Genomic DNA, 67,572 nt, shown 5'->3' with positions numbered 1-67,572 from the left:
ATCCAGGTTCCTGCCTACCAATCTGAGGACCAGCAAATGTCCCTCACCTGTCTATGATGCTTGCTGGGTCCGCCTGGGGCTGCTGCCCACAGGGACCACCACTGTCCCCTGGTTCACCTGGTCTTCTGAAATTACAATCTCAGGTCATCCCAGACAATGTCAGGACCTGCTCAGGTGGATGTGTGCATCTGCAAGAGACCATAGAGGAATCGGCGGTTCTTTAGAGCTAGCCCCTTCTGTGAGTCCCTGGTGGCCCTGGCAGTGACCCATGGCCACAGGAGACAAAGCTCTGGAGAGCCTGTGGGACAGGAGCAGGGTAGTGCAGGTGGGTATTTCATTGACCGGCTCTGCGGCGTGTCTGAGAGGGAGGCTCCTGCCCTCAAAGCCACCCCCTCCCGCTCATCCTGTGGTCAGACACCCCCGCCCCCCCGGAGTCGGAGTCTCCTAGGGCTGCTGCAAGGAGCGCCCTCCACCTGGAAGACTTCCACCAGTGTGCTCCCAGTGCTGGAAGCCAGAAGTCTGAACGTGGGCGGGCAGGGCGCTGTCCCTTCCCAAGGCTCCAGAGGAGAATCCGTTTGTGCCTTTGCATCTAGAGGCTACTAAGTCCCTTGCTTGTGTCCCTGTCTCCCTCTGGCCTCTTGTTTTCCCGGTCATGTCTCTCCTGCTGCTGGTCCTCCTGCCTCCCTCTGCTTGCTTGTGAGCATATACACACGATTGAGCACGTTCTACATGAAGAACTCAATGACCTCAAGGTTCCGTGTTCTGTCCCTGCTCTCTCTGTCTTCTTGTTGATGCCATCACCCCTGCCATAAATGGAATGCTCCCTGTGGGGGCAGTGGACTATTTGATGTGGCTCTTTCAGCCAGTCTCTCCCACCTAAGGACCCCTCCTGCTTGGGTCTGGGAAGGTGGGGAAGAAACTGACAGGCGTCACCTGTGAGGACCTGGGACCAGATTCCCTTGGGGCGCCCTCTGCTGCATAAAAAATGAGCCTTCTGAGGAGCAGGAGGCCGAGTCTTACTCAAACGCCCTGGATCCAGAAGGCGCTCAAGGACTCTCGGGGCAGGGACACATCCTCAGCTCACAAGGGTGGCCCCTCTCTGAGCCCTCCTATCTGCACAGAGATTCTCCAGAGAGGTGGTTTCCCCCTCTGCTCCCTAGTGGTGCAGTGCTCAGCACTGGATGGCCAACTGCACGGGAGCAGTGGGAACCACCAGCTGCTCCTCGGGAAACTGAGGGGCTTCTAGTTGGGTAACAGGTGACAGTCTCAGAACACCATGGGGCAGGTCCACCCTGTCTTATAGGGCTCGCTCTGAGTTGACATCCACTCGATGGCAGTGAGTGTTTCACCCCGCCAGGGCTGAGCTCCTGTCTGCAAAGAGGCCCTGCTGGGATAGCCAGTGGCAGCACAGTCCCTGGGCCAGTGTCCAAATGGAGCGGACTTTAGTCAAGCAGATATGCGAACACATATGGGCAGGGGTTAGGACACAGTGGAAGGTCAGGTGGACCCCAGGTTAGCTGAGGGCAGGGGATGGATGCCTGTGCTGGGTGGTTACTTAGCAGACCCCAAAGGCAAGTCTCTGAGAAGAGGGGGATACTTTCTAAGAGCACTGAGGTGTTCTTCCCTGCAGGGAGGGGCTGGGCACAGCCACACTGACTCCTGGGCAGCAGAGAGCAGGGGGTGGATCTGTCATTGGTCATCCCCAGCCCATGCAAGGTGGGGAAGGAAAGAGTCAGTTCTGGAGAGGAAGGAAGAGAGCTTGTCTCTCTGTCTCCGCCCTGTCTTCACAAGCCTCACCTGAGACACCACCAGCACCCCGGCTCGGTCTGACCCCTGTCCTGGAGCCCAGAGGGGACAGGTCTGTGTAACCAAGTACATGCACATGGTCTCATGTGGCCAGTCCTCCTGGTCAGCTGCTTGACTGCGTTCTGCTGCTACTGACCAGCCGAGGGGGCACAGAGCTCCCAGCAACTATCGCACATGATGGTGACAGTCAGGGATGAAGAGAGACACACACAATGAAGTTTCAGACTTTAGAAAATAGATTTCATGAGAATGCTTGGCCTTCATGGGAACTAAGGTTAGAGTTATGGATTCACAATCATTAATTAGGGGACAATGAACAAGACAGAGCGGCATGGCATGGGCATGAATATTTTCTGGTCCCAGGTTCCCACTCAGCCGACAGAACCATCTTCTTGTGTGGGTCACATGGATCCAGGGCCCTCAAACAGCCAGGGATTAAAAGCATGTCAGCTCATCATCCTTGGTCTTGTTGGTCTGGTATTTGGACAAGGTAAGAGGCTTCTTCTCGTGAGGGAGGCTCTCAATTACACACAGGTGTATGTAGTGTTCATCGCCCACGTGGACCTGCAGGGAGAGAGTTGTCTGAGGAGCCTGACACAGCTTAGGTCAGTGTTCCTCCTGCAGGGGAGGCACTTGAGCAAGTGAGCGAAGGAAGGAGGGAAGGCCAGTCTATTCAGTCCCACAACTACCTGTCCTTATGACAGCTCCCACCGCTGTCCTCCAGGCACGGAAGACCACACACAGGTGACCATAGCCTGGCTGACTCAGCTCTTCACCTGTTTTAGCACCTCCCCTGGCTCCCACACCTCTGAGAGCAGCTCCAAAACCCCTTCCTCCCACGCCCGTGAGGACCACCCCCATCCTGCAGCCCCAGCTCTCAGAGCTGCTCTCCTGTGAGACCCCTTCTCCCTGGGAAGGAGACTCCACCTTGATGAAGTAGATCATCCCGGCGACCACCTGATACGTGTACTCCACCGCCGTAAACTCCGGGAACTTCTTGTGTTCTTTCTCTTCCACCTCGCACCTTACCTGGGCAAGGGGAACAGAATAAAACAAAAATCATGTGACCTCCCCTCTGCCGGGGAAATCACGCACCCGGAGAGCTCCTGTCTCATGTTGAATCTTATAAGCCGAACTCTGAATGCCAAACCCAGGACATGTTTTCTCCTATAAGACTGCCCTTTATAACAGAGGCGAGGTAGAATACGGTTAGTGCTGATGATGAAATCGTGCACAGAGGCACACACACTCATACACGGATTCACTTGTCATTCACTCTACCAAGGGTTTGTGAGCGTCAGACTGACTGCAGACAGTTCAATTTTAAGTCAGCCATGGTGACATCGAACCAGCTTTGGTTCATGGACCATACTGGTCACCCCTGTGGTTCCCATGCAAGCTGCAGCTGGAACCCGAGGTCCCAGAGGGCACTGGAAGGTGAACTCCTGTTGCACTGGACGGACCCTCTGGTCTCCAGGTTACTGTATTGAGACTGATGCCAGCATCATTCCTCAGTACACCCAACTGATCCCAGGGGTGACCTGAGAAAAGGCCGTCCACACACCCTAGTGACCTGTAGTGTGCAGGGGCAGGGCTGGGCCTGCGGGGCGCCCACACACTGACACAGAGGAAAGATACCTAGGACAGGTGAGGGCTGCCCACACGCTGGCACGGGGTCTGGGGATGAGGGATTGCTTCTCTGCCCCGTTTCAAGAGGAGAGGCAAGAGCAGTGACCATCCGAGCTCCGGGTGAGGAAGCAGACAGACTGGAGAGTGGACCCTCTAAGAGACAGGAGGGGGCTCGCCGCAGGTGAGGGCTCCAGTAGAGCAGAGGGGAGTGAGAGGAGGCAGGCGGGGCCTGTGAGGAAGCTGTGAACTAGCAGGTGCAGGGAGGACTAGCCCTATTAGAGAGGCTGGTGGGTGGGGTGAGGGAATGAGGAAGACTTTTGTAGGTGTGGCTCCTATAGGCCAAAATGTGTGTCCTGGAAAAATTCCTCCTCTCCATAGGGCCCAGGGCTCTGAGTCACTGCCCTTTCCTGCCAGGTTAAAAGCCCTGAAGCAATGCAGGTGGGGCGACCACAGGCCCTGGCAGGGGTGGGTGGGTGGGTGGTGTTTCTGACAAGCAGCACAGGGAGGAGAATTAAAGGAGGCAGTCAGCTTTCCTACTTTTCCTGGAGAGCCCTGACTGCTCCCTGTGTTTCTGGGCGGACTGAGCAGTAGGGGAGAGGAGGTTCTGAGAACCCATCACCACAAGCCCATGGAAGGGATTGAAGGAAAGTACTCAGTGCTTTACAGCACTGAGCCATTGAACCCTCACAAAGTCCCCATGCTGTTGGGGCAAAGACACCCCTGTCCCTGGGGAGGAAACAGGCGGGGGGCAAGCAAGGGGCATCTGCAGGGCTGAGCCAGGCCCTGCACTCACTCGGGACTCCCGCTGAGTTTTCTCATCCCTCTGTGCAAATGCCTGAGCCCCTTCCCTTCCATTTCCCTGTTCTCCCCAAACAGCTCAGAGAAGTTAACCTGGACCATCAGGCCTATGACGCCCCTGCTGTCTGTAGCTCTGCCCTGTTCTCCATGGGCCCGAGAGTCCAAGGAGCCTTTTCAGAACATCACCGCAGTTCCCTGGGCGCACAGCAAGCAGTGCTCACACTGGAGCTCCTGGGGGAGGTTGGAGCTGTTCCTGGACACTTTCTGTCGTTCTGCCTTAGGGGGGCTCCTGTGCCCCCGACTGTAGGAATAGACAGTAGATAGACGCACTGCTCGCCATCTCCCCTCTGCTGTCAGTGTACCCTGCCAGGGAGGGAAGAGGGGCCCAGCACCCAGCCTCACCTTGTTCGCAATCTCTTGGATCTCTGGGGTGGCGGGCTTGGTCTCTGAGGGTCCTCCTAAACTCATCTTGGCAGCGAGACTGGGGAAGCCTGGCGTGGAGCAGAGAAATCCAGTGGACACAGGGTGACAGAGAAGGATGACTCCGATGCCACCTGGGGGTCCTAAATAGGCACCATGGTCACGTGACACCCCAACAGGCCTCTTCTTGTTACAGGACACCTGGGTGTGGCCACAGTGCAGGGTGGTGACTGCAGGGACCCTGAGGGCATTCTGTTGCCTATCAAAATTGGGGCACAAGACGGGCGCAGGAAAATGGCATGGGTGGTGGTCCCCTCTCTGTGCGTTCCCTGGACAAAGGCTCTGCTATTAGGCTAGGAGCACCCCCACCCCCTCGCTTAGGGTGGGTGTCCACAACCCTGAGCTGCAGCCCCCTCCCCAGAGGGAAGCAGGGCCCCAGGGTTGGGTGTGCTTCCTGAATACGGGGTCCAGCCCTGTTTCACTCCTGACCCTGATCTCAGTGGGTGCCAGGGATGGCGGCAAGCCCTGGAGCACCAGGATGTTTGAGGGATAAGTATCTGAGAGGGGCCGAAGGCAGGCACAGCCTGGAGAAACTGGGGAGGGGCTGCTTCTCCTGTCTGCCTGTACCCGGAGACCTGAAGCATCTCCCCATCTTCGGCCCTATGTCTGCAAGGTCTCACCATGGCCGCTTTACTTAGCTCCAACAGCTGTCCTATCAGGGGACTGGCACATGGAGACAGAACACAGCCAAGGCTGAGTGGATGGACACCAGGCCCAGAGGGTCCAGTGAGGGTTAGCTGATGGCTGAGCTTGGGCTTGAGTCAGGTCACGATATCCCTGATTCAGGCAGGATTTGGATCAAAGTTTTGATGAGTAAATTTGGCTACTAGGAGAAGAGATGCCCCTTGGATTGGTTTGGAGGCCAGGATACTGCCAGTGCTGACCATCTTTCAGAACGTTCCTAACACTGGCTCATCACCACCACATCCCCTCCAGGGAGGCCTGGCCCCTGCATCACTGGTTTCTGCCTCTTAGCCAGGCAGGACCGTGTGTCCCTCAGAACAGAGCAGAGGGAGCCTAGAAACAGGTGGTCATGAACTGACCTGGCACTTCAGGTAGGTTTAGCGTCTCAGGGCAGGGCTCAAGCGACTACTGCCTGATGGACAGATGTGACCCTAGACAAATTGCAAGGTGCTTTAAGAAAACAAGAGAAATACAAGGCTTTGGAAGAAGAGAAAGTGTTAGGTTTCTGCAGCGGGTTGTACCTCTGTTCTTTGCTTGGCACACTGAAGGTACTCACGCAGAAGCACGTTGTGTGATCTGAGGGGCTGTTTAGGAAGGACAGGACAGGTTTCAGGTCTCACAGTCTCAAAAGGGTCCATGCTATTCTGGGAAGTGTGCCAATCTGTGTGGAAGCCATGCTGGGGTTCACAACTGAGGTCGAAAGAGCACATGGAGAAGAGCACCCACAGGTGTGGAACTCAGGGGGATACCGGGAGACAAGAGGCCCAAGAACGCTAGAGGCATGGAGGCTGTGGGGCCCAAGTAGACCTGGAGAGGACGCATGCGTGCCCAGTAGGGGAGGGAGACCCTCAGACTCCGCCTGCCTCTGAATGGGAGCAGGGTCAGAGAGCGAGGTCTTCCCACAGCCAGGATATTTCAACCCTCTGCCTGGGGAGGCGAGGTTGGTGGTATTGGATGACCCCATTGGCTGAGTTAGGCCCTCCCATGTCCTGTACGTAAAGTGGGGGTGTCCATGATGCGGGTTTTACCTGGGCCTTGGGGGCTTTGTCTGCGCGTGCTCAGTTTGGGGTCTTCATTGGCGTTCCTTCGTTGCCTGATTTCTTTCCAAGCTCTTCTATGGGGGCATTCCAGGCCTGGGAGGGAGAGTCTGCCCCCCTACATCTAGCTACCTAACAAAAGGACAGCCACTCTGTCATTGCTCTCCCCATCCTGCAGCTGTGTCGGGCTGGACTCCTTGGAACGTAGGAGGTTTTCACTGAAAGACCTTGTGTCTGATGCCCATGGTTTAGAGGCAGCACCAGCGGGGATTCGCAAAGGCACCTCTCAAACAGGAACAAGCAGGCTGTTGTTGTGGCAGGGCTGGAGCCAGACATTCAGCTGCTGTCCCTTGTGTTTCGGGGACATGGGAGTGGGAAACAGTATAGCGGATATAATGGGAGGCTCAGGGGTGCCCTGGTGGAGGTTGATGCAGGCTGACTAGAAGTCAATGGCCTGTGAGATTGGTTGGTGCCTACTTGGTCCTGAGTTGCAAGTGGGGACACAAAACAACAAGGAGCCAGCAGTCACTGACCAGACCTGACCATTTGGGCCTCCTGAGGGCACAGGTGAGATTCTCGGGGCAGCTGTAGGGCAGCGCTGTGTTTGTGTACTCAGTCGTCCGCACCCACCTGAGAGCGGGTGAGCTGCTTAATGCCCTGGGCCTCGTTATGTTTGACCAGATGTCCCAGATAAGAGCCTTGCCTCTTCCCTTCTGTGTGGCTTTGGACGACGCTGACCTTCTCTGTGCCTGTCCTTGGGGACAACTAATAACCTCCCCCAAAGGGCTGTTTAACGACTCCATGAATGACCATATTTGTACACATGTAGCCTCCACAGGAAACTAAGTTTGTCCTAACTGTATTTTGTGTGCATTATTCTGGAAAACAATAATAATAAGGGAGAAATTCTTGTCGAGCGTCCACGTGTGAGGGTTAGCGGTTAGTGCACTGTTCTTACTGTCAATATACTAGAAGTCTTGAGGATCCGTGGTAACATAGTGGTTATGCATTGGGGAGATCAGCACAGGGTCCTTAGTTCAAAACCTCCAACTGCTCTACCGGGAAAGACATAGCTTTTTACTCCTATGAAGAGCGATAGTCTCAGAAATGCACAGGGGCAATTCTGCCCTTCCTACAGGGTCACTATGAGCCTGTCTTGCCTTGCTGGCATTAAACAATCTTACCTCTCATAGTATTTTCTTATTATCCTCATTCTACTCAGAGGCTCTAGAAATCACTGGCATTCCCCCCCAATGCCTTGAGGGGTGCCGACACTGTGATTCCTGATGGGCCCTAATGTCGACATCGGTTTCGCCACCCTCACCTACACCATTGTCAGTGTCATCACCAACAGCTTACACACCACCACCATCACAGGCAGCACTGCACAGGCAAGCACACCCCCATCATACACATCGGCCTCTGATGAGCACTGCAGGCAGGTGGCTTGGCGTTGGCCAGATAGGCATACAGCGCAGCTCTGACCCCATGCCATCTCGGTGTTTGAAGCCTCCGTTCACGTTTTAGTTGAAATGTGATATCAGGGGCTTCCTGGTGGCCCACACACATGCCATTTGATGGGGTACCACCTGCTTGGGGTCTTGGTGTTCCATGCTGGTGGCGGTTGAGAGGTAAACTGAGGCACAGGGAGATGGACTGAGATAACTGAAAGGACAAAGGGAGAGCAGAAACAGAAACAGCTTTATTAGCTGACTGCAGAGGAAACTGAGTCAGTGAATGTATAAGCATCTCAGTGCTGGCAGGGGTCTTCACACGGCTGCTCCAGCACCCAGGGCTGCATCAGAGTAGGTCCATGTGCCTTCTCCTCAGGGATGTCTTGCAGGAAGTGAGCCTTGTCAGCTGAAGCAGGGAACTGGCTAAGGCAGTTGCAGCCTGGTCTGGCCACCAGAGCGCAAGTAACCAGAGAACTAGAAAGGTGAGGCTCACTGAGTCACGTATCCTCTGGCTTTCAATTAACCCCACATGAGTTTATCGGCCAGGTTGGCACAATAAACTAACTCAATATGGAAGAGGAAGAACTAATGTTTTGGATGAGCTGGGTGAGTTCAGAATGGTAAACTATTGGCTGTAGGAAGTGGGATTGGGCTCGCACCCTCCTGTGCACAGAGGAGTGAGTTTGGTGTATGAGGTCTTCAGCTTGTTGTGTGGGTAATGCTGTTTGATGGTGAAGAACTATCCACCCTTCAGGAGTTTCTTTCCTCCCTTCTGGGTCAAGGTGTTTCTTCCTGGCTTGTGTAAGAGGGTATCCCCTCGGAAATGGTAAAGTAGAGAATTGGAACTGGCTTAGCAGATTTGGTAGTGAGGTTTCTGGCTGTAGTGTCTGCTTTATTGTTGCTCTGTGTGACATTAGAGTTATCAGTTTGCTGTCTTTTGAAATGGATAATAGCTACTTTTGTCAGTAACCGAAGAGCCTGTGAGAGATTTACTTTTTTACAATGGGGGACACTTTGGTTGTAAGAAATCCCCGTTCTCTCCAGATGGTGGCGTGAGCTCTAAGGAACACATGCTTAAAGTCTGAATATATATCAGCTTTTTTCCTGTAGCTAAGTGGGGACCTTGAGTGAGAGCAATGAGCTCAGCTTTTTGAGCGGTGGTCCCGACTGGGAGACATGCAACTTCCCAGATTGGTCAAGCGAGACAACAGCATAGGTGGCTAGTCATTGTCCTTGGGTGTCTACAACAGAACTGCCGTCAACAAACAATGTCATATCTGGATTAGGATAGGGTTTATCTGAAATTTCAGGTCAGGGTTGTGGTAGTTCTTCAATTTTTTGTGGGCTGGAGTGACAATCGGGTTCCGGCGAGTCTGGTGGCAGAGGCAGGAGAGATGCCCAGTTTAAGGATGGAGCTTGGCACAGGCTTATATTAGGGTTTTCAATACACGTGAGGTAGATTTCTGGCAATCGGCTTGGAGACAGCAGAGACGGGCCTTGATATGAGAGGAGTTCCTGCAGTCTGGGGGTCGATGACGCCTAGATAGGCGCTCCCAGTGTTACCTTTAGGGCTTCCCTAACTGGGGTGTTGGCTGCCACCAGGGCCCAGATGCACACTTGCCAGCCTCTGATCGACATATCTTGCTGTTTGGACAGATAAGCTACAGAGGATAGATAAGATCCAGGAGCTGAGTAACAATTACAACTGCTATAATTGTTTTTGGTTTGTGCAAAGAAAAAAGGTTTGGTGGGTCTGGTAGATGTAAAGGTAGCAAGTGAAGGAGAGTATGTTGGAGTTTTTAAGAGGGTGCTTTGACTAACCAGGGAGAGTCTAGAGAGCCAATCGGAGTGGCCTTAGCGGCTTTCTAAAGGGGGTTAGCTAATTAAGAGAAGATAAGAATACTGTGTCTGAAAAATCCTCCAAAGCCCAAGAAGGAAAGTATTTGGTCTGCGTTTTCTGGAGCTAGGAGCTCCTTTACCACTCGGCGTCAGTCTATTGTGAGTTCCTGGGTGGTGGGAGTGAGCTGTAGGCCTAAGTAGGTAACGGTTGTGCAAGAGAGCTGGGCTTTAGCTCGATAGCCTTTAGAAGCTAAGAAGTTTAAGAGTTGGGCTGTGTGTTCCAGTGAACTGGTTTCGGGTGGGCTGCACAGCGGCAGGTCATCTACACACTGTAGCAAGTTGGACGACGAGAGAGGACAGCTTAACAGATATGTGGCCAGTGCTTGGCTAAAAATATGAACCGAATCTCGGAACTCCTGGGAGGGGACGCCTCAAGAATATTGGGAGGTTATGCCAGTGTCTGGATCTTCCCAAGTGAAAGTGAATAGGTACTGACAAAGAGGACCCAGTGGAATTGTAAAGAAAGCATCCTTTAAATCAACTATGGAAAAATGGATTGTATTAGGTGGAATATGTGACAGAAGAGTGTAGGGGTTAGGGACTATGGGGCTCATGGGGACTACAGCTTCATTGATAAGGACCAAGTCCTGTACTAGGTGATAGCACCGATCTGCTTTCCTAACGGGCAAGATAGGGATGCTGCATGGACAGTGAGCAGGCACAATGCGTGGGTTAGTTAGGAGGTGTTGAATGGTAGGTTTTAGGCCTTTACGGTGAGCGAGGGAGATTGGGATCTGGGGGCGAGATGGGAAGGTGGAGGGATCTTTAAGGGGAATAAAAACAGGTTTGTGATGTTTCACAACAACGAGTCAGAAGGTATTCCACACTTCTGGGTTTTCATAGTGTAGCATTGGAGTGCAAGAGGTTGTGAACAAAGGTTTGGTGGCAGAAAGCATTAACAAAAAGGAACTTGGGGAAGGAGAAGTAGGTAGTAAACGGTTCCACTGAAGACTAACTCCGAGCTGAAAGGAGGTCCCTACCCTGCAGTGGTGCAGGACATGAAGCCATTATTTAAAAGGAGTGAGAAGGGGGCGAGTTTTCTATATTTAGATACAAACGAGGGGTTCCTAGGGGTGTTGAGCGTTTGTCATCTATACCTATAACCATGATCAGGGAAGGAATGGTGGATCGCCGAGAAGGGATGCAAGGACTGAGAAGGCAGCTCTCATGTCTACCCAAAAGGAGACTGGCTTACATGCTAACGCTATTGTTACTGGAGGCTCAGGAAGGGTCACTGGGGTCATTGACTCTGGGCACCTTCAGTCATCATCAGTGACCAAGCCCAGCAGTACCAACAGCAGGTCAGGGTTTGGGGCGTCAGTCCCTTTGTGGATAGGCGCTATGGGGCAGTCGTTTTTGCAGGGGCCCTGCTGACAGCACAGACAGCAAGGCTTACTGGGTGGTTGGCGCTGTGGGCAGTGTTTAGCCCAGTGTCCTTCTTGGCCACATTGAAAGCAAGGTCCAGGCAGTGGACAGTGAGAGGCCTGGTTGGAGTTGTTACTTCCTGATGTCTTCTGACCCCTCCCGCCAGCCATTCTCAGTGTGGCAACCATAGCCTGGACTTGCCAAAAAGCTTGTTGGTGGGCTTGGATTTGAGCACTGCCTCAGCCTGTTCCTCTTGGGCATTAAAACTTTAAATTCCATATTTACCCAGTCACAGATGGGTGTTAGAGGGCCTTTGTTGGCTCTTTTCGGTTTCTTTTTAACACATTAAAGACCAGATATTTTTTTTACCAACTCACCCAACTAGCCGTGTATTTCTTTGGCTGTTGGGATTTTCTTTCATTAAACCATAAATGGGTTTACATCTCATCAAATTTTCATCATATTTATTTATAACTTTCAATTTTTGAATATAAAATATTGTCTCACATTATGAAAAAATATTTTGCAATGCATGAAGAACACTATTACTTTTATGAACTATAATCTTCATGAATTTATAAACTTCTTGTAAAAATAATCAGCATAATTCATATTACTTTGAAAAACAGTAAAAATACAGTATATCAAACAAAAAATACATTCTTTGTTCCCCAGTGTTCAATTGTTGATATGTTCCTTTGTTACACAATGTACTATTGTTACTATACAACCATATTGTACGATTACATTGAGAAATGAAGAGTGTACAAATATTGTCCCTGAAACCCTCTGCCAAAATTATGTCCTACCCTTTGGTTTGCTTAGTTGTGGAGACCTTATCCGAAATAGTTTCAATTATTTCATATATTGTAGTTTTCATAGAACCTATATATATAAAAAAAGGTTCCTAGTACTTTTTAATGTATGGCACTTTGTATAACATTTTTCTCTGTGAAGCGGTATGTTACATCATTTGCAAATATGCCTGGTTTCATTTCTTTTTCCATCAGCAGCACAAAATCTACAGGCGCGGGTAGGAAATTTCTTTGTTCCATTGCTTGAGATGAACACAGGTTTATGATGCTTCACGAGTTATCCGTGATCCAACAGTAACAGAATGCGCAGGAAACACGAGTAAACTCGGGATCCGTCCGCAATGTGTTAATATCGTTGGCTGACTGTGCTATAAAATGAGCTGCTGAAACAGCAGCTCTTGCCAGGGAGTGGGGTTTAATCTATTGTTCTGGGTGAAGGCTTCACTTCAGCCCAAAAGAAAAGCTGCAGTGCTCCCACTTGGCTACTGGGTAATCTCCCACAGCTGGTCAAATCGACTGCTTTGTGAGAAATGGCTTGTAAGTCAGCTAGCAAACACTGTATCATGTGGTTTGGCTAGCTCTGCCTTCTTGTCCAGCTTGGGTGTCTGTCTGACAAGTCAAGCTGGCTCCTCCCTAGGAACTGACTGAGGGCCTGTGGGCAGAGTGACATCCATAAGGTGGGCCTGGTCTGCATGGTGTTTGGGGGCTGTAAAACCTGCTCTCACTCATCAGGGGTGAGGACCATATAGAGGTTGCACCAGGATAACTCATCAGCTGGGGTGAGGTATCAGAATTCTAGGTAGTGGGGTCCTTAGAAAAGGCCCGTAACATTTTTCTATCTGAGATCGATCTGTGGGAGAGCATGGTGCACAGACCTTGAGAGGGCCTTCTGCCCAAGCCACTTCGCGGAATGGGAAGACGTGATGTGACGCGGTGTGGGAAGCAAAAGGGGAGGGTAGCAGTACAGGAGAGGGTTGGGGAGGTAGAAGTTGAAGGGAGTTGGGCGCTGAGGAGGTTGAGGGGTAGGAGAGGGCTAAGGGAGTTGTGGTTGAGGAGGTTGTGAGGGGTGATGGCGTGTGGGGGTTAGCAGGACTGAGGAGAGGCCTGAGTAGGCTCTGGGTTTGCAGGAGATGGTAAGCAATAGGGCAGAGGATGGGCAGGTGGGAAGGACAACGTTTCCAGGAGTCAAAAAGAGTAAGATTGGGTTGAGCAGCAGTGAGAGGTAACGGGAGTTTAGCAGGAGCCGCTGCCGGCAACTGGACAAGGAGGACGAGGGCTGGGTGATTGGAGGTGCATAAAGAAGGAGGAGCGCAGAGGAAGAAGAAAGCCTGAGTATGGAACCTCAAGCCATTTTTTAGTCTGGCGACAAAAATTGTTGAGGCCTCTGAGGATTCTGAAATAAAAATATGGCTTTCTAGCCAGCATGACCCGTTGTCTAACTGGTATTGTGGCCACACTTGTTTACAAAAAAGGACTGGAAGCTTAGGGTGAATGTCTGGAGCAGGCCCAGCTGGGTGAGACTGGCCAGCAAGCATTCTAAAGGGCTGTCTCTAGGAGGCTTAGACAGGGCACTCCCCATGGTGTCTCACCTGCAGGGGTGCAGGTAGAGGAGAAGGGCATCTCCTGGTCCCATTCCGCACCCGGCTGTCAGGAAGTGGCTGAGTAACCTTGAGCGGTGTCCCGGTCAGGGGACCAAGGGGAAAGCCCTGGACTCTGCGAAACAGGAAGGTTCCCTGGCACAGGCCTGTGACTTTACCTGGAAGACATGGACCTTGGATCAGTGAGACACCGTGGGGAGCTAAGGAGAGACAGGGACCTGGCCTTGTGGCCGGTAAAAAGGGAAGGTGCTCAGAGGTCTTTGTTAAGATGAGGAAAGGAGGAAGATGGAAAAATTTAGAGTAGTTCTGGGAGCATGCACCACAGAGCTGCCGGCACAAAACACAAAGCCAGGTAGAAGCTCAGATTTACCCTCTGTGTTCTAGTGCAGTCAGAAGGTGCAGTGATTGCCAGGCCTAGTAACAGGATTCCTGTCAGCAGCGGGAATCCCAGGAAGTGAAACAGAGAGACAAAGGGCAGGAGGCCACATAAGAAAAGATAGACACAAAGAAAAGTTGGACATGAGAAACTGACCTTATCGTTGCACCCCTTTCATGGAAAGGCAGTTCTTTTCCAGCTGCTCTTAGTACTAGGATAGTAGAATAAACCCCGGCAGTGGCACACTGAAAAACGGAGACCTTAAGTTCCCATATGAGTTTGCTGGTCGTCAGTGTCCAGTGAGACAAACAATACAAATGAGACAGATGAACATACACAGAGATACTGAACAGAAATTTTTGGTTCCTGGAAGCAGATGATGTGGCTGCACACTGGCCAGAGGGAGGCCAGGGCAGCACAGAGGCCCCTCCTGCTGATCCCAGGTTTCTGCACCAAGATGAGAGGTGAAAACGGAGACACAGAATGGACATAGAATTCAGTCAGCAATGAGAAGTAAAGAAAGGCTTTAGTGAGGCAGGGAGAACTCCTGGCCTGATTCCAAAACCCAAATGATTTCTGTTAAGACAGTCGCACGTGGAAGTAAGGCGGTGGGATGTATATAGGGTTTGAGCTAAGGACACATGTACTGATAAGGGGAAGGGAGCTTTTAGTGCTGCAGCTGCAGGATTTGAGCCAGGATGGGGCCAGGAATAAACCTTGTTTTGCAGACATGCTTCAGTCAGGAATGCTCAGGGAAGGGGCTGAGTGAAACCCACTCAGAGAGATAAGCCCCTTGGAATGCTGGAAGCAGGGGCCACAAAGTTCAGCAGGTCATACATCTTCCTGAGAGGCTGGACCAGACCTGGTCCAACCAGAAGGTTCATTAGAAAAGGGGCCTAAGCCCCTTTCCACCAGAGATAAATCAGTGAGAGAGAAGGGAACATGAACCCAGACCACTCTCTCAGCCCTGGCCAGTTTGCAGAGTGGACAAGGGACAAGGGGATTCTGTGATCCCATGTGGTTGTGAGGTGAGTGAGTGGGGTGAGTGCAGACTCGGTGTTCTTCTGGTGAGGTAGGTAGATCAGGAGAGGAGGACACTCTGTGTGTGTGTGTGTCAGGGGTGTGCGTTGGGACTTCTAGTGACCAGAATAGAGAGAGAGGCAAGTAGGAGGGGAGACTAGATTAAGTTATGTCCTAGAGTTTTGCCTCCTGCCCGCCTCAGAGAGGAGACTACAGTTTGGGCTTCTCTTCAGCCTGGATTTGTGTCCGGCTTCTGCCTGTTCCTCTAGGGCATTAAAACTTTAAATGCCATGTTTACCAGGTCATGGATAGGGGTCTGAGGGCCATGCACAGCCTTTTAGTTAAATATCATGTTAGGTGAGGGCATAAGCCTGAGCAAGGTCACTGTGACTATGGGGTTTGGGAGGCTGTAGGTATTGCTTCAGAGGAGGCCGAGTAGGGAGGGAGACTGGAAGGGGTTAGAGAGAGGAAGGGGGAAAGTCGGGAAAGGGATAGATGAGAGAGCACCATGCTCCTGGACGGCTGCGTCATTAGCTGGATGTTGGCCAATGGCTGCAAACTGGATCACGAACAAGGCACCGGGGGATAACTCTGCCCACCCCCTCATCCCTACCCTGGTCTAGCTAGTCTATTAAAATGGACGCAGATTGAAGAAAGCTACCGGGGAGGGTGTGGACTCCACAAACCCCCACCCCAAACCCCAATGTCACGGGTGGTGACAGAGGGTCTGTGTGCCAGGTCTGGTACCCGCTGAGCCCTCCGTACCATGTGTGTGTGGATGCGTCCAAAGAAACAAACCGCAGAGCTCCGTAGGCTGTGTCTGTGCTGTGTACATCCTGTTGACTTATGACTATTCACAAATAAATATTTTCATGGTGATGCTGCTGCTGCCCCTTTCCCTTGACCTCAGGACCTTCCTGTTGAACATTAAAACACACTATTGGGAACATGAATACACCCAAAGGCAAACCAATTGCAGTTTATACGGCCCCAACTCAAGCACACCAATGACATGTCCCCTGTTGTGCCACCATTGTCGTCAATGTGACCCAACCCACTCTCCGACTCCTCCTCCTTACTGCTGCCTGCTCTGCCCACCAAGCTGGTTGGTGCCCGTAGGCCTGGTTCCCCAGAGTCTCCTGTGAGCAGGGGCGTGCCCTGTGCCTGCCTGTCAGCTGCGCCAAGGCACCAGGTCGCAGGTTTAAGGCTGTCTCCCTGTAGGACTCAGCTGGGCGAGTCCCTAAGGCTCAGAGGGAAGACAGATAACAGGACCCAGGTTCCTGCCTACCAATCTGAGGACCAGCTCAATGTCCCTCACCTGTCTACGGTGCTTGCTGGGTCCGCCTGGGGCTACTGCCCACAGGGACCACCACTCTCCCCTGGTTCACCTGGTCTTCTGAAATTACAATCTCAGGTCATCCCAGACAGTGTCAGGATCTGCACAGGTGGGCCTGTCATCTGCAGGAGGCCATGGAGGAGAGGGCTGTTCTGCAGAGCTAGCCCCTTCTGTGAGTCCCTGGTGGCCCTGGCAGTGACCCATGGCCACAGGAGACCAAGCTTTGGAGAGCCTGTGGGACAGGAGCAGGGTAGCGCAGGTGGGCGTTTCATTGCCTGGCTCTGCGACGTGTCTGAGAGGGAGGCCCCTGCCCTCAAAGCCACCCCCTCCTCTCATCCTGCTGTCAGACCCCCTCCCGGAGTCGGAGTCTCCTAGGGCTGCAGCAAGGAGCGCCCTCCACCTGGAAGACTGACACCGATATGCTCCCAGTCCTGGAAGCCAGAAGTCTGAACGCGGGCGGGCAGGGCACTGTCCCTTCCCAAGTCTCCAGAGGAGAACCCGTTTCTGCCTTTGCGTCTAGAGGCTACCAAATCCCTTGCTTGTGTCCCTGTCTCCCTCTGGCCTCTTGTTTTCATGGTCATGTCTCTCCTGCTGCTGGTCCTCCTGCCTCCCTCTGCTTGCTTGTGAGCATATACACACGATTGAGTGTGTTCTGCATTAAAAACTCAAGGATGTGTAGGCTCTATGTTCTGTTTTTTTTTTGTTTTTTCTTTTTTTACATTTTATTAGGGACTCGTACAGCTCTTATCACAATCCATACATATACAGACATCAATTGTATAAAGCACATCCATACATTCCCTGCCCCAACCATTCTCAAAGCATTTGCTCTCCACTTAAGCCCTTTGCATAATGTCCTCTTTTTTTTCCCCCTCCCTCTCCGCTTCCCCCTCCCGCATGTGCCCTTGGTAATTTATACATCGTTATTTGTCATATCTTGCCCTATCCGGAGTCTCCCATCCCCCGCCCTTCTCTGGTCCTTCTCCCAGGGAGGAGGTCACATGTGGATCCCTGTAATCAGTTCCCCCTTTCCAACTCACTCACCCTCCACTCTCCCAGCATCGCCCCTCACACCCTTGGTCCTGAAGGTATCGTCCACCCTGAGTTCCCTGTGCCTCCAGCTCCCATATGCACCAGTGTACAACCTCTGCCCCAACCAGCCCTGCAAGGTAGAATTCGGATCATGGGAGTTCTGTTATCTCTGTCTTCTTGTTGATGCCATCACCACTACCATAAATGGAATGCCCCCTGTGGGGGCAGTGGACTATTTATTGTGGCTCTTTTAGCCAGTCTCACCCACCTAAGACTGTCCTGCTGGGTCTGGGAAGGTGGGGAAGATACTGACAGGAGTCACCTTTGGGTAACTGAGACCTGAATCCCTAGGGCGCCCTCTGCTGTGTAATAAAGGAGCCTTCTGAGAAGCACGAGGACGAATCTTACTTGTTCACCCTGGATCCACAAGGCGCTCAAGGACACTCAGAGCAGCGACACACCCTCAGCTCACAAGGGTGGCTCCTCTCTGAGCCCTCCTATCTGCACAGAGATTCTCCAGAGCAGTGGTTTCCCCCTGTGCTCCCTAGCGGTGCAGTGCTCCGCACTGGACGGCCAACTGCACGGGGAGCAGTGGGAACCACCAGCTGCTCCTCGGGGAAACTGAGAGGCTTCTAGCCGGGTGCCGGGTGACAGTCTCAGAACACCACGGGGCAGTTCAGCCTGTCCTATCGGGGTCGCTCTGAGTCGGCATCCACTCGATGGCAGCGAGTGTTTCACATTTCTAGGGCTGAGCTCCTGTCTGCAAAGAGGCCCTGGTGGGACAGCCAGCGGCAGCACAGTCCCTCGGGCAGTGTCCAACTGGAAGGGAGTTTAGTCAAGCAGATATGCAAACACATGTGGGCAGGGGCTAAGGACACAGCGGAAGGTCAGGTGGACCCCAGGTTAGCTGAGGGCAGGGGATGGATGCTTGTGCTGGGTGGTTACTTAGCAGACCCCAAAGGCAAGTCTCTGAGAAGAGGGAATACTTTCTAAGAGCACTGAGGTGTTCTTCCCTGCAGGGAGGGGCTGGGCACAGCCACACTGACTCCTGGGCAGAAGAGAGCAGGGGGTGGATCTGTCATTGGTCATCCCCAGCCCATGCAAGGTGGGGAAGGAAAGAGTCAGTTCTGGAGAGGAAGGAAGAGAGCTTGTCTCTCTGTCTCCGCCCTGTCTTCACAAGCCTCACCTGAGACACCACCAGCACCCCGGCTTGGTCTGACCCCTGTCCTGGAGCCCAGAGGGGACAGGTCTGTGTAACCAAGTACATGCACATGGCCTCATGTGGCCAGTCCTCCTGGCCAGCTGCTTGACTGTGTTGTGCTGCTACTGACCAGCCGAGGGGGGGGGGGGGCAGGGCTCCCAGCAACCATCTCACATGATGGTGACAGTCAGGGATGAAGAGAGACACACACCGAAGTTTGAAAGACTTTGGAAAATAGATTTCATGAGAATGCTTGGTCTCCTTGGGAACTAAAGTTAGAGTTCTGGAGTCACACTCATTATTTAGGGGACAATGAACAAGACACAGTGGAATGGCATGCACATGTTTAATTTCTGGTCCTGTGTTCCCACTCAGCCAACAGAACCGTCTTCATGTGTGGATCATGTAGACCCAAAGCAACCAGAGGTTAAAATTATGTCAGCTCATCTTCCTTGGTCTTGTTGGTCTGGTAGCTGGTCAAGGAGAGGGGCTTCTTCTCATGAGGGAGACTCTCAAATACACACAGGTGTATGTAGTTGCCACCGCCCACATGGACCTGCAGGGAGAGAGTTGTCTGAGGAGACTGACTGCCTAGATCTGTGTTCCCGCTGCAGGGAAGGCGCGCGAGCAAGCGACCCAGGGAAGGAGGGAAGGCCAGTCTATTCAGTCCCCCACAACTACCTGGCCTTATGACAGCTCCCACCACTGTCCTCCAGGTATGGGAGACCATACACAGGTGACCACTGTCCGGGAGACTCATTTCTCCACCTGTTTTAGCACCTCCCTGGCCCCCACACCCCCGGGAGCAGCCCCGAACCACCTCCCTCCCACCCCACTGAGGACCACCCCTATCCTGCAGCCCCAGCTCTCAGAGCTGCTCTCTGTGATCCCCCCTTTTCCCTGGGAAGGAGACTCTACCTTGATGAAGTAGTTCCCTCCCTGGACCACCTGAGACTTGTACTCCACCGCCTTAAACTCCGGGAACTTCTTGTTTTCTTTCGCTTCCACCTCGCACCTTACCTGGGCAAGGGGAACAGAATAAAACAAAAAACGTGTGACCTCCCCTCTCCCGGGAGAAACACACACCCGGAGAGCTCCTGTCCCATGTTGAATCTTAAAAGCCGAACTCTGAACACCAAACCCAGGACATGTTTTCTGAAATAAGATTGCCCTTTATGAGGGGGGAGCGGGAAGGGAGGGGGAAAAAAAGAGGACCTGATGCAAAGGGCTTAAGTGGAGAGCAAATGCTTTGAGAATGACTGGGGCAGGGAATGTATGGATGTGCTTTATACAATTGATGTATGTATATGTATGGATTGTGATAAGAGCTGTATGAATCCCTAATAAAATGTAAAAAAAGAAGATGATTAGGGCAAAGAATGTACAGATGTGCTTTATACAATTGATGTATGTATATGTATGGATTGTGATAAGAGTTGTATGAGCCCCTAATAAAACGTTTAAAAAAATCACACACACAAAAAAGATTGCCCTTTATAATGGAGCCGAGGTAGAATACGGTTAGTGCTGATGATGAAGTCGCGCACAAGGGCACACTCACTCACACACGGATTCACTTGTCATTCACTCCACCAAGGGTTTGTGAGCGTCAGACTGACTGCAGACGGTTTAATTTTAAGTCAGCCATTGTGACGTCGAACCAGCTTTGGGTGCGTGGACCATACTGGTCACCCCTGTGGTTCCCATGCAAGCTGCAGCTGGAACCCGAGGTCCCAGAGGGCACTGGAAGGTGAACACCTGTTGCACTGGACGGACCCTCTGGTCTCCAGGTTACTGTATTGAGACTGATGCCAGCATCATTCCTCAGTGCACCCAACTGATCCCAGGCGCGACCTCACAAAAGGCTGTCCACACACCCTAGTGACATGTAGTGTTCAGGTGCAGGGCTGGGCCAGCGGGGCATCCACACACTGACACAGAGGAAAGGCACCTAGGAGAGGTGAGGGCTGCCCACACGCTGGCCGGGCCCTGAGGATAAGGGGTTTCTTCTCTGCCCCATTTCAAGAGCAGAGGCAAGAACAGCGACCTTCCGAGGTCGGGATGAGAAAGCAGACAGACTGGAGAGTGGACCCTCTAAGAGACAGGAGGGGGCTCGCCGCAGGTGAGGGCTCCAGTAGAGCAGAGGGGAGTGGGAGGAGGCAGGCGGGGCCTGTGAGGAAGCTGTGAACTAGCAGGTGCAGGGAGGACTAGTCCTATCAGAGAGGCTTGTGGGTGGGGAGAGGGAAATGAGGAAGACTTTTGTAGGTGTGGCTCCTACAGGCCAAAATGTGTGTCCTGGAAAAATTCCTCCTCTCCATAGGGCCCAGGGCTCTAAGTCACTGCCCGTTCCTGCCAGGTTAAAAGCCCTGAAGCAATGCAGGTGGGGCGACCACAGGCCCTGGCAGGGGTGGGTGGTGGGTGGTGTTTCTGACAAGAAGCACAGGGAGGAGAATTAAAGGAGGCAGTCAGCTCTCCTACTTTTCCTGGAGAGCCCTGACTGCTCCCTGTGTTTCTGGGCGGACTGAGCAGTAGGGGAGAGGAGGTTCTGAGAACCCATCACCACAAGCCCATGGAAGGGATTGAAGGAAAGTACTCAGTGCTTTACAGCACCGAGCCATTGAACCCTCACAAGGTCCCCATGCTGTTGGGGCAAAGACACCCCTGTCCCTGGGGAGGAAACAGGCGGGGGGCAAGCAAGGGGCATCTGCAGGGCTGAGCCAGGCCCTGCACTCACTCGGGACTCCCGCTGAGTTTTCTCATCCCTCTGTGCAAATGCCTGAGCCCCTTCCCTTCCATTTCCCTGTTCTACCCAAACAGCTCAGAGAACTTAACCTGGGCCGTCCGGCCTATGACGCCCCTGCTGTCTGTAGCTCTCCCCTGTGCTCCATGGCCCGGAGAGTCCAAGGAGCCTTTTCAGAACATCACCGCAGTTCCCTGGGCGCACAGCAAGCAGTGCTCACACTGGAGCTCCTGGGGGAGGTTGGAGCTGTTCCCGGACACTTTCTGTCGTTCCGCTTTAGGGGGGCTCCTGTGCCCCCGACTGTGGGAATAGACAGTAGATAGATCCGCAGCTCTATCTACTTCTCTCCTCTGCTACCAGTGCACCCTGCTAGGGAGGGCGCAGGGGCCCAGCACCCAGCCTCACCTTGTCTGCGATCTCTTGGATCTCTGGGGTGGCCGGCTTGGTCTCTGAAGGTGCTCCGACCAACATCTTGGCAGCGAGAATGGGGGTGTCTGGCGTTGAGCAGAGAAATCCAGTGGATGCAGGGTGACAGAGAAGGATGATTGCGATGGCACCTGGGGGCCCTAAATGGGCGCGATGGTCATGTGACACCCCAACAGGCCTCTTCTTGTTACAGGACGCCTGGGTGTGGCCACAGTGCAGGGTGGAGACTGCAGGGACCCTGAGGGCATTCTGCCTGCCTTTCAAAATTGGGGTACAAAACTGGGACACAGGTTAAATATCATAGGTGGTGGTCCCCTCTCTGTGCGGTCCCTGGACAAAGGCTCTGCTATTAGGCTAGGAACATCTCCCCCTGCTTAGGGTGGGTGTCCACATCCCTGAGCTGCAGCCCTGTTCGCAGAGGGAAGCAGGGCCCCAGGGTTGGGTGTCCTTCCTGAAGAAGGGGTCCAGCCCTGTTTGACTCCTGACCCTGATCTCAGTGGGTGCCAGGGATGGCGGCAAGCCCTGGAGCACCAGGATGTTTGAGGGATAAGGTTATGAGAGGGGCCTAAGGTAGGGACAGCCTGGAGAAACTGGAGAGGGGCTGCTTCCCCTGTCTGCCTGTACCCAGAGACCCCAAGCATCTCCCCATCTTCGGCCCTCTGTCTGCAAGGCCTCACCATGGTCCCTTCACTCAGCTGCAACCGCTGTCCCATCAGGAGACCGGGACATTGAGACCGCATACAGCCAAGGCTGAGTGGATGGACACCAGGCACAGAGGGTCCAGTGAGGGTTAGCTGATGGCTGACTGGGGCTTGGGTCAGGTCAGGGACACCCTGATTCTGGCAGAGTTTGGGTCAAGCGTTTCAATGAATAAGCCTGTCCAGCTAGACAAGACACTCTCCTTGGATTGGTTTGGGGGCAGGGCTTCTGCCAGTGCTGACCATCTTTCAGAACGTTCCAAACCCTAGCTCATCTCCACCACATCCCCTCCAGGGAGGCCTGGCCCCTGCATCACTGGCTTGTGCCTCTTAGCCAGGCGGGACCGTGTGTTCATCAGAACAGAGCAAGGGGGGGGGCCCAGAAACAGGTGTGTGTGTGGGGGTGAACTGACCTGGCACTTCAGGTACACTTGGAGTCCCAGGGCAGGGCTCAAGCGACTACTGCCTGATGGACAGATGTGACCCTAGAAAAGTGGCAAGGTGCTTTAAGAAAACAAGAGAAATACAAGGCTTTGGAAGAAGAGAAAGTGTTAGGTTTCTGCAGCGGGTTGTACCTTGGTTCTTTGCTTGGCACGCTGAAGGAACTCACGCGGAAGCACGTTGTGTGATCCGAGGGGCTGTTTAGGAAGGACAGGACAGGTTTCAGGTCTCACAGTCTCAAAAGGGTCCATGCTAATCTGGGAAGTGGGCCAATCTGTGTGGAAGCCGTGCTGGGGTTCACAACTGAGGTCGAAAGAGCACGTGCAGAAGAGCACCCACAGGTGTGGAACTCAGGGGGATCCCGGGAGACAAGAGGCCCAAGAACCCTAGAGGCATGGAGAATGTGGGGCCCCAAGTAGACCAGGAGAGGATGCATGTGTGCCTGTGCAGGGGAGGGAGACCCTCAGCCTCTGCCTGCCGCTGAGTAGGAGCAAAGTCAGAGAGCGAGGTCTTCCCACAGCCAGGACATTTCAAGCCTCTGCCTGGAGAGGCGAGGTTGGTGGTACTGAATGACCCCATTGGCTGAGTTAGGCCCTCCCATGTCCTGTACGTAAAGTGGGGGTGTCCATGATGCGGGTTTTACCTGGGCCTTGGGGGCTTTGTCTGCGCGTGCTCAGTTTGGGGTCTTCATTGGCGTTCCTTCATTGCCTGATTTCTTTCCAAGCTCTTCTATGGGGGCATTCCAGGCCTGGGAGGGAGAGTCTGCCCCCCTACATCTAGCTACCTAACAAAGGACAGCCACTCTGTCATTGCTCTCCCCATCCTGCAGCTGTGTCGGCTGGACTCCTTGGAATGTAGGAGGTTTTCACTGAAAGACCTTGTGTCTGATGCCCATGGTTTACAGGCAGCACCAGCGGGGATTCGCAAAGGCACCTCTCAAACAGGGACAAGCAGGCTCTTGTTGCGGCGGGGCTGGAGCCAGACACTCAGCTGCTGTCCCTTGTGTTCGGGAGACATGGGAGTGGGAAACAGTATAGCGGATATAATGGGAGGCTCAGGGGTGCCTTGGTGGAGGTTGATGTGGGCAGACTTGAAGTCAGTGTCCCGTGAGATTGGTTGGGGCCTTCTTGGTCCTGAGTTGCAAGTGGGGACACAAAACAAGGAGCCAGAGGCCACTGACCATTTGGTCCTCCTGAGGTCTCAGGTGAGATTCTCGGGTCAGCTGTAGGGCAGTGCCGTGTTTGTGTACTCAGTCATCCGCACCCACCTGAGAGTGTGCGAGCTGCTTTACTGCCCTGGGCCTCGTTATTTTTGAGCAGGTGGCCCTGCTAAGAGCCCTGCCTCTTCCTTTCCGTTTGGCTTTGGACGACGCTGACCTTCTCTGTGCCTGTCCATGGGGACAACTAATAACCTCCCCCAAAGGGCTGTTTAACGACTCCATGAATGACCATATTTGTACACATGTAGCCTCCACAGGAAACTAAGTTTGTCCTAACTGTATTTTGTGTGCATTATTCTGTAAAACAATAATAGTAAGGGAGCAATTCTTGTCAAGCATCCACGTGTGAGGGTTAGCGGTTAGTGCACTGTTCTTACTGTCAATATACTAGAAGTCTTGAGGATCCGTGGTAACATAGTGGTTATTCGTTGGGGAGATCAGCACAGGGTACTTAGTTCAAAACCTTCAACTGCTCCACCGGGAAAGACATGGCTTTTTACTCCTATGAAGCGCGATAGTCTCAGAAATGCACAGGGGCAGTTCTACCCTTCCTACAGGGTCACTATGAGCCTGCCTTGCCTTGCTGGCATTAAACAATCTTACCTCTCATAGTATTTTCTTATTATCCTCATTCTACTCAGAGGCTCTAGAAATCACTGGTATTCCCCCCAATGCCTTGATTTGGCAGTTCTCCTGTTACTCAGGCCTGGGGGAAGACTAGATCTTATCTCCAAGGCTGAACTAGGGGACGGTTGACCACAATTTCAATGTGGTATTGACAGTCCTAAGTGTAGACTCTTGTTGAAGTCTCATATGTGACAGCTCTGGTTTTTCAGGTAAAGGAAATCCGACATTTTAATTTTCTGTCTCATCATCTCTTCTTCCCAGACAAGATGATCCAGTTTTGGTTTTTGGCATTTTACCTCCTGCCTCTTGCCTTTAACTCCGTAGAAGAGTGATTCATAGATGTGCTCCCTGCCCAAGAGAAATCCATTGAGTAAGAGAAAAAGAAAGATAAGGATTTACACAGCATGTACGTATCCATTGACCAGCGACTAGAGTTAGGAGTCCAACCTGTGTGTCTGGAGGGAGACAATTCAGTCCATATCAAGGGTTCTTCTATGTCAGCGGTTCTCAACCTGCGTGTTCCAACCCCTTTGGGAGTGAACACCCTTTCACAGGGGTCAACAGATTTGTAACAGAATCAAAATCACAGTTACGAAGTAGCAACGAAAATCATTTTAGGTTTAGGGGACAACAAAGCATGTGGGAGTCTGTTAAAGGGTCGTGGCATGAAGAACATTGAGAACCACTGTTCTATGTCGAAGGTTAGCACACGATGGCTCATGGGTCAAATCTGGCCCCTCAACTGTTCTTGAAAATACTTTTGTTGTATCTCAGCCAAAATCCAACCTTCAGCACCAAGCCTAATGAGCTCCCTGCTTTGCCCCATTTCACTTCCGGTGTCACAATACATTGGAATTGTGTCCGTTGTGACCCCACTGGAAGAAGTCTCTGGAAGCTCACTCCTTGGGCCCCCAGACTTCTCCCCTGTGCCTTTTCCCTTTGCTGAGATTGCTGTGTCCTCTGGGTATAATGAATCATATCTGTGAGTACAACTCTGTTTCTGCCAAGTCCTGGGGCCTCAGTGATTTATCTGACACACGTCCATATGTGCTGACTCTCTCTTTCACATAAATGGCAGTTGCTACACACACTGAATAATCATCCTGTATTATAAAGGGATTTCAAAGAGTCGTGGACATTTTCCATTATCAGCAGACAAATTTCCCAATAACGTTTGCTGTCCCTTGCATACTCCAACAGCTACTCAAGGTGCAAGTGTTCCCAACTTTCTACAAGATTACTCTTGTACCTTAAACAAAGAAAGATCCAATCAGATCAGATACATTGCATTCCCGCAATGTGACCTCCTCCCTGGGAGGCAGACAACAGAAAAGGGATGAAGGGAGATGACAGACAGGGCAAGATATAACAAAATAATTTATTAATTATCAAGGGCTCATGAGGGAAGGGGGAGCAGTGAGGGAGGGGAAAAAAGAGAACCTGATGCAAAGGGCTTAAGTGGAGAAAAAATGCTTTGAAAATGGTGAGAGCAAAGAATGAAGATATGTGCTTTACACAATTGGTGTATGAATGGATTGTGGTAAGAGTTGTATGAGGCCCTGATAACATGCTTAAAAAAAGAGAAAGAAAGATCCAATCATATCAGATACATTGTATTCTCCGGTCTGAACCCTTTAACTCTCGCTGGCCCTTAAATTACTGCAGAGGGCAGGGCAGTTGTGTTGTTTCCCAGGCTGCCTTTAACGAAGTACCACCAAGTGGTTGGCTTATGAAGACTGAATATTTTCTTTTCACATTTCTGTTGGCTGGAGGTTCAAATTTAGACTCCATACGTGACAGGGCCCTGCATTCTCTGAGATCTCTACAGGACAATCCTTCCTGGCCTTTCCCAGCTTCTGAGTATCCCAGGGATATATTGGTCTGCAGCTACAAGCAAAATTCCAAGAAGACATCGCTACTTTCCCACTGTGCCTCTATGTGTCTTCTCTTGTATGAGACACCACGCATCTAAGACAGCACCACCCATCCGTCAGCTCATTGTACTGCGATGGCTTGCACACAGCTGAGATGCTGGACGCTCTGTGTGGTGCAGGGAAAACTCTTAGTGTGGCTCTTCTGTCCATGGCTCTGCAGTGCCCACCAAATGGTTGTGTGGAGCATGCAAACAGAGAGGTGAAGCACAAAGAGAAGGGGATGGCCGATGTTGGTGGTCATCCCCCCACGTGTAAGACCCACCATAGAAGCAGGGAGACGGAGAGCCTGGAGACCCTCAAGGAAGAAGCACCAGCAGAATGGATTCACGCTCATCATCCCCAAGAACATCACAGGGTCTGGCCTGAAGCACCGTGCTCTCAGCCATGGATGGTGTCCACACGCCTGCACGGAAGTCGAGCCAATTCCGCTCTTACATTTATGCACCAACTACCAATGCCGAAGACGATGAGTTTAACCAATGTCTTTTTTTAATATATATTAATTAATCATTTTATTGGGAGCTCCTACAAATACCATAACATTAACATAGTTCAATCACATCAAGCAATATTGTTCAATTGCTACCACAGTCAGTTTCAATGTTTTCTTTCTTCTTGAACATCTTAATATCAGTTCCCTTTTCCTCCTCCCTCCCCCACAAAACTCCCCAGGAAAACTTCTTTCTTTTCCAATAATAGCTGTGTTTTGGGCCATATCTTCCACGATCCCATATATCCATTCATATACCATTCAGTTATGTGAGTCATCCCAGATCCCATTGCATGGCGCTATCCAACACTTCTCAAACTCCCTAATACCTCCACCCTTTAATACAATTCCTTATGTTGTAGTGAAACCCCAATTATTAAATTATTTTCGTTGCCACTTCCTAACCATAATTTTGCTCCTGTTATGGATCAGGGAACCCCTGTGACAGGGTTGCTTGATCCCCAAATGGGGTCATGACCCACAGGTGGAGAACTGGTGGTTATGCAGTCATCCATGGCATCAGCTCCCTAGTCCCCCTTCCCACTTCTCTTCCTGGATACCCAGGGAACCATTACTCCTATTACTATTTCTGAAGGTTACTCTATCTTGGTTTTGAAGTACCCATTTTAAATATATAAATCAACACGCACAAATCTCACATGATTAATGAGGTAAAACAAGTACAAACCTTGATAGTAAGGGGAGGAAATATAAAGAACTGGAGGATTGTTATGTGGTTCATCAATGCTCTACCGTACCTTACATTGTTCATCCCTTCTATGTGGCCCTTCTCAGAGGGATTGTCCAATTATCTTACAGGGAGGTTTTGGTTCTCCACTCTATCCCCACCCATTCACATCAATTTGGTTGCTTGTTAAACTTCTGACACCTCTTCCTGACACCTCATGACCACGCAGTCTGGTGTGCTTCTTCCTTTTGGGCTGTGAGGCTTCCCTGCTAGATGGCCTCTTATTTATCCTCAGCCTTTAAGACCCCAGACACTATATCTTTTGATAACCTGGCACCATCAGCTTTCTTCCCCACATTTGCTTAGGGACCAGCTTTGTCGGCTGCAATGGTTCAGGAAAGTGAGTATCATCCATTGCCGCATTATCAGAACAACTATTCTAGATCTGATTTTACAAGTTTCTGCAATCTGAAATGGACCAAACATGCCATACAGATGCATTGAGAAGGAAATGAAGAAATATTGGGGGCTGGAAAATCGGTGATAGTTTAGTAACTCAGCTTAGTATAAAGAACTCCATTTTAAAAAACTGCCGTCCACTCCCTGCTAGCAGCTAGTTGCCTATGCCCCTCCTTCCAGTCCCAATCTCCTGACACACCTTGACACCTTCAAGACACCTCCAGACCTGCCCAATTATCAAGATATGTAAATGATCCTGTGAGCCTTTGCATGTTTACTGGCACCTGTGCTGTTCCCCCTCCCCCACCCTGCCAGCCTGATGGGAAGGCAGCTGCTCCAGGTCCCTTCCCTTAAGCCAGACCGCTACTAACTTTGAGCTGTAAAAATCCTGTCTTGACATGGAACTCTCTATTGGGTTTTTTTCCTTGTTTGTTTGTTTGTGTTTTTTTGTTTTTGTCTTTCTTTCACCCTGTGTCTACCTACATCAGATGAGCAGGAGGAAAACGCCAGAGGAGAAAACAACAATCATGTAGTTACTGATGGACTTGCGAGAGGAGCGGCTGTCATCTAGCAGGGAAGCAAAGAAGCCCACATGGAAGTAGCACACCTGCCTGTGTGATCATAAGGTGTCAACAGCACCAGGTATCAAAAGGTCCCAAACAAACAACTATATGGATGAGAATGAGGGGGTTTGGAGTGGAGACCCAAAACTCATCCGTAGACAGTGGGATATTCCCCCACAGAAAGCTTATAAAGAAGGGATGATTCAACCAAGGGGCAGTGTAGCACCCATGAGACACACATCATGCCTCTAGTAACTAGTCTACTTCCAGAATGCTTCCCCCACTCCCCAATACCATGACCCAGTAATACCTTACAAATCTGGCCAGAATGTACACACACACATTGGTACAGATGACAGCTCTGGGCTCATGGAAGTCAGGACAGAGAAAGCCCTCAGGAATAGTAGTGGGAGTAGTGATAGCATGAGTGTAGGGGGTTGGTCATGGAGGGGTAGTGGGAGAAACATGGAACCCATCTCACAGTTGGCTATATAACCCCCCCCACCAAGGGAATGAATAACAGAAATGTGGGGGAAGGGAGATGACAGCAAGTGTAAGTATGAAACAATAACAATATATAATTGATCATGGTTCATGATGGGGGGAGGGAGGGTATAAAAGTGCTGAGAACAAGGGGTCAGAAGAAAATGTTTTGGAAATGATGATGGAAGCACATGTATAAATATGGTTGATATAATCAACATATGGATTATTTTATGACCTGTGAGTGCTCCCAACAAAATCATGTAAAAGAAAATAAAAATAGTATTTTTTAAATCACAGAAAGGAAATATGAACACCGAAAAAAAAATCCTGTTATTTCTTGTCCTGAATGGAGGGAGTTTTTCAGGGTGCTGTCCCCCTCTTGAACTAGCTGTTAACAAAGCTTTATTTATTAAGAAGTGGTGTGGATTGATCATTCCCCATACATTTCCGAAGCCAAAGAGAGACCCCACTTACTGCAGACCAGTCACCCAACTCTGAGCCCACCCCATGTGAAGGGCTTTCCTGGGGGAGGGGTCACCCTGAGATGATGTTCCTGGGGGCACCCTGGGAAACCTTTGGCTCTGGGACAAGTCTTCCCTGTCTGTCTGCACTCTTCCCCAAGAACCTCTGTTGAGCTGATCCCATATCCTTGATCTGAGGAATATCATTCTGAGAACTTCCCCACGACAGGTGCTCATATATTTGGGATGCCAGGGGAGACTTGCCCTGGCTTGGTTACTGTCTGTTTAAAATGTTTTCTTCAGAGGAGGAGCAATGGTTCTCAACCTGTAGATGGGGACCCCTTTGGGGGTCGAACAAGGCTTGCACAGGGTTCGCCTAAGACCATCGGAAAACACATATGTCACATGGTCTTAGGAACCGAGACACCTGCTCCTCTATCCAGCTCCAGGTGGGTGTGCTGAAATGCAGATAGGCTGTTCTGGTGAGGAAGAAGCTACCTCAAAATTCAACACTGAGGTTGGCTTTTAGGCATCCTGTCACAAAATGTAGCAATGTAGTCTACTGTTGTGATATTAAGACTGCTACCTTGCTTCCAGACGCAATTTCATTTATTTGTCATTAGAAATCAATATTTCACAATATAAAATTTCATATTTTTTGTGATTAATCTCTATGCTTTAATTATGTTCATTTGTAACAATGAAAATGCATCCTGCATATCACATGATGATTCATAACAGTGGGACATGATAGTGATGATGTAGCAACAGAAGTAATTGTCTGGTTGCGGGCTCTTGTGAAGACACCCATCCTGTGTCTGCCTCCTCCTCGTCACAGGGTACACGCTGTCTTTGTGGGCAGGGGGGATCTCTTGCTGCCATGCTCCTGGCCTGGACACAGAAGTACCCCAACAACCTCAAGGTCAGCGTGGTGTGCTGTTCCCCTTGGTCACCCAGCTGCCTCTTGTTGGGGACACTGCTGGGAAAACTCCAAGGCGGTGGGAGAGCAAGGCCACACCGCCATCTGTCCCATGCTGGGGATGGGTGGAGAAGAGAGCCAGGTGTCCTGCGTCCATAGTTTGGGATCAAGTTTCACCCAGGACCACTGTGTCAACTCTACCCTTACACCTCAAGTGTGAAGTGGGTCACCAGGCGGGGAGCTGGAAGGTGTGAGCCAGGGGCAGGTCCCAACCTGTGAGATCTGTAATGTGAGCCACCCTGTCCATCCAAGACCCCTGAGCACCAGGGCAGGTAGGGTCTTCTCATTGCAGACACCACAGGGGTGGGCTGCCTTGGAGGACCAGATGTGAGGTGAAGGTATTGCTTGGGCAGGAGCATGTGCTTAGACTGTTGGAGATCATCTCCTCCTATGCCAGAGTGGGGTGCCCTCTCCTTTTTGGGCATCTTGCTGCCCATTAAAGGGTTTGCATAGTGGGCGTACCTCCTCTCATGCTGGCAGCCAGTAAACCAGGCGACTACTGGGAGCACTGTGCTGCTAGCGCATCTGTCTCCCGACCCAAATGTGCATATGGCACATCAAGGGTGCCTTCTGAAGGCTTAGCCAGGACCTTCACTTCTGCCCTACAGTGGGACAGGGGAACATCTGTGGTCCTTTCTGATGTGGAGCCTGCGCCCCAGGATCTATATCAACAAAACCTGAACGAGGCAGTTGGGGGTTCCTGGGGCAGCCTCAGTGCCTCCCCGACAAGGATGGACACAGCTTCTCCAGTTTGCAGGTGGCCTGTGGGAAGATCATGTCTGCCATACACCATAATTGCAGGGAAACATCGAGTGCACTAAAGGAACCGCCCAGGGGAATGGAGGGGGAAAGGTTACTTCCTTCTCCCAGAGGAAGTGGAACCAAGGAGGTAGGCGACCCAAGAAAGAGTGTGGGTAGGTCTCCTGCTGGACTGGGTCACCCTCTGCTGGCCACAGGGTGGAGTGGGCTGGGAGAGCAGGAACACCCCTCTGAAACTGTTAGATCTCTCTGGGGATAGCTATACCTCGGTCCTTGGTTCCACATGAGAAAGAATTCATGCTTGAAGCCTGGTTTGTGATTCAAGTGAGTTTTATGAGAGTTAGGAGACCTGTCAGGTTCACACAGGCACCTCCAGTGCCCTCACCCCGTGCAGCCTCTCTAGAAGCTGTTCGGAAAGTTGAGTAGAGGGCTCCACGCTCCTGGCTTTTCAAATATTCCACAGGGAGGTGTGGTGGATGACCCTGGTCAACCCCTTTGGCTGAATTGAGTTTACCTGGCCTCAGTGGTCCAATCCAGGTGCAGCACCAACCCAGGTGTACCTCCCGTTCCTGGCCGAAACCTGAGCCTCTGACTATGCACAGTGTACCACTCCTTCATGGGCCAGTAGCTCAGACCTCTATCCATGCATAATGGACGCCCAGTACCTAAGCTAACCTACCTAACATTCCTCCCTGACGAGATATGAACCCAAATCTTTGGGGTACTGGGTGACTACATCTGTAGCTACTTCCTGCTGGCAAAAGGGACGAGGTGGGGTTTAGCGCCCACACCCTTTGTACTCTGTTGAAAGGGCTTGTCCATTCAGGGCCCAGGATGGATACGTTTGAGGTCGTCCAGGTTCTGGTGGTCTTGGGGCTAGCACACTTGGTTCAGTGGCCTTGGTAACCTGAGAGTTTTGGAAAAACAAACAAGCGTAAATACAGGTGAACAGTTTAAGCGAGACAAGGGTAAGATTGTGAGGTTTCAGTGCCCTTGAAGTTAGGTTAGTGTCACAGGAAATAAACAGAAATCTTAGGACTAACAGGCATGAGTGTTGGCTCACTGTAAACACAGGAACAGTGTAAAGGAATTCACAATTTCCCCTCAGAGGGTGCAGGGTTATGGCAATACTGGGTACAGTGGGATGACTGCTTCCTTTATTATCCTGAGGTCTTGGACCAGCTGATAAGACCAGATCTTTCTTTTTAACTGGTAAAATTGGGGTGCTAAGGGGGAGTTAACAGGAACCAAAAGTCCATGGTGGAGGAACTTACTAAGAAGGGGTTGCAATCCTTTGATGGCTTCAGGGTTCAAAGGATACTGTCCCTGATGGGAAACTGAGTAGGATCTTTTAGGAAAATCTTTCCAGGGGTAGCATACTTAGCTTTGCCGTGGACTTTGTGTCCTAAACTTCAGGGGTTATGGCTTGTTCCCAAGTTCTTGTAGAGGATTCTGTGTCTTCTCCGCTGTGAGGAACTTTTGGAAATCTGTAGAGGGACGAGAATGAGGCCTGATCACTATGCAGGTGTGCAGCGTGGACAGTATGTCTGGCCTAGGAGAGGAGCTGGACATTCGGGGATTATTAGAAAGCAATGAGAAAAATCAAAGTTATGCCATAGGCACCTGAGGGGTTCAGTAAAATGCTTAACTACAGGTTTTCCTGACACTCCCAGGCATGGGTGCCAGGAGCTCTGGGAAGGAGATTAGGATGGAATAGGTGGCCCCAGTATCTAAAAGGAAGTTCACTCACCATCCTGCCACATTGATGCTCACTCTAGGCTCCAGACCAGTAACAGCTATCTCCAGCTGCTGGGTTGTCCGGACTGGGCGCCTTTTATCCTCCTCCATTAGCAACTGTACATGGGCCTAAGCGTGCCCCTCCAGGTTTTTGGCCTTAGGCCAGAGGCCAGCCCATTGGCCGGTCTGATTCCAATGGAAACATGGCGCTCAAGGAGCCTTGTTCCGGTTGGGGCAGTTCCTAGCCCAATGACCGAATTGCTGGCAAATGTAGCACTTGTACTTGGTTCACAGGTCTGAGAAACCTGGAAGGCCTTCGACAGGGATCGGTTATAAAGTGCAAGCAATCCCTGGGCTTGCCGGATGTCCTTATTTCTCTCTTCCTCCCGGATCCGTACTCCCCCCCCCCCCCACCACATGCTCCTATTGTAAAAGGCCACACTAGCACAAGCAACCATCTCCTCTTGGGTAGCTCCTTCAGGTTTCTGCACTAATTTTTGGAGCTTCTTGCGAATGTGTGGTGTAGCCTCTGTGAGCAGCTTGTCCCTGAGTAAGACTTGCCCCTCATAGGATTCTGTGTCTATAGCAGTATGATTCTTCAGGGCCTCCTTTAGCTGCTCTAGAAAGCTTACAGGAGACTCAGTAGGTCCCTGGTGAATCGCTGTCACTCTGGCTTAATTAATGGCCTTTTGCATACCTGACTTTAGTCCATTTGTGATGCACACCAGGAGATGGTCCCGTGCCCACGTGTCCTGAGCATCACTATGATTCCAAGCAGGGTCAGTTAAAGGTACAGCTGTTTCCCCTACGGGGCAATTTTCATTCATCTTACATACCTGGCTATCAAAAGATATAGTGTCTGGGGTCTTAGAAGCGGCAATCTAGCTCAGAAGCAACAAAGCCCACATGGAAGAAGCACACCAGCCTGTGTGACCACAAGGTGTTGAAAGGATCAGGTACCAAGCATCAAAGAACAAAAAATCATATCATTGTAAATGAACAGGACTTCAGAGAGGAGGCCCAAATCCCATTTGTAGGCAACTGGACACATCCTTACAGAAGCACCAGGGGGAAGATAGGGGCTAGTCCGGGTGCAAGGTAGCAATGATGAAACATACAACTTTCCTCTAGTTTCTAAATGCTTCCCCCCTCACCAATATCATGATCCCAATTTCTACCTTACAAATCTGGCTAGGCTAGAGGATGTACACTGGTACAGATAGGAACAGGGAATCCAGGACAGATGATCCCTTCACGACCAGTGGTGAGAGTGGTGATACAGGGGTTGTGGGGAAGGAAGGGGGAACTGATTATAAGTATCAAATATAACCCCCTCCCTGGAGGATGGATAATAGAGAAGTGGGCTAAGGGAGACCTTCGACGGTATAAGATATGACAAAATAATAATGATTTATGAATTATGAAGGGTTCACGATGGAGGGGAAGGAGTGAGGGAGGGGGAAGATGAGGAGCTGATACCAAGGACTCAAGGAGAAACCAAATGTTTTGAGAATGATGATGGCAACAAATGTACAAATGTACTTGATACAATGGATGGATGTAAGGATTGTGATAAGAATTGTCAGGGCCCACAATAGAAAGATTTAACAACAAACAACACACAAAAAATGAGGTGATCACAGGAGGTCGTCATTTGTGGACTCAGCATTCCCCCCGCCTGAAGACGGCTCCTGGGTGCACCTGGGTGCCTGGCTCCAGCCAGGGTGCAGGCAGGACAAGAGGGCGCCTTTGCTGGTGGCTGCATGGCACCTGGGTCCTGAGTGGGTGGGCCTGGAGGCCCGAGTCTGGCCACCTCTGAGAAGGAGCTGGGTTTTGATCGGTTCATCAAGGCATCAGATCTGGAACAATTAGCCTCAATGTCTTAATAATCCTTCTAGTCCTCCCCTCTGCGCCGGTGTTCTTGTCTCAGAGTGTTTGCTTCTGGGTTTGCAGCTCTGGAGCCCTGGGGAGCTTAAGAGTCTGTTTGCTCAGAACCACCAGGCCCTGAGACCAGAGGGGTCTGGATCCTAGAGCTCTCTGACGTCTCATTGAGGGGACTCTATCAACAGAGGTGGTCTGGGGCACGGGGCAGGTCCTGCGGATGTTCCCTTTGAACAATGGGCCCAGTCTGAGGTGCCGTCTGCATGATTGTGGAACACAGACAGGGGCATAGGGCTCATCAGAGCCTTGATTTACCTCGTTTGATCCCGGGGCAAGTGGCCTCGCCCTGCTCACTTGCCACCCAGTATTCTGTGCCAACTCAATGTCAGGATGCAAGTCAGCTGAATCTTACCTCGAAAAGAAAGGGGTTTGGGCACAAGGTTGGGTCAAGAGGGTTGGGGTGTGAGCTTCAAACAGCCAGCTCTGGGACACGCCCCATCAGACCGAACCAGTGACATTAGCTGTGACTTCAGTCCAAGTGCCTACTGCCTAAGTGTGGTTGTGGGCCAGAGACTTGGACCCCTCTCGGTCTCAGCACCCTCTGACTGCACCCATGTCCTCCAGCCCTAGAGGCGTGTCCAGGAAGGTGCAGACCTTTTACCGTCCAGGAGCCTTGAGGCCTGTGGGAGTGGGGGGGAGTGGTAGGAAGGTGGAGGTGTGAGATGTGCTCACCAGAAAGCACACCCTCCATGGGGAGCTGCCACTTGGCAGGCTCTGTCTCCTGAGAATCAGTGTCATGGGCACTCATCAGGGTAGGGTGGCTTCATCACTGATGATGCAGCTGTCCTTGATGTCACTGCACTGTTCCACATTGTCACTTGTATCCTCACCTCCAACCCCTCTTCTTTCATTCTAAATGTCTCAATTCGCAGCTCCCTGCTCTCACCCAGCTGCAGCAGCAGGCAGGCATGTTACCCAGTGGCCAGTGGGTCAGAGCATCTGGTCTATGTCAGGGTGGGTTTCCTGGCTGCTGCTTTGAAACCAAGAGACACAGAAATGATAGGATCCACAGAGCTCTGAACCCACTGATCCCTGCAGGACCTCACCCAGCTTGAGCAAGGCCCAAGGCAGGGACCGATGGATGGTGTGATGAGAAACAGGGACCAGTCCCCTGATCCAACTAGAGGTCTTTGTTGATCTTTAAATTCTGTCGCTGCCAAAGTGGGGATAAGACACCAGATCACCAGCCAATGAAGAATGGTTTCTCTGTTTTCTTTAAAAAAAAACTATATTGGTAGGAAGCCTAGGGCTGGGGAATTGGATGGATCTTCTGAGTGGTAGTGTGGGAGACTTCCTGTGAAAATAGGGAGTTGGGTAGAAGAGCATGCTGTGTCTCACTGAACATGTAGCTTTAAGGTTCTCAGCCTGGCAAGGAAGATTGGACAGCTATTCCTTCCCTGAATGGGTGTCATCCCACAGCCCCAGGTCTCATTCCTGTCCTCCCTGAGTCACACTCAGGTCGATAAGGATCAGTCCGTCTGTAGGCGCTTCCCCTCAGTGTCCTGGCTGAATCCTTTCTCCTGACTTGCTGGGTGTCATTGCCTGTGGGCGGAGGGTGTGGCTTGAGCCCTGTGGGTGGTATGGGAGACCTGCAGGACGGTGTGGGGACACATCTAGAAACTGTGGCTGTGCCTGAGGAAGGCAGGATCCAGCCTCCCCTCTCCAATGCACTTTTCACTCTGGCTTCACTAACAGCGGCACAGCACACACACACACACACACACACACACACACACACACACACACACACACACACACACTGTTTCTGTGTCTGCCTGCTCCACAGCAGGGCCTGGGCCTCACTGAGCATCCCACCTGTGAAGTTAGCCAGGACTGTGGAGGGGTCTTTGTAACCAAATGTGAATGTCCTTGCATTGAGTTTCCTTGGTTTATAACATGCAGGTTTTCAGATTAGAGGTGACTTTGTCCAGAAGTGCATTATCCGTGTACAGGGTTTTAGCACTTTCTTAATCTGGTTTTTCAGACCTCCTTTTGATCCCAATGACGAAATGCAGAGTGTGATATTTTTTCTTTTCTTTTTTCTTTTCAGCACGTTTTTTTAAAAAACAATTTATTAGGGGCTCATACAACTCTTATCACAATCCATACATATACATACATCAATTGTATAAAGCACATCTGTACATTATTTTCCCTAATCATTTTTTTCTCCTCTTTTTTTTTTTTACTGTGTTTTTTAAACGTTTTATTAGGGGCTCATACAACTCTTATCACAATCCATACATATACATACATCAATTGTATAAAGCACATCCATATATTCCCTGCCCCAATCATTCTCAAAGCATTTGCTCTCCACTTAAGCCCTTTGCATCAGGTCCTCTTTTATTCCCCCCTCCCTCCCCTCTCCCCCCTCCCTCATGTGCCCTTGGTAATTTATGCATCGTTATTTGTCATATCTTGCCCTATCTGGAGTCTCCCTTCCCCCCCTTCTCTGTTGTCCCTCTCCCAGGGAAGCGGTCACATGTGGATCCTGTGATATTTTTTCTTAACCAGCTTTAAATCCTTGCGTAATCTGGATAGGCCAATTGTATCTGCCTGTGTTTTTGCACTATGGAAGTTTATTGATGATTTTTTAAGACATGATCCTTTGTTTAATTCCTTGTTCTTAAAATGGGTTAGGCCGAGTCTTTGAACTTGTGAACTCTGACGGGGGACCGGGCTGAGTCTGCGTGCACTGAGAGGAAGGCGGGGGCTTTGTCCCAGTGTTGGGAAGAGTGGGCAGGAGGAGTGCCGACGCTGTGTTTCCTCAAGGGCCCTAATGTCGACATCGGTTTCGCCACCCCCACCGACACCCTCGTCAGTGTCATCACCAACAGCTTACACACCACCACCATCACAGGCAGCACCACACAGGCCAGCACACCCCCATCATACACATCGCCCTCTGATGAGCACTGCAGGCAGGTGGCTTGGCATTGGCCAGATAGGCATACAGAGCAGCTCTGACCCCATGCCATCCCAGTGTTTGAAGCCACTGCTCACATTTTAGTTGAAATGTGATATAGGGGGCTTCCTGGTGGCCCACACACATGCCATTGGATGGGGTACCACCTGCTTGGGGGCTTGATGTTCCATGCTGGTGGCGATTGAGAGGTAAACTGAGGCACAGGGAGATGGACTGAGATAATTGAAAGGACAAAGGGAGAGCAGAAACAGAAATAACTTTATTAGCTGACTGCAGAGGAAACTGAGTCAGTAAATGTGTAAGCATCTCAGTGCTGGCAGGGGTCTCCACACGGCTGCTCTAGCACTCAGGGCTGCATCAGAGTAGGTCCATGTGCCTTCTCCTCAGGAATGTCTTGTAGGAAGTGAGCCTTGTCAGCTAAAGCAGGGAACTGGCTAAGGCAGTTGCAGTCTGGTCTGGCCATCAGAGCACAAGTGATCGGAGAACTAGAAAGGTGAGGCTCACTGAGTCACGTATCCTCTGGCTTTCAATTAACCCCACATGAGTTTATCGGCCAGGTTGGCACAATAAGCTAACTCAATACGGAAGAGGAAGAACTAGTGTTTTGGATGAGCTGGGTGAGTTCAGGATGGTAAACTATTGGCTGTAGGAAGTGGGATTGGGCTCGCGGCCTCCTGTGCACAGAGGAGTGAGTTTGGTGTATGAGGTCTTCGGCTTGTTTTTGTGGGTAATGCTGTTTGATGGTGAAGAACTATCCACCCTTCAGGAGTTTTCTTTCCTCCCTTCTGGGTCCGGGTGCTTCTTCCTGGCCTGTATAAGAGGGTATCCCTAGGGCATGGTAAAGTAGAGCATTGGAACTGGCTTAGCAGAGTTGGTAGTGAGGTTTCCGGCTGCAGGGTCTGCTTTATTGTTGCTCTTGTGACATTAGATTTATCAGTTTGGGTTCCTTTGAAATGGATAATAGCTACTTTTTTCAGTAACCAAAGATCCTGTAAGAGTTTGGCTATTCATTTACTGTTTACAATGGGGGACCCCTTGGTTGTAAGAAATCCCCGTTCTCTCCAGATGGTGGCGTGAGCTCTAAGGAACATATATTTGAAGTCTGAGTATATATCAGCTGTTTTTCCTGTAGCTAAGTGGAGAGCTTGAGTGAGAGCAATGAGCTCAGCTTTTTGAGAGGTGTTCCCGCCTGGGAGTCTTGCAGCTTCCCCGATTGGTCAAGCGAGACAACAGCATAGGTGGCTAGTCACTGTCCTTGGGTGTCTACAACAGAATTGCCGTCAACAAACAAAGTTATATCTGGATTAGGATAGGGTTTATCTGAAATTTCAGGTAGGGGTTGTTTTAGTTCTTCATTTTTTTGTGAGCAGGAGTGACTATTGGGTTCCGGTGAGTCTGGTGACAGAGGCAGGAGAGTTGCCGGGTTGGAGGAGGGATCTTGGCACATGCTTATAGTAGGGTTTTCAATAAACATGAGGTGGATTTCTGGCAATCGGCTTGGAGACAGCAGAGACGGGAGTCGGTATGAGAGGAGTTCCTGCAGTCTGGGGATAGATGACGCCTGGATAGGCGCTCCCAGTGTTAGCTTTAAGGCTTCCCTCGTGAGGGTGATGGCTCCCACCAGACCCCAGATGCACACTTGCTAGCCTCTAATTGACATGTCTAGTTGTTTGGACAGATAAGCTATAGGGGATAGAGAAGGCCCAGGAGCTGAGTAAATATTCCAGTAAGTATACCCCGTTCTTTGTTTCTGTAAACTAAAAAGATTTCGTAGGTTTTGGTACATGTAAAGGTAGGGAGTGAAGGCGAATATGTTGGAGTTTTTTAAGAGGGTGCTTTGACTAACCATAGCGAGGGGCCAGCAAATAAAGAGAAGATAGGAAAATAGTGTCTGAAAAATCCTACAAAGCCTAAGAAGGAAAGTATTTGGTCTGCATTTTCTGGAGCTCAGAGCTCCTTTACCACTTGGTGTCAGTCTATTGTGAATTCCTAGGTGGTGGGAGTGAGCTGTAGGCCTAAGTAGGTAAGGGTTGTACAAGAGAGCTGGGCTTTAGCTCGATAGCCTTTAGAAGCTAAGAAGTTTAAGAGTTGGGCTGTGTGTTCCAGTGAACTGGTTTCGTGTGGGCTGCACAGGAGCAGGTCATCTTCATACTGTAGCAAGTTGGACGACCAGAGAGGACAGCTTAACAGATATTTGGCCAGTGCTTCACTAAAAATATGAACCGAATATCGGAGCCCCTGGTAGAGGACGCCTCAAGAATATTGGGGGGCAATAACAGTGTCCGGATCCTCCCAAGTGAAAGCGAATAGGTACTGACAAACAAGATCCAGCGGAATTGTAAAGAAAGTGTCCTTTAAAGCAAGTATGGAAAAATATTAGGTGGAATATTGGACAGATGAGTGTAGGGGTTAGTGACTATGTGATTGATCGGGACGACAGCATCATTGAGCAAGGCCTCTACTAGGCCGTAGGACCCGTCTGTTTCTTGACGGGCAAGATAGGGATGTTGCACAGAGAGTGAGCAGGCATGATGAGTGGTTTAGTCAGTAGGTGTTGAATGATAGATTTTAGGCCTTTATGGTGAGCGAGGGAGATTGGAAACTGGGGGTGAGACGGGAAGGTGGAGGGATCTTTAAGGGGAATAAAAACAGGTTGGTGATGTTTCGCAACAAGTCAGAAGGTATTCCACACTTCTGGATTTACATAGTGTAGCATTGGAGTGGAGGAGCTTGTGAACAGAGGTTTGGTGGCAGAAAGCGTTAGCAAAAAGGAAGTTGGGGAAGGAGAAGTGGGCAGTAAACGGTTCCACTGAAGACTAACTCCTAGCTGAAAGGAGGTCCCTACCCTGCAGTGGTGCAGGACATGAAGCCATTATTTAAAAGGAGTGAGAAGGGGGCGAGTTCTCTTTACCTAGAAACAAAGGAGGGGCTCCTAGGGATGTTGAGCGTTTGCCATCTATACCTACAACCATGACCAGGAAAGGAGTGGTGGAGCCCCAAGAAGGAATGCGAGGACTGAGAAGGCAGCTCTGGTCTCTACCCAAAAGGAGACTGGCTTACACACTAATTTGATTGTTCCTGGAGGCTCAGGAAGGGTCAGTAGGGACTTTGACTCTGGGCACCTTCAGTCATTATTAGTGGCCAAGCCCAACAGTACCATCAGCAGGTCAGGGTTTGGAGGGGCAGTCCCTTCGTGGCTAGGTGTCAAGGGGCAGTGGCTTTTCCAGTGGCCCTGCTGACAGCACAGTAGGCAAGGGTTACTGGGTGGTTGGGGCTGCGGGTAGTGTTCAGCCCAGTGTCCTTCTTGGCCACATTGAATGCAAGGTCCATGAGGTGGACAGTGAGAGGCCTGGTTGGAGTTGTTACTTCCTGATGTCTTCTGACCTCTCCCTCCAGCCATTCTCAGTGTGACAACCATAGCCTGGACTTGCCAATAAGCTTGTTGGTTGGCTTGGATTTGATGCACTGCTTCCGCCTGCTGCTGTTGGGAATTAAAAATTTTAAATGTCATGATTACCCAGTCACAGATGGGGAATTGAGGGCCATCAATGGCTTTTTTTCGGTTTCTTTTAACACATTAAAGACTGGATATTTTTTTACCAACTTACCCGAGTGGCTGAGTATTTCTTCAGCTGTGGAGTTTTTCTTTCATTAAACCATAAATGGGTTTACATCTCATCAACTTTGTATCATATTTATTTATAACTTTCAATTTTTGAATATAAAAATATTGTTTCGCATTATGAAACAATATGAAATGTATGAAGAACATTATTGCTTTTATGAACTATAATCTTCATGAAATTATAAATGTCTTGTAAGATAATCAGCATAATCCATATTACTTTGAAAAAAGTAAAAATAAATACAGTATATCAAACAACAAATACATTCTTTGTTCCCCAGTGTTCATTTGTTGATATATTCCTTTGTTACACAATGTACTGTTGTTACTGTACTCTACAACCATACTGTATGATTACATTGAGAAACAAAGAGAGTGTACAAATCCTATCCCTGAAACACTGTGCAGAAAAGATCTCCTAGCCCTTTGGTTTGATTAATTGTGGAGACCTTATCCCAAACAGTTACAATTATTTCATATATTGTAGTTAGCATAGGACCCATATATAAACAAAGGTTCCTAGTTCTTTTTAAATGTATGGTACTTTGTATAACATTTTTCTCTGTAAAGCAGCATGTTACAGCATTTGCAAATATACCTAGTTTCATTTTTTTCCATCGGCAGCATAAAGTGTACAGGCTCTGGTAGGAAATTTCTTTGTTCCATTGCTTAAAATGAACACAGGTTCATGCTGCTTCACAAGGTATCTCGTGATCCAAATGTAACAGCTGGTGCATGAAACACGAGTAAACTCGGGATCCGTCCGCAACGTGTTAATATCGGCGGCTGACTGTGTTATAAAATGAGTGCTGAAACAGCTGCTCTTGCCAGGAAGGGGGGTTTAATCTAGTGTTCTGGGTGAAGGCTTCACTTCAGCCCCCAAAAAAGTTGCAGGGTTCCCATTGGCTGATGGGTAATCTCCCACAGCTGGTCCAAATTGACTGCTTTGTGAGAAATTGCTTGTAAGCCAACCAGCAAACACGGTATCATGTGGTTTGGCTAGCTCTGCCTTCTCGTCCAGCCTGGGTGTCTGTCTGACAAGTCAAGCTGGCCCCTCCCTAGGAACTGCCTGAGGGCCTATGGGCAGAGTGACATCCTTAAGGTGGGCCTGGTCTGCATGGTGTTTGGTGGCTGTAAAACCTGCTCTCACCATCAGGGGTGAGGGTAGAGGTGCGGACAATTGAGAGGTCGTGACAGGATAAGCCATGAGCTGGGGTGAGGTATCAGAACTCTAGGTAGTGGGGTCCTTAGAAAAGGCCCGTAATGTTTTTCTATCTGATATCTATCTGTGGGAGAGCATGGTGCACGGACCCTGTCAGGGCCTTCTGCCCCAGCCACTTCACGGAGTGGGAAAACGTGATGTGACATGGTGTGGGAAGCAAAAGGGGAGGGTAGCGGTACAGGAGAGGGTTGGGGAGGTAGAGGATGAAGGGGGTTGGGGCTGAGGAGGCTGTGGGGTAGGAGAGGGCTAAGGGAGTGGCGGTTGAGGAGGTTGTGAGAGGTGATGGGGTGTGGGGGTTAGCAGGGCTGAGGAGAGGCCTGAGTAGGCTCTGGGTTTGCAGGAGATGGTAAGCAATAGGGCAGAGGACGGGCAGGTGGAAAGGACAACGTTTCCAGGAGTCAAAAAGGGTAAGATTGGGTTGAGGGGCGGTGAGAGGTAACGGGAGTTTAGCAGGAGCCGCTGCCGGCGACTGGACAAGGAGAACGAGGGCTGGGTGGCTGGAGGTGCATAAAGAGGGAGGAGAGCAGAGGAAGAAGAAAGCCTGAGTATGGAACCTCAAGCCATTTTTTAGTCTGGCGACAAAAATTGTTGAGGCCTCTGAGGATTCTGAAATAAAAATATGGCTTTCTAGCCAGTGTGACCTGTTGTCTAACTGGTATTGTGGCCACACTTGTTTACAAAAAAGGACTGGAAGCTTAGGGTGAATGTCTGGAGCAAGCCCAGCTGGGTGAGACGGGCCAGCAAGCATTCTAAAGGGCTGTCTCTAGGAGGCTTAGACAGGGCACTTCCCATGGTGTCTCACCTGCAGGGGTAATGGTAGAGGAGAAGGGCATCTCATGGTCCCATTCCGCACCCGGCTGTCAGGAAGTGGCTGGGTAACCTTGAGTGGTGTCCCGGTCAGGGGACCAAGGGGAAAGCCCTGGACTCTGCGAAACAGGAAGGTTCCCTGGCACAGGCCTGTGACTTTACCTGGAAGAAAGGGACCTTGGATCAGTGAAACACCGTGGGGAGCTAAGGAGAGAGAGGGACCTGGCCTTGTGGCCGGTAAAAAGGGAAGGTGCTCAGAGGTCTTTGTTAAGATGAGGAAAGGAGGAAGATGGAAAGACGTGGAGTAGTTGTGGGAACAGGCACCACAGAGCTGCCGGCACAAAACACAAAACCAAGTAGAAGCTCAGATTCACCCTCTGTGTTCTAGTGCAGTCAGAAGGTGCAGTGATTGCCAGGCCTAGTGCCCGGACTCCGTCAGCAGCGGGAATCCCAGGAAGTGAAACAGACAAAGGGCAGGAGGCCACATAAGAAAAGATAGACACAAAGAAAAGTTGGACATGAGAAACTGACCTTATCGTTGCACCCCTTTCAGGGAAAGGCAGTTCTTTTCCAGCTGCTCTTAGTACTAGGATAGTAGAATAAACCCCTGCAGTGGCACCCTGAAAAACGGAGACCCTAAGTTCCCATATGAGTTTGCTGGTCGTCAGTGTCCAGTGAGACAAACAATACAAATGAGACAGATGAACATACACAGAGATACTGAACAGAAATTTTTGGTTCCTGGAAGCAGAGGATGTGGCTGCACACTGGCCAGAGGGAGGCCAGGGCAGCACAGAGGCCCCTCCTGCTGATCCCAGGTTTCTGCACCAAGATGAGAGGTGAAAACGGAGACACAGAATGGACATAGAATTCAGTCAGCAATGAGAAGTAAAGAAAGGCTTTAGTGAGGCAGGGAGAACTCCTGGCCTGATTCCAAAACCCAAATGAGTTCTGTTAAGACAGTCGCACGTGGAAGTAAGGCGGTGGGATGTATATAGGGTTTGAGCTAAGGACACATGTACTGATAAGGGGAAGGGAGCTTTTAGTGCTGCAGCTGCAGGATTTGAGCCAGGATGGGGCCAGGAATAAACCTTGTTTTGCAGACATGCTTCAGTCAGGAATGCTCAGGGAAGGGGCTGAGTGAAACCCACTCAGAGAGATAAGCCCCTTGGAATGCTGGAAGCAGGGGCCACAAAGTTCAGCAGGTCATACATCTTCCTGAGAGGCTGGACCAGACCTGGTCCAACCAGAAGGTTCATTAGAAAAGGGGCCTAAGCCCCTTTCCACCAGAGATAAATCAGTGAGAGAGAAGGAAACATGAACCCAGACCACTCTCTCAGCCCTGGCCAGTTTGCAGAGTGGACAAGGGACAAGGGGATTCTGTGATCCCATGTGGTTGTGAGGTGAGTGAGTGGGGTGAGTGCAGACTCGGTGTTCTTCTGGTGAGGTAGGTAGATCAGGAGAGGAGGACACTCTGTGTGTGTGTGTGTGTCAGGGGTGTGCGTTGGGACTTCTAGTGACCAGAATAGAGAGAGAGGCAAGTAGGAGGGGAGACTAGATTAAGTTATGTCCTAGAGTTTTGCCTCCTGCCCGCCTCAGAGAGGAGACTACAGTTTGGGCTTCTCTTCAGCCTGGATTTGTGTCCGGCTTCTGCCTGTTCCTCTAGGGCATTAAAACGTTAAATGCCATGTTTACCAGGTCATGGATAGGGGTCTGAGGGCCATGCACAGCCTTTTAGTTAAATATCATGTTAGGTGAGGGCATAAGCCTGAGCAAGGTCACTGTGACTATGGGGTTTGGGAGGCTGTAGGTATTGCTTCAGAGGAGGCCGAGTAGGGAGGGAGACTGGAAGGGGTTAGAGAGAGGAAGGGGGAAAGTCGGGAAAGGGATAGATGAGAGAGCACCATGCTCCTGGACGGCTGCGTCATTAGCTGGATGTTGGCCAATGGCTGCAAACTGGATCACGAACAAGGCACCGGGGGATAACTCTGCCCACCCCCTCATCCCTACCCTGGTCTAGCTAGTCTATTAAAATGGACGCAGATTGAAGAAAGCTACCGGGGAGGGTGTGGACTCCACAAACCCCCACCCCAAACCCCAATGTCACGGGTGGTGACAGAGGGTCTGTGTGCCAGGTCTGGTACCCGCTGAGCCCTCCGTACCATGTGTGTGTGGATGCGTCCAAAGAAACAAACCGCAGAGCTCCGTAGGCTGTGTCTGTGCTGTGTACATCCTGTTGACTTATGACTATTCACAAATAAATATTTTCATGGTGATGCTGCTGCTGCCCCTTTCCCTTGACCTCAGGACCTTCCTGTTGAACATTAAAACACACTATTGGGAACATGAATACACCCAAAGGCAAACCAATTGCAGTTTATACGGCCCCAACTCAAGCACACCAATGACATGTCCCCTGTTGTGCCACCATTGTCGTCAATGTGACCCAACCCACTCTCCGACTCCTCCTCCTTACTGCTGCCTGCTCTGCCCACCAAGCTGGTTGGTGCCCGTAGGCCTGGTTCCCCAGAGTCTCCTGTGAGCAGGGGCGTGCCCTGTGCCTGCCTGTCAGCTGCGCCAAGGCACCAGGTCGCAGGTTTAAGGCTGTCTCCCTGTAGGACTCAGCTGGGCGAGTCCCTAAGGCTCAGAGGGAAGACAGATAACAGGACCCAGGTTCCTGCCTACCAATCTGAGGACCAGCTCAATGTCCCTCACCTGTCTACGGTGCTTGCTGGGTCCGCCTGGGGCTACTGCCCACAGGGACCACCACTCTCCCCTGGTTCACCTGGTCTTCTGAAATTACAATCTCAGGTCATCCCAGACAGTGTCAGGATCTGCACAGGTGGGCCTGTCATCTGCAGGAGGCCATGGAGGAGAGGGCTGTTCTGCAGAGCTAGCCCCTTCTGTGAGTCCCTGGTGGCCCTGGCAGTGACCCATGGCCACAGGAGGCCAAGCTTTGGAGAGCCTGTGGGACAGGAGCAGGGTAGCGCAGGTGGGCGTTTCATTGCCTGGCTCTGCGACGTGTCTGAGAGGGAGGCCCCTGCCCTCAAAGCCACCCCCTCCTCTCATCCTGCTGTCAGACCCCCTCCCGGAGTCGGAGTCTCCTAGGGCTGCAGCAAGGAGCGCCCTCCACCTGGAAGACTGACACCGATATGCTCCCAGTCCTGGAAGCCAGAAGTCTGAACGCGGGCGGGCAGGGCACTGTCCCTTCCCAAGTCTCCAGAGGAGAACCCGTTTCTGCCTTTGCGTCTAGAGGCTACCAAATCCCTTGCTTGTGTCCCTGTCTCCCTCTGGCCTCTTGTTTTCATGGTCATGTCTCTCCTGCTGCTGGTCCTCCTGCCTCCCTCTGCTTGCTTGTGAGCATATACACACGATTGAGTGTGTTCTGCATTAAAAACTCAAGGACGTGTAGGCTCTATGTTCTGTTTTTTTTTGTTTTTTCTTTTTTTACATTTTATTAGGGACTCGTACAGCTCTTATCACAATCCATACATATACAGACATCAATTGTATAAAGCACATCCATACATTCCCTGCCCCAACCATTCTCAAAGCATTTGCTCTCCACTTAAGCCCTTTGCATCAGGTCCTCTTTTTTTTTTTTCCACTCCCTCCCCGCTCCCCCCTCCCTCATGTGCCCTTGGTAATTTATACATCGTTATTTGTCATATCTTGCCCTATCCGGAGTCTCCCATCCCCCGCCCTTCTCTGGTCCCTCTCCCAGGGAGGAGGTCACATGTGGATCCCTGTAATCAGTTCCCCCTTTCCAACTCACTCACCCTCCACTCTCCCAGCATCGCCCCTCACACCCTTGGTCCTGAAGGTATCGTCCACCCTGGGTTCCCTGTGCCTCCAGCTCCCATATGCACCAGTGTACAACCTCTGCCCTATCCAGCCCTGCAAGGTAGAATTCGGATCATGGGAGTTCTGTTATCTCTGTCTTCTTGTTGATGCCATCACCACTACCATAAATGGAATGCCCCCTGTGGGGGCAGTGGACTATTTATTGTGGCTCTTTTAGCCAGTCTCTCCCACCTAAGACTGTCCTGCTGGGTCTGGGAAGGTGGGGAAGATACTGACAGGAGTCACCTTTGGGTAACTGAGACCTGAATCCCTAGGGCGCCCTCTGCTGTGTAATAAAGGAGCCTTCTGAGAAGCACGAGGACGAATCTTACTTGTTCACCCTGGATCCACAAGGCGCTCAAGGACACTCAGAGCAGCGACACACCCTCAGCTGACAAGGGTGGCTCCTCTCTGAGCCCTCCTATCTGCACAGAGATTCTCCAGAGCAGTGGTTTCCCCCTGTGCTCCCTAGCGGTGCAGTGCTCCGCACTGGACGGCCAACTGCACGGGGAGCAGTGGGAACCACCAGCTGCTCCTCGGGGAAACTGAGAGGCTTCTAGCCGGGTGCCGGGTGACAGTCTCAGAACACCACGGGGCAGTTCACCCTGTCCTATCGGGGTCGCTCTGAGTCGGCATCCACTCGATGGCAGCGAGTGTTTCACATTTCTAGGGCTGAGCTCCTGTCTGCAAAGAGGCCCTGGTGGGACAGCCAGCGGCAGCACAGTCCCTCGGGCAGTGTCCAACTGGAAGGGAGTTTAGTCAAGCAGATATGCAAACACATGTGGGCAGGGGCTAAGGACACAGCGGAAGGTCAGGTGGACCCCAGGTTAGCTGAGGGCAGGGGATGGATGCTTGTGCTGGGTGGTTACTTAGCAGGCCCCAAAGGCAAGTCTCTGAGAAGAGGGGGATACTTTCTAAGAGCACTGAGGTGTTCTTCCCTGCAGGGAGGGGCTGGACACAGCCACACTGACTCCTGGGCAGCAGAGAGCAGGGGGTGGATCTGTCATTGGTCATCCCCAGCCCATGCAAGGTGGGGAAGGAAAGAGTCAGTTCTGGAGAGGAAGGAAGAGAGCTTGTCTCTCTGTCTCCGCACTGTCTTCACAAGCCTCACCTGAGACACCACCAGCACCCCGGCTCGGTCTGACCCCTATCCTGGAGCCCAGAGGGGACAGGTCTGTGTAACCAAGTACATGCACATGGCCTCATGTGGCCAGTCCTCCTGGCCAGCTGCTTGACTGTGTTGTGCTGCTACTGACCAGCCGAGGGCGGGGCAGGGCTCCCAGCAACCATCGCACATGATGGTGACAGTCAGGGATGAAGAGAGACACACACCGAAGTTTGAAAGACTTTGGAAAATAGATTTCATGAGAATGCTTGGTCTCCTTGGGAACTAAAGTTAGAGTTCTGGAGTCACACTCATTATTTAGGGGACAATGAACAAGACACAGTGGAATGGCATGCACATGTTTAATTTCTGGTCCTGTGTTCCCACTCAGCCAACAGAAACGTCTTCATGTGTGGATCATGTAGACCCAAAGCAACCAGAGGTTAAAATTATGTCAGCTCATCTTCCTTGGTCTTGTTGGTCTGGTAGCTGGTCAAGGAAAGAGGCTTCTTCTCATGAGGGAGACTCTCAAATACACACAGGTGTATGTAGTTGCCACCGCCCACATGGACCTGCAGGGAGAGAGTTGTCTGAGGACTCTGACTGCCTAGATCTGTGTTCCCGCTGCAGGGAAGGCGCGCGAGCAAGCGACCCAGGGAAGGAGGGAAGGCCAGTCTATTCAGTCCCCCACAACTCCCTGGCCTTATGACAGCTCCCACCACTGTCCTCCAGGTATGGGAGACCATACACAGGTGACCACTGTCCGGGAGACTCATTTCTCCACCTGTTTTAGCACCTCCCTGGCCCCCACACCCCCGGGAGCAGCCCCGAACCCCCTCCCTCCCACCCCACTGAGGACCACCCCTATCCTGCAGCCCCAGCTCTCAGAGCTGCTCTCTGTGATCCCCCCTTTTCCCTGGGAAGGAGACTCTACCTTGATGAAGTAGTTCCCTCCCTGGACCACCTGAGACTTGTACTCCACCGCCTTAAACTCCGGGAACTTCTTGTTTTCTTTTGCTTCCACCTCGCACCTTACCTGGGCAAGGGGAACAGAATAAAACAAAAAACGTGTGACCTCCCCTCTCCCGGGAGAAACACACACCCGGAGAGCTCCTGTCCCATGTTGAATCTTAAAAGCCGAACTCTGAACGCCAAACCCAGGACATGTTTTCTGAAATAAGATTGCCCTTTATGAGGGGGGAGCGGGAAGGGAGGGGGAAAAAAAGAGGACCTGATGTAAAGGGCTTAAGTGGAGAGCAAATGCTTTGAAAATGACTGGGGCAGGGAATGTATGGATGTGCTTTATACAATTGATGTATGTATATGTATGGATTGTGGTAAGAGCTGTATGAATCCCTAATAAAATGTAAAAAAAGAAGATGATTAGGGCAAAGAATGTACAGATGTGCTTTATACAATTGATGTATGTATATGTATGGATTGTGATAAGAGTTGTATGAGCCCCTAATAAAACGTTTAAAAAAAATCACACACACAAAAAAGATTGCCCTTTATAACGGAGGCGAGGTAGAATACGGTTAGTGCTGATGATGAAGTCGCGCACAAGGGCACACTCACTCACACACGGATTCACTTGTCATTCACTCCACCAAGGGTTTGTGAGCGTCAGACTGACTGCAGACGGTTTAATTTTAAGTCAGCCATGGTGACGTCGAACCAGCTTTGGGTCGTGGACCATACTGGTCACCCTGTGTTTCCCATGCAAGCTGCAGCTGGAACCCGAGTTCCCAGAGGGCACTGGAAGGTGAACACCTGTTGCACTGGACGGACCCTCTGGTCTCCAGGTTACTGTATTGAGACTGATGCCAGCATCATTCCTCAGTGCACCCAACTGATCCCAGGCGCGACCTCACAAAAGGCTGTCCACACACCCTAGTGACATGTAGTGTTCAGGTGCAGGGCTGGGCCAGCGGGGCACCCACACACTGACACAGAGGAAGGGCACCTAAGAGAGGTGAGGGCTGCCCACACGCTGGCCGGGCCCTGAGGATAAGGGGTTTCTTCTCTGCCCCATTTCAAGAGCAGAGGCAAGAGCAGCGACCTTCCGAGGTCGGGATGAGAAAGCAGACAGACTGGAGAGTGGACCCTCTAAGAGACAGGAGGGGGCTCGCCGCAGGTGAGGGCTCCAGTAGAGCAGAGGGGAGTGGGCGGAGGCAGGCGGGGCCTGTGAGGAAGCTGTGAACTAGCAGGTGCAGGGAGGACTAGTCCTATCAGAGAGGCTTGTGGGTGGGGAGAGGGAAATGAGGAAGACTTTTGTAGGTGTGGCTCCTACAGGCCAAAATGTGTGTCCTGGAAAAATTCCTCCTCTCCATAGGGCCCAGGGCTCTAAGTCACTGCCCTTTCCTGCCAGGTTAAAAGCCCTGAAGCAATGCAGGTGGGGCGACCACAGGCCCTGGCAGGGGTGGGTGGGTGGGTGGTGTTTCTGACAAGCAGCACAGGGAGGAGAATTAAAGGAGGCAGTCAGCTTTCCTACTTTTCCTGGAGAGCCCTGACTGCTCCCTGTGTTTCTGGGCGGACTGAGCAGTAGGGGAGAGGAGGCTCTGAGAAGCCATCACCACAAGCCGATGGAAGGGATTGAAGGAAAGTACTCAGTGCTTTACAGCACCGAGCCATTGAACCCTCACAAGGTCCCCATGCTGTTGGGGCAAAGACACCCCTGTCCCTGGGGAGGAAACAGGCGGGGGGCAAGCAAGGGGCATCTGCAGGGCTGAGCCAGGCCCTGCACTCACTCGGGACTCCCGCTGAGTTTTCTCATCCCTCTGTGCAAATGCCTGAGCCCCTTCCCTTCCATTTCCCTGTTCTACCCAAACAGCTCAGAGAACTTCACCTGGGCCGTCTGGCCTATGACGCCCCTGATGTCTGTAGCTCTCCCCTGTGCTCCATGGCCCGGAGAGTCCAAGGAGCCTTTTCAGAACATCACCGCAGTTCCCTGGGCGCACAGCAAGCAGTGCTCACACTGGAGCTCCTGGGGGAGGTTGGAGCTGTTCCCGGACACTTTCTGTCGTTCTGCTTTAGGGGGGCTCCTGTGCCCCCGACTGTGGGAATAGACAGTAGATAGATCCGCAGCTCTATCTGCTTCTCTCCTCTGCTACCAGTGCACCCTGCTAGGGAGGGCGCAGGGGCCCAGCACCCAGCCTCACCTTGTCTGCGATCTCTTGGATCTCTGGGGTGGCCGGCTTGGTCTCTGAAGGTGCTCCGACCAACATCTTGGCAGCGAGAATGGGGGTGTCTGGCGTTGAGCAGAGAAATCCAGTGGATGCAGGGTGACAGAGAAGGATGATTGCGATGGCACCTGGGGGCCCTAAATGGGCGCGATGGTCATGTGACACCCCAACAGGCCTCTTCTTGTTACAGGACGCCTGGGTGTGGCCACAGTGCAGGGTGGAGACTGCAGGGACCCTGAGGGCATTCTGCCTGCCTTTCAAAATTGGGGTACAAAACTGGGACACAGGTTAAATATCATAGGTGGTGGTCCCCTCTCTGTGCGGTCCCTGGACAAAGGCTCTGCTATTAGGCTAGGAGCATCTCCCCCTGCTTAGGGTGGGTGTCCACATCCCTGAGCTGCAGCCCTGTCCGCAGAGGGAAGCAGGGCCCCAGGGTTGGGTGTCCTTCCTGAAGAAGGGGTCCAGCCCTGTTTGACTCCTGACCCTGATCTCAGTGGGTGCCAGGGATGGCGGCAAGCCCTGGAGCACCAGGATATTTGAGGGATAAGGTTATGAGAGGGGCCTAAGGTAGGGACAGCCTGGAGAAACTGGGGAGGGGCTGCTTCCCCTGTCTGCCTGTACCCAGAGACCCCAAGCATCTCCCCATCTTCGGCCCTCTGTCTGCAAGGCCTCACCATGGTCCCTTCACTCAGCTGCAACCGCTGTCCCATCAGGAGACCGGGACATTGAGACCGCATACAGCCAAGGCTGAGTGGATGGACACCAGGCACAGAGGGTCCAGTGAGGGTTAGCTGATGGCTGACTGGGGCTTGGGTCAGGTCAGGGACACCCTGATTCTGGCAGAGTTTGGGTCAAGCGTTTCAATGAATAAGCCTGTCCAGCTAGACAAGACACTCTCCTTGGATTGGTTTGGGGGCAGGGCTTCTGCCAGTGCTGACCATCTTTCAGAACGTTCCAAACCCTAGCTCATCACCACCACATCCCCTCCAGGGAGGCCTGGCCCCTGCATCACTGGCTTGTGCCTCTTAGCCAGGCGGGACCGTGTGTTCATCAGAACAGAGCAAGGGGGGGGGCCCAGAAACAGGTGTGTGTGTGGGGGTGAACTGACCTGGCACTTCAGGTACACTTGGAGTCCCAGGGCAGGGCTCAAGCGACTACTGCCTGATGGACAGATGTGACCCTAGACAAGTGGCAAGGTGCTTTAAGAAAACAAGAGAAATACAAGGCTTTGGAAGAAGAGAAAGTGTTAGGTTTCTGCAGCGGGTTGTACCTTGGTTCTTTGCTTGGCACGCTGAAGGAACTCACGCGGAAGCACGTTGTGTGATCCGAGGGGCTGTTTAGGAAGGACAGGACAGGTTTCAGGTCTCACAGTCTCAAAAGGGTCCATGCTAATCTGGGAAGCGGGCCAATCTGTGTGGAAGCCGTGCTGGGGTTCACAACTGAGGTCGAAAGAGCACGTGCAGAAGAGCACCCACAGGTGTGGAACTCAGGGGGATCCCGGGAGACAAGAGGCACAAGAACCCTAGAGGCATGGAGAATGTGGGGCCCCAAGTAGACCAGGAGAGGATGCATGTGTGCCTGTGCAGGGGAGGGAGACCCTCAGCCTCTGCCTGCCGCTGAGTAGGAGCAAAGTCAGAGAGCGAGGTCTTCCCACAGCCAGGACATTTCAAGCCTCTGCCTGGAGAGGCGAGGTTGGTGGTACTGAATGACCCCATTGGCTGAGTTAGGCCCTCCCATGTCCTGTACGTAAAGTGGGGGTGTCCATGATGCGGGTTTTACCTGGGCCTTGGGGGCTTTGTCTGCACGTGCTCAGTTTGGGGTCTTCATTGGCGTTCCTTCATTGCCTGATTTCTTTCCAAGCTCTTCTATGGGGGCATTCCAGGCCTGGGAGGGAGAGTCTGCCCCCCTACATCTAGCTACCTAACAAAGGACAGCCACTCTGTCATTGCTCTCCCCATCCTGCAGCTGTGTCGGCTGGACTCCTTGGAATGTAGGAGGTTTTCACTGAAAGACCTTGTGTCTGATGCCCATGGTTTACAGGCAGCACCAGCGGGGATTCGCAAAGGCACCTCTCAAACAGGAACAAGCAGGCTCTTGTTGCGGCGGGGCTGGAGCCAGACACTCAGCTGCTGTCCCTTGTGTTCGGGAGACATGGGAGTGGGAAACAGTATAGCGGATATAATGGGAGGCTCAGGGGTGCCTTGGTGGAGGTTGATGTGGGCAGACTTGAAGTCAGTGTCCCGTGAGATTGGTTGGGGCCTTCTTGGTCCTGAGTTCTAAGTGGGGACACAAAACAAGGAGCCAGAGGCCACTGACCAGACCTGACCATTTGGTCCTCCTGAGGTCTCAGGTGAGATTCTCGGGTCAGCTGTAGGGCAGTGCCGTGTTTGTGTACTCAGTCATCCGCACCCACCTGAGAGTGTGCGAGCTGCTTTACTGCCCTGGGCCTCGTTATTTTTGAGCAGGTGGCCCTGCTAAGAGCCCTGCCTCTTCCTTTCCGTTTGGCTTTGGACGACGCTGACCTTCTCTGTGCCTGTCCTTGGGGACAACTAATAACCTCCCCCAAAGGGCTGTTTAACGACTCCATGAATGACCATATTTGTACACATGTAGCCTCCACAGGAAACTAAGTTTGTCCTAACTGTATTTTGTGTGTATTATTCTGTAAAACAATAATAGTAAGGGAGCAATTCTTGTCAAGCATCCACGTGTGAGGGTTAGCGGTTAGTGCACTGTTCTTACTGTCAATATACTAGAAGTCTTGAGGATCCGTGGTAACATAGTGGTTATTCGTTGGGGAGATCTGCACAGAGTACTTAGTTCAAAACCTTCAACTGCTCCACCGGGAAAGACATGGTTTTTTAATCCTATGAAGCGCGATAGTCTCAGAAATGCACAGGGGCAGTTCTACCCTTCCTACAGGGTCACTATGAGCCTGCCTTGCCTTGCTGGCATTAAACAATCTTACCTCTCATAGTATTTTCTTATTATCCTCATTCTACTCAGAGGCTCTAGAAATCACTGGTATTCCCCCCAATGCCTTGATTTGGCAGTTCTCCTGTTACTCAGGCCTGGGGGAAGACTAGATCTTATCTCCAAGGCTGAACTTGGGGACGGTTGACCACAATTTCAATGTGGTATTGACAGTCCTAAGTGTAGACTCTTGTTGAAGTCTCATATGTGACAGCTCTGGTTTTTCAGGTAAAGGAAATCCGACATTTTAATTTTCTGTCTCATCATCTCTTCTTCCCAGACAAGATGATCCAGTTTTGGTTTTTGGCATTTTACCTCCTGCCTCTTGCCTTTAACTCCGTAGAAGAGTGATTCATAGATGTGCTCCCTGCCCAAGAGAAATCCATTGAGTAAGAGAAAAAGAAAGATAAGGATTTACACAGCATGTACGTATCCATTGACCAGCGACTAGAGTTAGGAGTCCAACCTGTGTGTCTGGAGGGAGACAATTCAGTCCATATCAAGGGTTCTTCTATGTCAGCGGTTCTCAACCTGCGTGTTCCAACCCCTTTGGGAGTGAACACCCTTTCACAGGGGTCAACAGATTTGTAACAGAATCAAAATCACAGTTACGAAGTAGCAACGAAAATCATTTTAGGTTTAGGGGACAACAAAGCATGTGGGAGTCTGTTAAAGGGTCGTGGCATGAAGAACGTTGAGAACCACTGTTCTATGTCGAAGGTTAGCACACGATGGCTCATGGGTCAAATCTGGCCCCTCAACTGTTCTTGAAAATACTTTTGTTGTATGTCAGCCAAAATCCAACCTTCAGCACCAAGCCTAATGAGCTCCCTGCTTTGCCCCATTTCACTTCCGGTGTCACAATACATTGGAATTTTGTCCGTTGTGACCCCACTGGAAGAAGTCTCTGGAAGCTCACTCCTTGGGCCCCCAGACTTCTCCCCTGTGCCTTTTCCCTTTGCTGAGATTGCTGTGTCCTCTGGGTATAATGAATCATATCTGTGAGTACAACTCTGTGTCTGCCAAGTCCTGGGGCCTCAGTGATTTATCTGACACACGTCCATATGTGCTGACTCTCTCTTTCACATAAATGGCAGTTGCTACACACACTGAATAATCATCCTGTATTATAAAGGGATTTCAAAGAGTCGTGGACATTTTCCATTATCTGCAGACAAATTTCCCAATAACGTTTGCTGTCCCTTGCATACTCCAACAGCTACTCAAGGTGCAAGTGTTCCCAACTTTCTACAAGATTACTCTTGTACCTTAAACAAAGAAAGATCCAATCAGATCAGATACATTGCATTCCCGCAATGTGACCTCCTCCCTGGGAGGCAGACAACAGAAAAGGGATGAAGGGAGATGACAGACAGGGCAAGATATAACAAAATAATTTATTAATTATCAAGGGCTCATGAGGGAAGGGGGAGCAGTGAGGGAGGGGAAAAAAGAGAACCTGATGCAAAGGGCTTAAGTGGAGAAAAAATGCTTTGAAAATGGTGAGAGCAAAGAATGAAGATATGTGCTTTACACAATTGGTGTATGTATGGATTGTGGTAAGAGTTGTATGAGTCCCTAATAACATGCTTAAAAAAAGAGAAAGAAAGATCCAATCATATCAGATACATTGCATTCTCCGGTCTGAACCCTTTAACTCTCGCTGGCCCTTAAATTACTGCAGAGGGCAGGGCAGTTGTGTTGTTTCCCAGGCTGCCTTTAACGAAGTACCACCAAGTGGTTGGCTTATGAAGACTGAATATTTTCTTTTCACATTTCTGTTGGCTGGAGGTTCAAATTTAGACTCCATACGTGACAGGGCCCTGCATTCTCTGAGATCTCTACAGGACAATCCTTCCTGGCCTTTCCCAGCTTCTGAGTATCCCAGGGATATATTGGTCTGCAGCTACAAGTAAAATTCCAAGAAGACATCGCTACTTTCCCACTGTGCCTCTATGTGTCTTCTCTTGTATGAGACACCACGCATCTAAGACAGCACCACCCATCCGTCAGCTCATTGTACTGCGATGGCTTGCACACAGCTGAGATGCTGGACGCTCTGTGTGGTGCAGGGAAAACTCTTAGTGTGGCTCTTCTGTCCATGGCTCTGCAGTGCCCACCAAATGGTTGTGTGGAGCATGCAAACAGAGAGGTGAAGCACAAAGAGAAGGGGCTGGCCGATGTTGGTGGTCATCCCCCCACGTGTAAGACCCACCATAGAAGCAGGGAGACGGAGAGCCTGGAGACCCTCAAGGAAGAAGCACCAGCAGAATGGATTCACGCTCATCATCCCCAAGAACATCACAGGGTCTGGCCTGAAGCACCGTGCTCTCAGCCATGGATGGTGTCCACACACCTGCACGGAAGTCGAGCCAATTCCGCTCTTACATTTATGCACCAACTACCAATGCCGAAGACGATGAGTTTAACCAATTTCTTTTTTTAATATATTTTAATTAATCATTTTATTGGGAGCTCCTACAAATACCATAACATTAACATAGTTCAATCACATCAAGCAATATTGTTCAATTGCTACCACAGTCAGTTTCAATGTTTTCTTTCTTCTTGAACATCTTAATATCAGTTCCCTTTTCCTCCTCCCTCCCCCACAAAACTCCCCAGGAAAACTTCTTTCTTTTCCAATAATAGCTGTGTTTTGGGCCATATCTTCCACGATCCCATATATCCATTCATATACCATTCAGTTATGTGAGTCATCCCAGATCCCATTGCATGGCGCTATCCAACACTTCTCAAACTCCCTAATACCTCCACCCTTTAATACAATTCCTTATGTTGTAGTGAAACCCCAATTATTAAATTATTTTCGTTGCCACTTGCTAACCATAATTTTGCTCCTGTTATGGATCAGGGAACCCCTGTGACAGGGTTGCTTGATCCCCAAATGGGGTCATGACCCACAGGTGGAGAACTGGTGGTTATGCAGTCATCCATGGCATCAGCTCCCTAGTCCCCCTTCCCACTTCTCTTCCTGGATACCCAGGGAACCATTACTCCTATTACTATTTCTGAAGGTTACTCTATCTTGGTTTTGAAGTACCCATTTTAAATATATAAATCAACACGCACAAATCTCACATGATTAATGAGGTAAAACAAGTACAAACCTTGATAGTAAGGGGAGGAAATATAAAGAACTGGAGGATTGTTATGTGGTTCATCAATGCTCTACCGTACCTTACATTGTTCATCCCTTCTATGTTGCCCTTCTCAGAGGGATTGTCCAATTATCTTACAGGGAGGTTTTGGTTCTCCACTCTATCCCCACCCATTCACATCAATTTGGTTGCTTGTTAAACTTCTGACACCTCTTCCTGACACCTCATGACCACGCAGTCTGGTGTGCTTCTTCCTTTTGGGCTGTGAGGCTTCCCTGCTAGATGGCCTCTTATTTATCCTCAGCCTTTAAGACCCCAGACACTATATCTTTTGATAACCTGGCACCATCAGCTTTCTTCCCCACATTTGCTTAGGGACCAGCTTTGTCGGCTGCAATGGTTCAGGAAAGTGAGTATCATCCATTGCCGCATTATCAGAACAACTATTCTAGATCTGATTTTACAAGTTTCTGCAATCTGAAATGGACCAAACATGCCATACAGATGCATTGAGAAGGAAATGAAGAAATATTGGGGGCTGGAAAATCGGTGATAGCTCAGTAACTCAGCTTAGTATAAAGAACTCCATTTTAAAAAACTGCCTTCCACTCCCTGCTAGCAGCTAGCTGCCTATGCCCCTCCTTCCCGTCCCAATCTCCTGACACACCTTGACACCCTCAAGACACCTCCAGACCTGCCCAATTATCAATATATGTAAATGATCCTGTGAGCCTTTGCATGTTTACTGGCACCTGTGCTGTTCCCCCTCCCCCACCCTGCCAGCCTGATGGGAAGGCAGCTGCTTCCAGGTCCCTTCCCTTAAGCCAGACCGCTACTAACTTTGAGCTGTAAAAATCCTGTCCTGACATGGAACTCTCTATTGGGTTTTTTTCCTTGTTTGTTTGTTTGTGTTTTTTTGTTTTTGTCTTTCTTTCACCCTGTGTCTACCTACATCAGATGAGCAGGAGGAAAACGCCAGAGGAGAAAACAACAGTCATGTAGTTACTGATGGACTTGGGAGAGGAGCGGCTGTCATCTAGCAGGGAAGCAAAGAAGCCCACATGGAAGTAGCACACCTGCCTGTGTGATCATAAGGTGTCAACAGCACCAGGTATCAAAAGGTCCCAAACAAACAACTATATGGATGAGAATGAGGGGGTTTGGAGTGGAGACCCAAAACTCATCCGTAGACAGTGGGATATTCCCCCACAGAAAGCTTATAAAGAAGGGATGATTCAACCAAGGGGCAGTGTAGCACCCATGAGACACACATCATGCCTCTAGTAACTAGTCTACTTCCAGAATGCTTCCCCCACTCCCCCAATACCATGACCCAGTAATACCTTACAAATCTGGCCAGAATGTACACACACACATTGGTACAGATGACAGCTCTGGGCTCATGGAAGTCAGGACAGAGAAAGCCCTCAGGAATAGTAGTGGGAGTAGTGATAGCATGAGTGTAGGGGGTTGGTCATGGAGGGGTAGTGGGAGAAACATGGAACCCATCTCACAGTTGGCTATATAACCCCCCCACCAAGGGAATGAATAACAGAAATGTGGGGGAAGGGAGATGACAGCAAGTGTAAGTATGAAACAATAACAATATATAATTGATCATGGTTCATGATGGGGGGAGGGAGGGTATAAAAGTGCTGAGAACAAGGGGTCAGAAGAAAATGTTTTGGAAATGATGATGGAAGCACATGTATAAATATGGTTGATATAATCAACATATGGATTATTTTAAGACCTGTGAGTGCTCCCAACAAAATCATGTAAAAGATAATAAAAATAGTATTTTTTAAATCACAGAAAGGAAATATGAACACCGAAAAAAAAATCCTGTTATTTCTTGTCCTGAATGGAGGGAGTTTTTCAGGGTGCTGTCCCCCTCTTGAACTAGCTGTTAACAAAGCTTTATTTATTAAGAAGTGGTGTGGATTGATCATTCCCCATACATTTCCGAAGCCAAAGAGAGACCCCACTTACTGCAGACCAGTCACCCAACTCTGAGCCCACCCCATGTGAAGGGCTTTCCTGGGGGAGGGGTCACCCTGAGATGATGTTCCTGGGGGCACCCTGGGAAACCTTTGGCTCTGGGACAAGTCTTCCCTGTCTGTCTGCACTCTTCCCCAAGAACCTCTGTTGAGCTGATCCCATATCCTTGATCTGAGGAATATCATTCTGAGAACTTCCCCACGACAGGTGCTCATATATTTGGGATGCCAGGGGAGACTTGCCCTGGCTTGGTTACTGTCTGTTTAAAATGTTTTCTTCAGAGGAGGAGCAATGGTTCTCAACCTGTAGATGGGGACCCCTTTGGGGGTCGAACAAGGCTTGCACAGGGTTCGCCTAAGACCATCGGAAAACACATATGTCACATGGTCTTAGGAACCGAGACACCTGCTCCTCTATCCAGCTCCAGGTGGGTGTGCTGAAATGCAGATAGGCTGTTCTGGTGAGGAAGAAGCTACCTCAAAATTCAACACTGAGGTTGGCTTTTAGGCATCCTGTCACAAAATGTAGCAATGTAGTCTACTGTTGTGATATTAAGACTGCTACCTTGCTTCCAGACGCAATTTCATTTATTTGTCATTAGAAATCAATATTTCACAATATAAAATTTCATATTTTTTGTGATTAATCTCTATGCTTTAATTATGTTCATTTGTAACAATGAAAATGCATCCTGCATATCACATGATGATTCATAACAGTGGGACATGATAGTGATGATGTAGCAACAGAAGTAATTGTCTGGTTGGGGAGCACGTCACATGAGGAACTCTGGGACCGGGTCTCAGGATGAGGAAGGTCGAGAACCACTGCTCTAGACTCTGAGTAACTGTGTGAGTGCCGTCACCTGGTGCGGGCTCTTGTGAAGACACCCATCCTGTGTCTGCCTCCTCCTCGTCACAGGGTACACGCTGTCTTTGTGGGCAGGGGGGATCTCTTGCTGCCATGCTCCTGGCCTGGACACAGAAGTACCCCAACAACCTCAAGGTCAGCGTGGTGTGCTGTTCCCCTTGGTCACCCAGCTGCCTCTTGTTGGGGACACTGCTGGGAAAACTCCAAGGCGGTGGGAGAGCAAGGCCACACCGCCATCTGTCCCATGCTGGGGATGGGTGGAGAAGAGAGCCAGGTGTCCTGCGTCCATAGTTTGGGATCAAGTTTCACCCAGGACCACTGTGTCAACTCTACCCTTACACCTCAAGTGTGAAGTGGGTCACCAGGCGGGGAGCTGGAAGGTGTGAGCCAGGGGCAGGTCCCAACCTGTGAGATCTGTAATGTGAGCCACCCTGTCCATCCAAGACCCCTGAGCACCAGGGCAGGTAGGGTCTTCTTATTGCAGACACCACAGGGGTGGGCTGCCTTGGAGGACCAGATGTGAGGTGAAGGTATTGCTTGGGCAGGAGCATGTGCTTAGACTGTTGGAGATCATCTCCTCCTATGCCAGAGTGGGGTGCCCTCTCCTTTTTGGGCATCTTGCTGCCCATTAAAGGGTTTGCATAGTGGGCGTACCTCCTTTCATGCTGGCAGCCAGTAAACCAGGCGACTACTGGGAGCACTGTGCTGCTAGCGCATCTGTCTCCCGACCCAAATGTGCATATGGCACATCAAGGGTGCCTTCTGAAGGCTTAGCCAGGACCTTCACTTCTGCCCTACAGTGGGACAGGGGAACATCTGTGGTCCTTTCTGATGTGGAGCCTGCGCCCCAGGATCTATATCAACAAAACCTGAACGAGGCAGTTGGGGGTTCCTGGGGCAGCCTCAGTGCCTCCCCGACAAGGATGGACACAGCTTCTCCAGTTTGCAGGTGGCCTGTGGGAAGATCATGTCTGCCATACACCATAATTGCAGGGAAACATCGAGTGCACTAAAGGAACCGCCCAGGGGAATGGAGGGGGAAAGGTTACTTCCTTCTCCCAGAGGAAGTGGAACCAAGGAGGTAGGCGACCCAAGAAAGAGTGTGGGTAGGTCTCCTGCTCGACTGGGTCACCCTCTGCTGGCCACAGGGTGGAGTGGGCTGGGAGAGCAGGAACACCCCTCTGAAACTGTTAGATCTCTCTGGGGATAGCTATACCTCGGTCCTTGGTTCCACATGAGAAAGAATTCATGCTTGAAGCCTGGTTTGTGATTCAAGTGAGTTTTATGAGAGTTAGGAGACCTGTCAGGTTCACACAGGCACCTCCAGTGCCCTCACCCCGTGCAGCCTCTCTAGAAGCTGTTCGGAAAGTTGAGTAGAGGGCTCCACGCTCCTGGCTTTTCAAATATTCCACAGGGAGGTGTGGTGGATGACCCTGGTCAACCCCTTTGGCTGAATTGAGTTTACCTGGCCTCAGTGGTCCAATCCAGGTGCAGCACCAACCCAGGTGTACCTCCCGTTCCTGGCCGAAACCTGAGCCTCTGACTATGCACAGTGTACCACTCCTTCATGGGCCAGTAGCTCAGACCTCTATCCATGCATAATGGACGCCCAGTACCTAAGCTAACCTACCTAACATTCCTCCCTGACGAGATATGAACCCAAATCTTTGGGGTACTGGGTGACTACATCTGTAGCTACTTCCTGCTGGCAAAAGGGACGAGGTGGGGTTTAGCGCCCACACCCTTTGTACTCTGTTGAAAGGGCTTGTCCATTCAGGGCCCAGGATGGATACGTTTGAGGTCGTCCAAGTTCTGGTGGTCTTGGGGCTAGCACACTTGGTTCAGTGGCCTTGGTAACCTGAGAGTTTTGGAAAAACACACAAGCGTAAATACAGGTGAACAGTTTAAGCGAGACAAGGGTAAGATTGTGAGGTTTCAGTGCCCTTGAAGTTAGGTTAGTGTCACAGGAAATAAACAGAAATCTTAGGACTAACAGGCATGAGTGTTGGCTCACTGTAAACACAGGAACAGTGTAAAGGAATTCACAATTTCCCCTCAGAGGGTGCAGGGTTATGGCAATACTGGGTACAGTGGGATGACTGCTTCCTTTATTATCCTGAGGTCTTGGACCAGCTGATAAGACCAGATCTTTCTTTTTAACTGGTAAAATTGGGGTGCTAAGGGGGAGTTAACAGGAACCAAAAGTCCATGGTGGAGGAACTTACTAAGAAGGGGTTGCAATCCTTTGATGGCTTCAGGGTTCAAAGGATACTGTCCCTGATGGGAAACTGAGTAGGATCTTTTAGGAAAATCTTTCCAGGGGTAGCATGCTTAGCTTTGCCGTGGACTTTGTGTCCTAAACTTCAGGGGTTATGGCTTGTTCCCAAGTTCTTGTAGAGGATTCTGTGTCTTCTCCGCTGTGAGGAACATTTGGAAATCTGTAGAGGGACGAGAATGAGGCCTGATCACTATGCAGGTGTGCAGCGTGGACAGTATGTCTGGCCTAGGAGAGGAGCTGGACATTCGGGGATTATTAGAAAGCAATGAGAAAAATCAAAGTTATGCCATAGGCACCTGAGGGGTTCAGTAAAATGCTTAACTACAGGTTTTCCTGACACTCCCAGGCATGGGTGCCAGGAGCTCTGGGAAGGAGATTAGGATGGAATAGGTGGCCCCAGTATCTAAAAGGAAGTTCACTCACCATCCTGCCACATTGATGCTCACTCTAGGCTCCAGACCAGTAACAGCTATCTCCAGCTGCTGGGTTGTCCGGACTGGGCGCCTTTTATCCTCCTCCATTAGCAACTGTACATGGGCCTAAGCGTGCCCCTCCAGGTTTTTGGCCTTAGGCCAGAGGCCAGCCCATTGGCCGGTCTGATTCCAATGGAAACATGGCGCTCAAGGAGCCTTGTTCCGGTTAGGGCAGTTCCTAGCCCAATGACCGAATTGCTGGCAAATGTAGCACTTGTACTTGGTTCACAGGTCTGAGAAACCTGGAAGGCCTTCGACAGGGATCGGTTATAAAATGCAAGCAATCCCTGGGCTTGCCGGATGTCCTTATTTCTCTCTTCCTCCCGGATCCGTACTCCCCCCCCCCCCCACCACATGCTCCTATTGTAAAAGGCCACACTAGCACAAGCAACCATCTCCTCTTGGGTAGCTCCTTCAGGTTTCTGCACTAATTTTTGGAGCTTCTTGCGAATGTGTGGTGCAGCCTCTGTGAGCAGCTTGTCCCTGAGTAAGACTTGCCCCTCATAGGATTTTGTGTCTATAGCAGTATGATTCTTCAGGGCCTCCTTTAGCCGCTCTAGAAAGCTTACAGGTGACTCAGTAGGTCCCTGGTGAATCGCTGTCACTTTGGCTTAATTAATGGCCTTTTGCATACCTGACTTTAGTCCATTTGTGATGCACACCAGGAGATGGTCCCGTGCCCACGTGTCCTGAGCATCACTATGATTCCAAGCAGGGTCAGTTAAAGGTACAGCTATTTCCCGTACGGGGCAATTTTCATTCATCTTACATACCTGGCTATCAAAAGATATAGTGTCTGGGGTCTTAGAAGCGGCAATCTAGCTCAGAAGCAACAAAGCCCACATGGAAGAAGCACACCAGCCTGTGTGACCACAAGGTGTTGAAAGGATCAGGTACCAAGCATCAAAGAACAAAAAATCATATCATTGTAAATGAACAGGACTTCAGAGAGGAGGCCCAAATCCCATTTGTAGGCAACTGGACACATCCTTACAGAAGCAACAGGGGGAAGATAGGGGCTAGTCCGGGTGCAAGGTAGCAATGATGAAACATACAACTTTCCTCTAGTTTCTAAATGCTTCCCCCCTCACCAATATCATGATCCCAATTTCTACCTTACAAATCTGGCTAGGCTAGAGGATGTACACTGGTACAGATAGGAACAGGGAATCCAGGACAGATGATCCCTTCACGACCAGTGGTGAGAGTGGTGATACAGGGGTTGTGGGGAAGGAAGGGGGAACTGATTATAAGTATCAAATATAACCCACTCCCTGGAGGATGGATAATAGAGAAGTGGGCTAAGGGAGACCTTCGACGGTATAAGATATGACAAAATAATAATGATTTATGAATTATGAAGGGTTCACGATGGAGGGGAAGGAGTGAGGGAGGGGGAAGATGAGGAGCTGATACCAAGGACTCAAGGAGAAACCAAATGTTTTGAGAATGATGATGGCAACAAATGTACAAATGTACTTGATACAATGGATGGATGTAAGGATTGTGATAAGAATTGTCAGGGCCCACAATAGAAAGATTTAACAACAAACAACACACAAAAAATGAGGTGATCACAGGAGGTCGTCATTTGTGGACTCAGCATTCCCCCCGCCTGAAGACGGCTCCTGGGTGCACCTGGGTGCCTGGCTCCAGCCAGGGTGCAGGCAGGACAAGAGGGCGCCTTTGCTGGTGGCTGCGTGGCACCTGGGTCCTGAGTGGGTGGGCCTGGAGGCCCGAGTCTGGCCACCTCTGAGAAGGAGCTGGGTTTTGATCGGTTCATCAAGGCATCAGATCTGGAACAATTAGACTCAATGTCTTAATAATCCTTCTAGTCCTCCCCTCTGCGCCGGTGTTCTTGTCTCAGAGTGTTTGCTTCTGGGTTTGCAGCTCTGGAGCCCTGGGGAGCTTAAGAGTCTGTTTGCTCAGAACCACCAGGCCCTGAGACCAGAGGGGTCTGGATCCTAGAGCTCTCTGACGTCTCATTGAGGGGACTCTATCAACAGAGGTGGTCTGGGGCACGGGGCAGGTCCTGCGGATGTTCCCTTTGAACAATGGGCCCAGTCTGAGGTGCCGTCTGCATGATTGTGGAACACAGACAGAGGCATAGGGCTCATCAGAGCCTTGATTTACCTCGTTTGATCCCGGGGCAAGTGGCCTCGCCCTGCTCACTTGCCACCCAGTATTCTGTGCCAACTCAATGTCAGGATGCAAGTCAGCTGAATCTTACCTCGAAAAGAAAGGGGTTTGGGCACAAGGTTGGGTCAAGAGGGGTGGGGTGTGAGCTTCAAACAGCCAGCTCTGGGACACGCCCCATCAGACCGAACCAGTGACATTAGCTGTGACTTCAGTCCAAGTGCCTACTGCCTAAGTGTGGTTGTGGGCCAGAGACTTGGACCCCTCTCGGTCTCAGCACCCTCTGACTGCACCCATGTCCTCCAGCCCTAGAGGCGTGTCCAGGAAGGTGCAGACCTTTTACCGTCCAGGAGCCTTGAGGCCTGTGGGAGTGGGGGGGAGTGGTAGGAAGGTGGAGGTGTGAGATGTGCTCACCAGAAAGCACACCCTCCATGGGGAGCTGCCACTTGGCAGGCTCTGTCTCCTGAGAATCAGTGTCATGGGCACTCATCAGGGTAGGGTGGCTTCATCACTGATGATGCAGCTGTCCTTGATGTCACTGCACTGTTCCACATTGTCACTTGTATCCTCACCTCCAACCCCTCTTCTTTCATTCTAAATGTCTCAATTCGCAGCTCCCTGCTCTCACCCAGCTGCAGCAGCAGGCAGGCATGTTACCCAGTGGCCATTGGGTCAGAGTATCTGGTCTATGTCAGGGTGGGTTTCCTGGCTGCTGCTTTTCCACCAAGAGACACAGAAATGATAGGATCCACAGAGCTCTGAACCCACTGATCCCTGCAGGACCTCACCCAGCTTGAGCAAGGCCCAAGGCAGGGACCGATGGATGGTGTGATGAGAAACAGGGACCAGTCCCCTGATCCAACTAGAGGTCTTTGTTGATCTTTAAATTCTGTCGCTGCCAAAGTGGGGATAAGACACCAGATCACCAGCCAATGAAGAATGGTTTCTCTGTTTTCTTTAAAAAAAAACTATATTGGTAGGAAGCCTAGGGCTGGGGAATTGGATGGATCTTCTGAGTGGTAGTGTGGGAGACTTCCTGTGAAAATAGGGAGTTGGGTAGAAGAGCATGCTGTGTCTCACTGAACATGTAGCTTTAAGGTTCTCAGCCTGGCAAGGAAGATTGGACAGCTATTCCTTCCCTGAATGGGTGTCATCCCACAGCCCCAGGTCTCATTCCTGTCCTCCCTGAGTCACACTCAGGTCCATAAGGATCAGTCCGTCTGTAGGCGCTTCCCCTCAGTGTCCTGGCTGAATCCTTTCTCTTGACTTGCTGGGTGTCATTGCCTGTGGGCGGAGGGTGTGGCTTGAGCCCTGTGGGTGGTGTGGGAGACCTGCAGGACGGTGTGGGGACACATCTAGAAACTGTGGCTGTGCCTGAGGAAGGCAGGATCCAGCCTCCCCTCTCCAATGCACTTTTCACTCTGGCTTCACTAACAGCGGCACAGCACACACACACACACACACACACACACACACACACTGTTTCTGTGTCTGCCTGCTCCACAGCAGGGCCTGGGCCTCACTGAGCATCCCACCTGTGAAGTTAGCCAGGACTGTGGAGGGGTCTTTGTAACCAAATGTGAATGTCCTTGCATTGAGTTTCCTTGGTTTATAACATGCAGGTTTTCAGATTAGAGGTGACTTTGTCCAGAAGTGCATTATCCGTGTACAGGGTTTTAGCACTTTCTTAATCTGGTTTTTCAGACCTCCTTTTGATCCGAAGGACGAAATGCAGAGTGTGATATTTTTTCTTTTCAGCACGTTTTTTTAAAAAAAATTTATTAGGGGCTCTTACAACTCTTATCACAATCCATACATATACATA

General features: G+C 50.8%; 3 protein-coding genes across 3 annotated transcripts; all 3 read right to left on the bottom strand.

Moving 5' to 3' along the window:
• Nucleotides 1-2,241: 2,241 nt before the first annotated feature.
• Nucleotides 2,242-4,701, bottom strand: LOC142441314 (cystatin-B-like). Its single transcript, XM_075543346.1, has 3 exons — nt 4,636-4,701; nt 2,734-2,835; nt 2,242-2,370 (listed from the first exon to the last, which is right to left on the bottom strand). Exons 1-3 carry the CDS (start codon nt 4,699-4,701, stop codon nt 2,242-2,244), a joined length of 297 nt encoding a protein of 98 aa, XP_075399461.1.
• A 14,262-nt stretch (nt 4,702-18,963) lies between these two features.
• LOC142441315 (cystatin-B-like) lies at nt 18,964-21,750 on the bottom strand. The gene is made up of 3 exons (XM_075543347.1): nt 21,676-21,750; nt 19,449-19,550; nt 18,964-19,086 (listed from the first exon to the last, which is right to left on the bottom strand). The coding sequence occupies exons 1-3, from the start codon at nt 21,739-21,741 to the stop codon at nt 18,964-18,966; spliced, it is 291 nt and encodes a 96-aa protein (XP_075399462.1). The 5' UTR covers nt 21,742-21,750.
• A 27,408-nt stretch (nt 21,751-49,158) lies between these two features.
• On the bottom strand, nt 49,159-51,945 carry LOC142441312 (cystatin-B-like). The gene is made up of 3 exons (XM_075543345.1): nt 51,871-51,945; nt 49,644-49,745; nt 49,159-49,281 (listed from the first exon to the last, which is right to left on the bottom strand). Exons 1-3 carry the CDS (start codon nt 51,934-51,936, stop codon nt 49,159-49,161), a joined length of 291 nt encoding a protein of 96 aa, XP_075399460.1. The 5' UTR covers nt 51,937-51,945.
• Nucleotides 51,946-67,572: the final 15,627 nt, after the last annotated feature.

This window comes from Tenrec ecaudatus, chromosome 2, assembly GCF_050624435.1.
Source record: "Tenrec ecaudatus isolate mTenEca1 chromosome 2, mTenEca1.hap1, whole genome shotgun sequence".
In the NCBI taxonomy this organism is placed as follows: Eukaryota; Metazoa; Chordata; class Mammalia; order Afrosoricida; family Tenrecidae; genus Tenrec; species Tenrec ecaudatus.
This window is presented reverse-complemented; position numbering and strand designations above follow the sequence as displayed.

Coding starts and splice junctions, on each gene's coding strand:
- LOC142441315 (XM_075543347.1), bottom strand. CDS start 21,741: ATGTTGGTCGGAGCACCTTCAGAGACCAAGCCGGCCACCCCAGAGATC. Junction 19,551..21,675: donor TCCAAGAGATCGCAGACAAG/GTGAGGCTGGGT, acceptor CCCCTTGCCCAG/GTAAGGTGCGAGGTGGAAGC. Junction 19,087..19,448: donor GAGGGAACTACTTCATCAAG/GTAGAGTCTCCT, acceptor CTCTCCCTGCAG/GTCCATGTGGGCGGTGGCAA.
- LOC142441314 (XM_075543346.1), bottom strand. CDS start 4,701: ATGAGTTTAGGAGGACCCTCAGAGACCAAGCCCGCCACCCCAGAGATC. Junction 2,836..4,635: donor TCCAAGAGATTGCGAACAAG/GTGAGGCTGGGT, acceptor CCCCTTGCCCAG/GTAAGGTGCGAGGTGGAAGA. Junction 2,371..2,733: donor GGATGATCTACTTCATCAAG/GTGGAGTCTCCT, acceptor CTCTCCCTGCAG/GTCCACGTGGGCGATGAACA.
- LOC142441312 (XM_075543345.1), bottom strand. CDS start 51,936: ATGTTGGTCGGAGCACCTTCAGAGACCAAGCCGGCCACCCCAGAGATC. Junction 49,746..51,870: donor TCCAAGAGATCGCAGACAAG/GTGAGGCTGGGT, acceptor CCCCTTGCCCAG/GTAAGGTGCGAGGTGGAAGC. Junction 49,282..49,643: donor GAGGGAACTACTTCATCAAG/GTAGAGTCTCCT, acceptor CTCTCCCTGCAG/GTCCATGTGGGCGGTGGCAA.